The sequence below is a fragment of the Euphorbia lathyris genome, chromosome 5 (genome assembly GCF_963576675.1).
Source record: "Euphorbia lathyris chromosome 5, ddEupLath1.1, whole genome shotgun sequence".
In the NCBI taxonomy this organism is placed as follows: Eukaryota; Viridiplantae; Streptophyta; class Magnoliopsida; order Malpighiales; family Euphorbiaceae; genus Euphorbia; species Euphorbia lathyris.
The window spans coordinates 77,195,066-77,267,154 of NC_088914.1; the positions used below are offsets into that span (position 1 = coordinate 77,195,066).

At 38.5% G+C, this 72,089-nt stretch overlaps 1 protein-coding gene and 1 non-coding gene across 2 annotated transcripts; both read left to right on the forward strand.

Moving 5' to 3' along the window:
* Window positions 1–16,330: 16,330 nt before the first annotated feature.
* LOC136229104 (zeaxanthin epoxidase, chloroplastic) lies at window positions 16,331–24,164 on the forward strand. The gene is made up of 16 exons (XM_066017674.1): window positions 16,331–17,048; window positions 18,030–18,192; window positions 18,358–18,432; window positions 18,524–18,624; window positions 18,721–18,836; window positions 19,332–19,543; window positions 21,524–21,615; window positions 22,194–22,308; window positions 22,421–22,524; window positions 22,612–22,657; window positions 22,739–22,803; window positions 22,933–23,022; window positions 23,125–23,179; window positions 23,266–23,354; window positions 23,469–23,556; window positions 23,864–24,164. The coding sequence occupies exons 1-16, from the start codon at window positions 16,540–16,542 to the stop codon at window positions 23,939–23,941; spliced, it is 1,998 nt and encodes a 665-aa protein (XP_065873746.1). The 5' UTR covers window positions 16,331–16,539; the 3' UTR covers window positions 23,942–24,164.
* Window positions 24,165–47,114: 22,950 nt separating this feature from the next.
* LOC136231432 (small nucleolar RNA R71) lies at window positions 47,115–47,221 on the forward strand. Its single transcript, XR_010689818.1, has one exon. It is a non-coding gene; the product is annotated as a small nucleolar RNA R71 (small nucleolar RNA).
* Window positions 47,222–72,089: the final 24,868 nt, after the last annotated feature.

The window sequence follows — 72,089 nt, forward strand, 5'->3', positions numbered from 1 at the left end:
TTGTATAATATGAAGAACTGGAAAATTTGAGAACATGAGCTTATATAGGATAGTATATTCAATGGTTGCAACTGAATTGAGAAAAAAGAATATTGTGATTACGTGAAATATACACACCGGGTATTTGTTACGACAGGGTGTTAAGGTACCGGGTATTTGTTACGACAGGGTACCTAGACGGGATACCGGGTATTTGTTACGACAGGGTATCCCGGAATATGACTTTATTGGCCAAGCAACCATTGAGTATTACTAGACTATGATAAGCAGGGCCCTTAAATTGAATTGCAAATTCGTTGTACATGTGGCGTGATAACCTATAAATTAAATGTATGAAACTATTGTATGCGTATGTGGTTGAACTATGTATTTAATTAACTATCTTATTGAGTCGGAAGCTCACCCCTTGCCACCACCACTTTTCAGGAAGAAGATTAGGGACGCTGGTTCCGATCGGTCAGTATGTGAAGTCGTCGTCATTAGGATTTTAATTTTTACTACCTTGATTAATTACTGAGACCTTATATGTCGATCTATATATTATTAATTCAATCGACATCGAAACTATGTTTTTGTGCGGTGATAAGTTTACGGTACATTTTAAGCTCAAAAGATCCAGTATTTTAAAGTTAAAAGTTTTGATCAACTAATTTCCTTGAATTAGTCCTATTACATTTTTTTTCTATTACAATTATTATCTCTGACCTTTTGATTAATCATTGTGTATGTACAGCGGAAAAAAAAACAAAAACCTTTTTTTTTCTTTTGTATAACCAGTACGCCAAGTTTCGGATACACAGCTAAAAAAATCTTTTTTTTCTCTACATCAGTAGACCAAATTTTGTGGCTCTTCATTTCCTTTTTTTAATTATATATATTATGTTATGTCTACTTTAATGGTAAATATTTGATTATTATATCCATAAATATATGAGGTGCATAACTATGGTATTTATATATACATACATAACTTTATATAATTATGATAGCTTATAGTTATGTTTTTTTTGTTTTATATTATTTTAAAAATTGGGTGTTACATTTAGTGGTATCAGAGCGGGTCGACGTTCTTACAGACGATTACGTGAAATTGTTTATTTACGTTATTAGGGACAATTATGTGAAATTATTTGTTGAATTGTGCATTAATATTATATATGATACATCGTAGGACCATGTCATCCAGAGGTAGAACACATACTGACCGAGCGTCTAGTGAGGAATCTGTTGGGTCCCAACATGCATCATTTGCACCTCCAAATGCTAGTGATGGTTCTAGGTCTTCAAATGTATCGGGAGCTAGTATGCCACAAAACTTACATCAGTTTGCTGAAATGATGACTGCAATGGCAGCTCAAGCTCAAGCTCAGGCTCAAGCTCAAGCTCAAGCTCAGGTTCAGACGGGTCCTTTAATTGATCTTAACTATGAGAGATTAAGGAAGATGGGGGCAGAAAACTTTGAGGGTACCACTGACCCTACCAAAGCTGAGGAATGGCTGAAGGATACTGAAAGAGTGTTGACCAGATTGAAGTGCACTCTTGAGCAGCGATTGGACTACATTGTCTCTTTACTGAAGAAGCATGCTATTACTTGGTGGGAGTCTATCGAGAGAGCTGTTATTGCTCCTAGGGTGCTGACATATGAAGATTTCAAGAGGGAGTTTGCTGATAAGTATATGCCTCGAGTGTACCGAGATGAGAAAAAGGTGGAATTTTATAATCTGAAGCAGGGTAATATGACAGTAGCTGAATATGAGCTTCAATTTGCTGAACTTTCCAAGTATGCTCCAGATGCAGTGGCAAATGAGGAGGATAAGTGTTACCATTTTGAGCAGGGTCTTAGATTGGAGATTCAGAAGTTTCTAGCAGTGAAGATTACCGATTTTAAAATCTTACTAGAAACAGCCACCAGAGTGGAGCGCACTCATCAGGAGGAGAGGCGTGTAGAGGGTGCTAAGAGGAGATATTCAGAGTCTCGGGGAGAACAAAATACTTCTTTTAAAAGAGGGCGGTCTTATGAGCACTCGACCGGTAGATCAGGGTTTCAACACGGGGCATCTAGCTTTAGAAGTGGAGGCAGGTCTGGATTTGGGAGATCTCTTGGGTATGGTAGAGGTACTAGTGAGCATAGTTCTTATAGTGCTCCATCTGTGGGTACTGGTCGAGCATTCAGTGCTGGATCTGGAGGTTCTTTTGAGAGGAGGTCTGCACCACCACCAACTTGTGTCACTTGTGACAGGAATCATTTTGGACCATGTTTGAGGGTTGGGAGGATTGTTTGTTATGGTTGTGGTGAGCTTGGCCACATCCAGCGTGACTGTACGGCAGCTAGACTAGTGGTAGCACTCCTTCTGTTATGGTGGGACAAAGCAGTATGGGCGATAGTGGTGCTAGTGCTGGCAGAGGTCGTGGTAGAGGCCGAGGAGGCCAAGGTGGGGGTCCTAGTGTGAGCGGAGTTCAAGCAACTCAGGCACAATATCAAACACAAGTGTATGCAATGATCGGAGATGAGGCACTTGTTTCTCCTGAAGTCATCACCGGTACTATTTCTATTTCTGATATTCCAGCTTTTGTTTTGATAGATCCAGGATCCACACATTCATACATGACATTTGTTTTAGCTTTGAAAATACCTGGTAATATAGAATCACTTGGTTATGAATTGCGTGTTTGTATGCCTATGGGTAGTAGTGTAGTGGTGAATAATGTTAGGAGAGCTTGTCCAATTAAAATAGGAGCAATGGAGTTTCATGCAGATTTAATCATAATGGATTTTAAGGAATTTGATATCATCCTAGGGATGGATTGGTTATCTCAACATAAAGCAGTTGTAGACTGTTGTGCAAAGGAAGTAGTGATTAAGTCTACTAAAGGGGAGAATGTAGTATTTGTAGGGAAACGAACAGTTGTTCCATCGTGCTTAGTATCAGCTATCCAAGCTTTTCGTTGGATTAGAGAAGGTTGTGATGCATTTCTAGCTCATATTGTGGACACTGAGGTAGAAGGTCCAAAATTGGATGATATACCAGTGGTGAGGGAGTTTCCTGAAGTGTTTCTTGATGAGTTACCTGGTTTAGCTCCACATAGAGAAGTAGACTTTACCATTGATACCCTACCAGGGGTGGCTCCTATATCTATTGCACCATACAGAATGGCGCCTATTGAGCTGGAGGAGTTGAAGAAACAATTAGAAGAATTGTTAGATAAAGGCTTTGTTAAACCAAGCACTTCACCTTGGGGTGCACCCGTCTTATTTGTGAAGAAGAAGGATGGGAGTATGCGACTTTGTATCGATTATCGACAACTAAATAGGGTGACTGTGAAGAATAAGTACCCTTTACCGAGGATTGATGATTTATTGGATCAGTTGAAGGGAGCAAAGGTATTTTCAAAGATTGATTTGAGATCTGGATATTGGCAATTGAGGGTAGCAGATAAAGACGTGTCTAAAACGGCTTTTCATACGCGTTATGGACACTATGAGTTTCTAGTGATGCCATTTGGATTGACAAATGCACCAGCTGCATTCATGGCTCTAATGAATCGCACATTTCAGCAGTACCTGGACCAGTTTGTGATCATCTTTATCGATGATATTTTGGTGTACTCAAAAACTAAAGAGGAGCATGAGTTACATCTAGGAATAGTGTTGCAAATATTACAGGAGAATGAATTATATGCAAAATTGAGTAAGTGTGAATTTTGGATGGAACATGTAGTCTTTTTGGGTCATGTGGTGTCTAAGGATGGGGTTATGCCTGATCCGACTAAAGTGAAGGCTATTATGGAGTGGAATCCACCAAAAAGCGTGACTGAAGTAAGGAGTTTTCTAGGTTTGGCAGGTTACTATAGAAGGTTTGTGGAAGGATTTTCAATTATTGCTGGGCCATTGACGAAGTTGCTAAGGAAAGGTGTAGTCTATCAATGGACTGAACAATGTCAGAAGAGTTTTGATGAATTGAAGAAAAGATTGACATCATCACCAGTGTTAGTACTACCATCTGGTAGAGGTGGATTTGTGGTGTATACTGATGCTTCAAAGCATGGTTTGGGATGTGTGATGATGCAGAATGGGAAGGTGATTGCTTATGCCTCTCGTCAGTTGAGAACACATGAGGTGAATTATCCTACACATGATTTGGAGTTAGCAGCAATTGTTCATGCCTTGAAGATTTGGAGACATTACTTGTATGGAGAAACATTTCAGATTCTCACTGATCATAAGAGTCTGAAATATATACTTACACAAAAAGAGTTGAATTTGAGACAGAGGCGATGGATCGAGTTATTGAAGGACTACGATTGCACCATTGATTATCACCCGGGCAAAGTAAATGTGGTAGCAGATGCATTGAGTAGGAAGACTTCAGAAGTGTTAGCGAGTATGAGGGGTCATAATATAACATCATTAGTGGATTTAAGGGCTATGAATGTGAGATTAGGTGTGGATGAGGTGATTGGGTTGATGGCTACACTACAGGTAAGGCCAATGTTGGAAGATATGGTTATGGAATTGCAAGCTCAAGATCTTTATCTTCAGAAAATGAAGGAGAAGATTCAACAGGGGAAGAAGCCCAACTTTTCCATCCGAGGTGATAGGATGATTATGATGGGAAGTCGAGTATGTGTACCTGAATTGGGGGAGTTGAAGATTGAGGTTATGAAGGAGGCACATAATGCACCATATGCAATGCATCCAGGTAGTACAAAAATGTATCAAAACTTGAGACCACATTACTGGTGGCGGGCTATGAAGAAAGACATTGCTGGATTTGTGGCTAAATGTCTTACATGTTAGCAAGTTAAAGCAGAACATCAAGCACCAGTTGGGAAATTACGACCTTTAGCTATTCCATCATAGAAATGGGAAAGGATCACCATGGACTTTGTTATTGGACTGCCTAGGACTCTGCGTAAACATGATGCCATTTGGGTGATTGTAGACCGACTAACGAAATCCGCTCATTTCTTGCCAATGCGTCAAACTGATCCTTTGGACAAGTTAGCAAGGTTATATCGGGATGAGATTGTAAGATTGCATGGTGTTCCAGTCTCTATTGTATCAGATAGGGATCCCCGTTTCACTTCTCGATTTTGGGGTAGTTTGCAAAAGGCTTTAGGAACAAAGCTGAATTTTAGCACAGCTTTTCACCCTCAAACAGATGGACAATCAGAACGTACTATTCAGACTTTAGAAGATATGATGAGGGCTTGTGTATTGAATTTTCAGGGAGATTGGGATAAGCATTTACCTTTGATTGAGTTTGCTTATAATAATAGTTTCCATTCTAGCATCGGGATGGCACCATATGAGGCTTTGTATGGTAGGAAGTGCAGGAATCCTGTTTGTTGGGATGTGGAAGGCATGAGGCAGTTGGAAGGACCTGAATTGGTACAAGAGACCGTTGAGAAGATCGAAACAGTAAAGAAATGTATACAAGCGGCACAAGACAGGCAGAAAAGTTATGTTGACAAGCATCGTCGTGAGATGGAGTACGAAGTAGGAGATCGTGTTTTCTTAAGAGTTTCACCTTGGAGAGGAATCGTTCGATTTGGGAAAAGAGGTAAGCTAAGTCCTAGATACATCGGACCATATGAGATCACAGAAAGGATTGGACCATTGGCTTACAGATTAGCGTTGCCGGTAGAGCTATCACAGATTCATGATGTTTTACACGTGTCAATGCTAAGAAAGTATCGATCGGATCCCAGTCACGTGATTTCTGAACCAGAAATTCAAGTAGTCAAAGATTTGTCATACAAGGAGGAACCCGTGGAAATATTAGAGACGCAAATAAGGAAGTTGAGGAGGCGAGAGATTCCAATGGTGAGAGTTCGTTGGAGTCACCATCAATCCCTACGTGAAGCCACATGGGAGATTGAGGAACACATGAGACGACAATATCCACATCTTTTTTATATTACCGGTACGTAAATTTCGAGGACGAAATTCTTTTTAGGGGGAGAGAACTGTAACGCCCGTAAAAAAAATGATGACATTTATCAAATTGATGCATCCACATAGTTGTATTAAAATAAGAGTTATTATATATATATATATTATTTATGAAAAATATAAATTTGAGAGAAACTACTCATACCCTACGCTAACTTTTAATCTCCTAGCCGCCGTCTTTTCTTTTCTCTCTATATTTCTGAAATTCCAATTTTTTTTCTTTCGACCAAAGAGAATACTTCAAGGTATGAATTTATTTTTAATGTTTGATATTGGAATATTTCATCATCTTCTTTCAAGGAAATCATTAGTTTTCTTTTTGTCTTTAGCTTTGAGGTTGACCATTGTTCTTGGGTTTCTAATAGGATTATTAAATTCATAAACCTCCATTTTTGTTCCTTTTCCATTGTAAACATTTAATTTTTAGATTAGACAATTCTACCTATGATTCTAGACTTGTACCTATACATTATATGTAGATTATTTTATAATATTTCATTTTATAAACCTATGTCTACGGTTGAGTGATGGTGGGGATGTGAGTTTATAGTTTAAGAATATATATTATATATATGCATCTATACCATTATTAAGTCTGGGTAACTTTTGCTTTATAAAATTCTAAGTACTAATTATTTTCAATGTAAGACTAATTCATAGCATATTATGTAAGTGACATTCATGTATATATATATATATAACATCTATGTAGACATATCTGTAAATAACGAGTGAGTATGTAATTATTTTAGGACACGAAGATCAAGCGGAAGATAGATCCGGAGAAAACGCTTAGTTAGATTTTGTTGGTGTTAGAGGTAAATGGTTAATTAAATATATAGTATGTGTTCCTGTTTGTTTGGCTGCTATATTTGACTTGGTGTGATAATTGTTTATTGACTGGATTTATATGCTTGACATGTATACTTGATATTTATGATGACTATGATGACGTGAATGAATTGAACTTGACATCGATGGCTGTGAAGACATGAATAGATTTTAGACTGAGACTATTGGGGATATAATGGAAGTTGATTATGGCACATTTGATAAACTTTGTATAATATGAAGAACTGGAAAATTTGAGAACAAGAGCTTATATAGGATAGTATATTCAATGGTTGCAACTGAATTGAGAAAAAAGAATATTGTGATTACGTGAAATATACACACCGGGTATTTGTTACGACAGGGTGTTAAGGTACCGGGTATTTGTTACGACAGGGTACCTAGACGGGATACCGGGTATTTGTTACGACAGGGTATCCCGGAATATGACTTTATTGGCCAAGCAACCATTGAGTATTACTAGACTATGATAAGCAGGGCCCTTAAATTGAATTGCAAATTCGTTGTACATGTGGCGTGATAACCTATAAATTAAATGTATGAAACTATTGTATGCGTATGTGGTTGAACTATGTATTTAATTAACTATCTTATTGAGTCGGCAGCTCACCCCTTGCCACCACCACTTTTCAGGAAGAAGATTAGGGACGCTGGTTCCGATCGGTCAGTATGTGAAGTCGTCGTCATTAGGATTTTAATTTTTACTACCTTGATTAATTACTGAGACCTTATATGTCGATCTATATATTATTAATTCAATCGACATTGAAACTATGTTTTTGTGCGGTGATAAGTTTACGGTACATTTTAAGCTCAAAAGATCCAGTATTTTAAAGTTAAAAGTTTTGATCAACTAATTTCCTTGAATTAGTCCTATTACATTTTTTTTTCTATTACAATTATTATCTCTGACCTTTTGATTAATCATTGTGTATGTACAGCGGAAAAAAAAAACAAAAACCTTTTTTTTTCTTTTATATAACCAGTACGCCAAGTTTCGGATACACAGCTAAAAAAATCTTTTTTTTCTCTACATCAGTAGACCAAATTTTGTGGCTCTTCATTTCCTTTTTTTAATTATATATATTATGTTATGTCTACTTTAATGGTAAATATTTGATTATTATATCCATAAATATATGAGTAGCATAACTATGGTATTTATATATACATACATAACTTTATATAATTATGATAACTTATAGTTATGTTTTTTTTGTTTTATATTATTTTAAAAATTGGGTGTTACATGTCAGCATGGACCTTCTTGCCAAATTAGCTAGAAAGAAATTAGTTGAGGGATTACCCAAATTAAAGTTTGAAAAAGATCAACTGTGTAAAGCTTGTCAGCAAGGCAAACAAACTAAAAAGTCATTTCATAGCAAAAATATTGTCTCAACCAAAAGACCATTGGAATTAATACACTTGGATCTTTTCGGACCTATCCAGCCACTCAGCTTGGGAGGTAAGAAATTTTCCTTGGTTATTGTAGATGATTTCTCTCGGTACACTTGGATCATCTTGCTGAGCAGCAAGGATGAAACTTTTGAGATGTTTACCACACTGATTAAAAAGCTTGAAAATGACAAAGACCTAAGAGTAGCTCACATTAGAAGCGACAATGGTGGAGAATTCAAAAACCAACAGTTTGATGAATTCTGTGAAACCAGTGGTATTGACCACAACTTCTCTGCTCCTAGAACACCTCAACAAAATGGGGTCGTTGAAAGGAAAAGTAGAACTATTGTCGAAACAGCTAGGACTATGCTGAGTGAAAAAAGGCTTCCAAAGTACTTCTGGGGTGAAGCTGTTCACACGGCATGTTACATACTGAATAGGGCTCTAGTTAGACCTATACTTAAGAAAACCCCATATGAGCTTTGAAAAGGACGAAAGCCCAACATTGGATACTTTCGTGCCTTTGGGTGTAAATGCTTTATACTCAATACAAAAGACAACCTTGCTAAATTTGATGCTAAAGCTGACGAGGCAATCTTTTTAGGGTACTCAACAAACAGTAAAGCATATAGAGTATTTAACAAAAGAACTCAGGTTGTAGAAGAGTCTGTGCATGTTGAGTTCGATGAAACTGACCCTACAGGTAAGTCAGCTCAGCCTGAAGAAGATGAACCAAGCTCAGCTTCCGCTGATCAACCAGAAGCCTCTGTGTCATCTATACAGGAGCTGACCCAAGGTAAGCAAGAAATTGAAATATCATTTGCTGACCAATCTATTCCTGTAGAGATTGTAGAAACACCTCTTCCAAACGACTCAACATTGCCCAAGGAAATAAAGATCCCAAGAGGACATACAGAACATGCCATTCTTGATGCTGCCAACAATAAGTTGATGACCAGAGATCAGCTTAGAAAATACCTTAGCAATGTTGCCTTCGTCTCAATGCTTGAGCCAAAGAATTTTGCTGATGCTGAGCAAGATGAATATTGGATAAATGCCATGCAAGAAGAACTTGACCAATTCACCAGAAATGAGGTATGGGATCTAGTACCTAGACCTAGGAATCAAAAGCCCATAGGAACCAAGTGGGTCTTTAGAAATAAATTAGATGAGCATGGAAATATGATTAGAAACAAAGCTCGACTTGTAGCCCAAGGCTATAGTCAGCAAGAAGGTATAGACTATGGAGAAACCTTTGCACCTGTTGCTAGGCTAGAAGCTATACGTATATTGTGTGCCTATGCTAGTTTCATGAATTTTAAACTATACCAAATGGATGTGAAAAGTGCATTTCTTAATGGCCTTATAAACGAAGAGGTATATGTTAATCAACCTCCTGGGTTTGAAGATTCAAAGTTTCCAAACCACGTTTATAAACTCAAAAAGGCCTTGTATGGCCTGAAACAAGCTCCAAGAGCTTGGAATGAGAGGTTGACCAATTTCCTGCTGACCAGGAACTATGTCAGAGGAAAAGCTGACACAACCTTGTTTATTAAGAAAAAGGGTAAACATACCCTACTTGCACAGATATACGTAGATGATATAATATTTGGTGCCACTGACGAGTCTTTGTGCAAAGAATTTAGTCAACAGATGCACACTGAGTTTGAAATGTCAATGATGGGTGAACTCAACTTCTTCCTTGGACTTCAAATCAAGCAAGGTAAGAATGGCATCTTTATAAGTCAGTCTAAGTACACCAAGGAAATGTTAAAGAAATTCAGCATGGTAAATTGCAAACCAATATCAATCCCCATGGGTACTGATACTGTCCTGTGCAAGGATGAAAAGAGTAAGTCAGTTGATAGTAAACTCTATCGAGGTATGATAGGCTCTTTACTCTATCTCACTGCTAGTCGACCTGATATTCAGTACTCAGTATGCTATTGTGCTAGATATCAAGCTGACCCCAGGGAATCTCATCTAACTGCTGTAAAAAGAATTTTTCGATACTTGGAAAGCTCAGTTGATGCAGGTCTATGGTATCCAACTTCAAATGACTTCACACTCATTGGATATACTGATGCTGACTATGGACGAGATAAGCTAGAACGGAAGAGTACTTCGGGAGGATGTCATTTCCTTGGAAGTTGTCTAGTATCTTGGTTCAGCAAGAAGCAATCATCCGTAGCCCTGTCTACAACCGAAGCTGAGTACGTGGCTGCTGGAAGCTGTGTTGCACAAGTCCTATGGATAAAGCAACAACTTGAGGATTATGGAGTCAAAACAAAGACAATAGAGATCAAATGTGACAACAAAAGTGCCATTGATCTATCTAAAAATCCAGTCCAACACAGCAGGATGAAGCATGTTAGCATAAGGCATCACTTCATCAGAGACCATGTACTAAAAGATGAGATCAAGCTGACCTATGTGCCAATAAATGATCATCTTGCAGATATCTTCACTAAGCCCTTAGCACGAGAACAATTCAATATACTGAGGGAAGCCATTGGTATGACAAATCCACTCTAAATAATTCTGTATGATTGAATGATTGCTATACTGAGTGGAAATTTGAATGAATGTGCAAATGCCATGCTAAGTAAATTAACAATAAATATCTACTCTCTATTAAGTTTAAAAATAGAAAAATAACCTCATGCTGAATAGACATAAACATTGCGTGGTTATACTAAGTAGATACAAATGTTGAGTAAATATCATATGCTGAGTAGATAGACATATTGAGTCTTCATCTTATGATGAGTAGATGCACATACTAAGTGCTCAAACGTATGCTGAGTTATTTAGAGATAGACAAAACATGGGCACTCAACATCACGAATGCTTCGAATTCTAGAAAAATCAAAAAGAAACCCACTCGCGTAAAATGAACCTACACGTGTAACCTCTGGCACCTTGGAAAGACGCACATTAATGGCAAATCCCATGCGCCGAAGATGTCATAAATGACAGAATCTTTGTCGGATTGAACGTCCCTAGGTAAAACGGCTAGTTAATGAATAAGGGCCGCCGTAAATCTATATAAAAAGTGGAAGAATCCCCACTCTTCACTCTTTACGCTTGTAATCTCCTGCAATCGAACTTATCTCTCTCCTTAAAACCTCAAAACCTTCAACAATGGCTTCCGGCAAAGACAAAACCCCTAAAACTCAAACCTCAAACAAACCCACTCAGGCTGACCACGCGGGTCCTTCGACGCAAATAGAAAGGAAAATGATCAAAGTACACAAAAAGGTCAACAATCTGGAGGTTCTGAAATGCAGATGGTTCTCTCCAGGATTCGTCACCTCTGAGAAGCCCTTTTGTGACTGGATCGAGAAGAACAAGTGGACTGGTCTCTTCTCTCTCTCGGGAACAACCTACCCTAGGTTAGTACGAGAATTCTACTCAAATCTATATGTTGATGAAGATGACTCTGATTATTTGGAGACCACGGTTAAAGGTCAGAAAATCATTGTCACCCCTGCATATCTAGCCACTTTACTAGATTTACCAGACGAAGGAATTGAGTTTAGAACAACAAAGGAGAAAGTGCCAAAAGACACGGCTGAGAAGCTCAAGGGGTTCTGTAAACCCAAGGATCATAAGGGTGAAATACCCAGCACCTGTATGGGTAAAGAACAAAAGATGGTCCACTACATGCTGACCAACTTTATCTTCCCCAAACTCAGCTCAGCTTCATCTGCCTCCAACTTCGAGCAGTGCTTCATCTGGCACATGTTGACCTACACTCCGCTCAATCTTCCCGTCTTCCTAGTTGGAGCTCTTCAACGAAGTGGTAAGAAACTCCGCTTGGGCTCTCTCATTACAAAAATTATTGAGGACAAGCATATAGAGACAGTAAATAAAACAATAGCTTGGAGAGTGAAATCACTGCAGTTCTGCTGGATGGACTGTTATACAATCAACCCTTGAAAGGATATGAAGGAGCTGGAGATGCTGAGGAAGATGAAGAAGCTGAGCAACCAGATGCTGAGCTTGAACATGAACCTGAAAAAGAAGTGGAGACTCATACTGAGTCTCCTAAGATAGCTCAGCCTGAGCAGAAGAAGAAGAAGAGGAAGGATCTTGAAACCTGCTCTAAAGACATCCATGCTGTCCCCAAAAAGGTGAGACTTGTGTCTCAGGAAAAAGCTAAAGCTGACAAGGCTAAAGAGCAAGCTGAGTTAGCAGAGAAGAGAAAAAGGCAAGAAGAGCCTCAGGATGAAGAGGAAACCCCTGAATCCCCTTTGATGAAAAGGAAGAAGGTTAACACCTTACAAATAGTTGAAACTGCACCACTCGATGAGGCTATCTCTACAGGTCATGGAACTAACCTAGATGAAGCAGCTGAGAAAGGAACTGAGCAACAAGCTGTAGATGAAACTCATGCTGAGGAAGAAGTTAATACTGAGCAGAAAGAACATACCAATGTTGAGAAATCTCAGGATGATGTTGAGCAGGGAAAAAGAGAAAGTAATGATGTTGAGGGTCATATTGAGCAACTTGTAGAAGAGGAGACAGTTGCTACTGAGTCCAACGACGAAATTCAAGCTGACCCTTCATCCCCAAAAGCTCCAGAAATCCATCAAAGTCCTGCTGAGGAATATCATTTCAATTAATGGTTTGGATATTGATCGTTTTCTATTTCAACATAGAACAATAGATGTTGAGTTAATAAAGATGCAATTTATTTATTTTCTAGAATTACAAATAATGGTATTTATGTTCTAGAAACTAATAGTAATTTTATTAATAATATATATATCAATAGACCAATGATATAGTTAATGTTAACTGAACGTATTTATGGCACTGTCGTTTATGTCATATAAATAAGAAATATCAATATGAATCTTATTTATTTGGAAACTGACCAAAATACGGCACTAGTATATAGTGATGTATATATGTGGATCAATGACAATATCTGATAGGGGAGATTATAACTACTTCATTTCTTTTATTGATGATCAGTCAACTTACGGTTATATCTTCTTAATGAAATTCAAATCTGAAGCTTTTGAGAAATTGAAGGAGTTTACGAATGAAGTGGAGACACAAACTAGTACGAGTATCAAAATCTGTAATCAAATTGTGCTGGAGAATATTACACTAGTGAATTTTAAGATTATCTAAAAGATAATGAAATTCTCTCACAATAGACTCCGCCTTACACACCATAACATAATAGTGTGTTAAAGAGGAGGAATCACACCTTATTGAATATGGTGTGATCCATGATGTAGCTTGAAAATGTAACTTGTGCGCTTGACTTTCAATAAGAGGATTACGAATGTCAAAATGAAGAAAAAAAACTAAGTCTGTAATTAGTCTCGAAATGGATGAGAATTAACTAAATAAAAATATATAAACGTAAATATAAAATTGACAAAAATTGTATTGAAAAGGTACATGAAATTTTGATTGAACTTGAAAAGTAAAAGACTAAAAAAAAAAGATATAAATAAGATTATATCCATATATCCATATTAAAGAGATCTAAAAATAAACTAAATTAGATAAATAAAAGTTGAAAGTCATTGGAATCTGATATTGGATTTCTATATCCGATTTAATTAACTGGTTTGATTGTTATATTGATTGAGTTTTACAAGTCATGTGTTTATAGTATGTAAGTAATTTTATTAGAGAAGTTGTTAGAAAAGGTCACTTACAGTTTTTTCGCTTCTCTACTCGTATTATAACTCTATTCACTCTCTTTTAACTTCCACCGAACTCTTCATCAAAAAAAAAAAACTTCCACCAACTCATTTTCTTTATTTTACGTTAGTAAAACAAAAATAATTTCCAATATAAAATTTATAGGAAAAAATTATAAAAATAGTTATATAGACGAAAAATATCCTTAGATTATCCGAAACCTAAACTTAACCGGAATAATCTAATTCGAATAAAAAAAAGGAAAATTATAAAATTGGATCAAATAGGAGACCCATTTACATATTTAACTCATTTACTCAACCTGCTATATATCTAAACTATGTTTGTATGACTTTCCCAAAATACCCTTAATATATATATATATATATATAACACTTAGAAATTTTTTAGCCTTTCGTCTTTCTCCTTCCCGTCTGACTTCTCAGATTTCGCAATATACGAATTCTGCGAAGATAATGTTTGGTTTAGTAAATGATGTTAATTCACAGATTTCGCAATATGCGAAGTCTGGAGGTGTTTTTAACAAAATTTGCGAATTTGTATATAACAAAAAAGGCACAACAATAAGGGATTCTAACATTATCAAAATTTACAACAAGATTGCCACAATAAACTCCTGAATGTGACCAATCTGGATGGGAATTTCTCCCTATATTGGAAGTTCAGACCTTTTGGGATGGATGTTTCACAGGTTCCACAACAAGATTGCCACAATAAACTCCTAACAAATCACTTCAAAGTCAATGTGACCAATCTTGATGGGAATTTCTCCCTGTATCAAAAGGAAAGTCATCTCCTCTGCATCCCAGTACACCGTCTTCCTGAAAGGGATGTTATTTAACCATCTTTAGGAAAATTTAATCGTGTTAGGCAGAAAAAATGAAGATCTGGCTTCGCAAAACGAGGATTCGCGAAGTCTGCGAGGAGAAATGTGGCGATTTGACTTCGAGAAAACGCATTAAGCAAAATCTGCGAGGGAAAAATCATGAACTTTTCTCTTCGCAGACTTCGCGTAATCCATTTTCGCAAAGTCAAATCGTCACATTTCAAGTTCTTTCTCCTTGCAGACCTTCGCGAAATCAAATTACGCTAAGTGAATTTCTGGAAAAAAACGCAGAGAAAACAGTAGATACTTACATTTTTTCCGCCTTTCACCATTAAAATCGTCAATAACCATATGATAAACTAGAAAAAATGATGAAAATAACGTAGAACAATGATTGCTTCGATTCGCACAAGAAGAAAGAAACCATAGACGAGTAGAAACAAAAAGATGAAGAGAGGAAGAAGAGAAAAACATGATGATGTAGAGAAATGGTGCAGATTTCACGAAATATAAAGGAAGAGAGGAAGGTCAAAGGTCTGGGAAACATCTGGAAAAGAGCAACCGTTCGCGTAACCAGAAAAGGGAAGAGAGAAAATGAAAGATTAACGGTATTTTAAAGGCCTAACCCCTTCCCATTTAGAGTGTTCCCATTTAGCCACCTAAACTTAGAGTGTTTTCATTTAGCCACTTAAACTCAACAAATGAGACACCTTTAGCCCTTATTAAACCTACATGGCACTTACGTGTCACTTGTTGCCTTCCCAGCCCCTTAAACTTGTAACTTTTTTTCATTTAGCCACTATAACGGTAAAATTTCACCATTTAAAGTATCACGAAAACCCTCAAATTCGGGAAGATTGTTTTATGGATGTCCAAATCATGGGGTTAGTTGTTTAATAACTTAATTGGTTATGATAAATTAATAACTGCATTTGACGAATTGCTAATTTTTTAAATTTTGATTTGGAAAAAGAGGCCAAAAGAGTTACAATATTTGAGTTTAAGTGGCTAAATGGGTTAAAGTGGCTAAATGAAAAAAAGTTATAAGTTTAAGGGGCTGGAAGGGATTAGGCCTTGAGTTTAAGTGGCTAAATAGGAAAGACCTAAAGTTAAAAGTTAAAGTGGCTAAATGAAAAAAAATTACAAACTTAAGGAGCTGGAAAGGGGTTAGACCTTAAAAAAAGTCACACATTTATATATAGTTTCCACTTGATCCAATTTTGTTATTTTTCCTAAAAAAAAATACTATAGTGGAAACAATTAAGATAAATATCAGTATAGTGCTAAACAATTAAGATAAATATCAGTATAGTGCTAATAATTAATATTAGGAAAAATTACAAAAATAATTATATAGACAAAAATATCCTTAGATTATCCGACACCTAAACTTAACCCGAATAATCTAATCCGAATAAAAAAAATACTATAGTGGAAACAATTAAGATAAATATCAGTATAGTGCTAATAATTAATATTAGGAAAATGCAGTAATTACCTAAAATAATGAGGAGGAAAGACCACCTCAAATAAAAAACTGAAAAAAATAAAATAAAAATGGAAAGCACAACGAGAAACGGCCACACAAAGAAGAACGCATGTAAAGATATTTCCTAGAGTGATGACACATGGCTTCTGAATCTGTATGATTTCTGTTCATTCCAACTATGGACTGGTTCATATTCTCTTTAGCCCCACCACTCCTCTCCTCTGTTTTTGTATTATGTTTCGTCGATCCTCTTTCTCTTCTAATTCTTCATAATTTTCAACTATACCCAATACCTGAACCAACTCAAGTTCCAAACTTTCACCAAAAATGGCATCTTCATCTCTATTTTGCAACTCGATTAACCCTTCAACTTCAGTTTTCTCAAGAACCCACTTCCCAATTCCTATCTTTAACGCTTCATCTCTCGAACTCCCATCTTTTTCACACTCCAATTTCACTTCCAAAAGCAAGAGGACTGACCAGAACAAGAAATTTACCCAAGTTAAAGCTGCAGTTGCTGAGTCAACTACTGTGTCTGAATCTAATGGGAAACCTGTAGAGAAGAAGAAACTCCGGATTCTTGTTGCTGGGGGTGGAATTGGGGGTTTGGTTTTTGCTTTGGCAGCTATAAGGAAGGGTTTTGAGGTATTGGTTTTTGAAAAGGATTTGAGTGCTGTAAGAGGAGAAGGACAATATAGAGGTCCTATTCAGATTCAGAGTAATGCTTTGGCTGCTCTTGAGGCTATTGATTTAGGTGTTGCTGAAGAGGTTCTGAATGCTGGATGTGTCACTGGTGACAGGATTAATGGACTTGTTGATGGGGTTTCTGGTAATTGGTATGATCTTCTCTAATTCTTACTAAAATGACTGATTGTGTATGTTAATTTGAAATAATATATAATTGAGTGGTATTTTTATAGCAGGGAGGCTGTGGAGTAGTTATCAAGTTGATTATAGAGTTCCATATTGCCATTAATATGCTTATTTCATTGATTATAATACATGGTCCCTAAAGGTAAAATATACTAATTCAGACAATAGGACATAAGATGAATTGCAAGCTATGCATAGTTGCACATTTTTTGTCCTTGGATTGAATCGAAATTCGTGCTGGGAAGGACCGTCTAAGGAGTTTAAATATTTTTCCATACACAAGAGGCGAATCGGCACCTGCACCTGAGACCTTAAACAAGAAGTAGCTCATAACTAGTCCACCTAACAGCTACTTGATACTAGCATTTAGTATGTAAATTGTGAAGTTTCCATGAGTTGCAGAAGCAACGTATTAATTGCCCTTTAGCCCGATGTCTGCTGTTCTTATTGTATACATATTAATTGCCCTTTATCTTCTCTCCATTTGACTATGCATAAATGGATAACACGTGCTGGAAATGTTCATAGAGGATATATTAGGTTGCATTGTGGTGTATGTCATATAGTAGTTTTGCATTGCGGTTTGTCATATAATAGTTTGTGATCCTGGAACACAACGATTAAACTATATAGAAATATGTGTATGCATAATTCCATCGTAGTGTATACATACTAATTGCCCTTTAGCCCGATGTCTGCTGTTCTTATTTCTTCAGATTTGTTTTGTGCTACTAGTCAGCAATGCGGAACACAGAAATTAAGTGTTTATGTTAATCTCAAGTGATTAAAACTTAAATACTAGCTAGGTTGATCATTACTTCTTTGTCCCAAGGTTTAGACTTTCCAGAAAAGCACCAATGTTTGAAGATCATTACCTTTAGCTTTCTTTCCTGTGAAAAGTGTTTGTCTCGAATCACGTTGAATAATAAGTAGCTGTTTATCAGGTACGTCAAGTTTGATACCTTCACTCCTGCAGCAGAACGGGGGCTTCCAGTCACAAGAGTTATTAGTCGTATGACTTTGCAACAAATCCTAGCACGTGCAGTGGGGGAAGATGTGATTCTGAATGATAGCAATGTTATTGATTTTGAGGATACAGGAGACAAGGTAATTCAGCTTCTTAAAGATTTAAAATGTTTCAGTAGAAGTTAGTTTTTGCAATTTGATTCTTACTGAAATTCTTCTCGCTCACTGGTTTAAGCTTGATAGTTATTTATCAACTTCATCTGTGACATCTATTCAACTCATTTTTTTTGCAACTTATACATTTAGATCACTGTGAGGCTTGAGAATGGTCAACAATTCGAAGGTGATTTCCTGGTTGGTGCTGATGGAATATATTCAAAGGTATTACCTGTTGTGACTTGTCATTTTTTAACCATAAAAAAATATATCAATATTTCGTTTTATGTTTGTTCCCATTACATCTTGCGCATAGGTGAGAAAAAACTTATTTGGGCCAACGGAGCCTACGTACTCGGACTACACTTGTTATACTGGCATTGCAGATTTTGTGCCTATTGATATTGAGTCTGTTGGGTATGCTCCATTTTGTTGTCCACCTTCAATTTGTTATATTTCATCAACTGCAACTAAATTTGCATTAATGCTAACTCTGAAACTTTTCTTCTTAAGGTATCGGGTATTTCTGGGTCATAAACAATATTTTGTATCTTCGGATGTGGGTGCTGGAAAGATGCAGTGGTATGCATTTCACAATGAAGCCCCTGGTGGTGTGGATAGACCCAACGGTGAGTACTCCTTGAATGCTCGGATCATTATCTTCTCTCCATTTGACTATCCATAACTGAATAACACATGCGGAGCCCAGAAATGTTCATCAAGGATATATCAGGTTGCATTGTGGTTTATGTCATATAATAGTTTGCGTTGCAGTTTGTCTTATGATAGTTTGTGATCCTGGAACACAACGATTGAACTATATAGAAGTATGTGGATGCATAGTTCTATCATATTGTACAGCTGGTAGGCGTGAATATTGAGATATATGTTTGGGATTAGAAATCAACTGATGTCGAGATACATGTCATATAAGGGCATTGAGTTTCGAGAATGCCTTTGACACGCTTAGTTTCGGTTTCCATTGTGAAATGCAAATTTTGAAGTAGCATAAATTAGAAATAACTTCTATAATAGAGTTGATGTATCAAATGGTTGATGTGGATCAAGATAATGAGGACAGCATAGCCTAATGATTCTCTCTAAATTCAACTTATGTTTTTCAGGTAAAAAGGAAAGGCTGCTAAAAATATTTGATGGCTGGTGTGATAATGTAATAGATTTAATCAATGCCACAGATGAAGAGGCCATTCTTCGGCGTGATATCTACGATAGGGCCCCTACATTTTCTTGGGGAAAGGGTCGTGTAACCTTGCTTGGCGATTCAGTCCATGCTATGCAGCCAAATCTTGGTCAAGGGGGTTGCATGGCAATTGAGGTATACTTTTTGCTCTCTTTACTCTTCTTATCTCAGGTGCATCCTCGTCTACCAAACGTTTGGAATTTGGCATGATACTATGATAGCTCATTTACCATATTAACATTTCCTAGGAACCCATTATTTAGTTATCATATCCTACTTCATAGAAACCAAAACCAGAAATGACAATAGAATATATTGATAGAACAAGTTGCCATACATGAGTAGTTTCAAATATAGAAGGAACACAAGGTGAATAAAGGATAAAATGAATTGAGCTAACATTCTAATCCTCACAGAAGAAATCTCCCTTTCTGCTAAGTAGAGCCTCTGCAACAACCTCCAAAGATTACCCAAAATATTCTCTTCCCCTTTCCCCTCTCCATAACAGTAATTTATATACTATGACTTATACCAAAAATGCCCGTCATATACAGCTCATCCCTTCCAGAACATTCCTGCCGATGAGTTAGGCCATTCTCTATCATTATCCACCCCTTCAAAACAGTATTGTCCTCAAGACTGGAGTCAAGAGGACTATTTGTTGAATGCTTATCCGTCCCTCCAAAAAATCTGTTCCAATCTCCGTAGTCTTACATGCAATCCACCATGGAAACACTGTTATTTGTTGTTGTGTGTTACTTTGAACCTTTATCATTCTGGCATATATGCCAATACACATACTATATATGAAGTAACTAGCAATAAGCTGAAACCCTCACCTTCATTGCTTGTAGGCCACGTGAATTTCTTTCTTCGGTTAATTGATCAGACTACAACAAATTCCCATTCTCATAGTGCACTCCCATTTTCAATCTCCCAACTACGGTATATGATGCAATTTTACTCCACCACACATTGATTGTATAACCCTTTAAATGTGATAGAGAATGGCCTTACCAGCTTGTAAGTTCGTGGCTCCACTACTCTGCTTGTGTCAATAAAGCCAAAAAGGTATGAAGCTTGTCCAACTTGAGAAATCTGCGACTGCAGCGGCTTCCATCTGGAAGATGAATAAGAAGAGTAACTGCACTCATCGCCAACTGCTGGTTCTTGAGGAAGTGAAGCTTCTTTCGATATCTTTCAAATTCCTGGAGTTTGACCTTCTCGGCAAGTAATTGTTACTCTGTAAGGCAGCTGAGAAGAAAACCAGGTTGCTCACTTTCACGAGCTTTTAAGTTCAATTGGTTCCTTGAGATGGTATCAGAGCCTCTTAGACCAAGCTGTCGAAGGTTCGAATCCTGGCAACCCCTTTAATTGATGAAATTCAAAACACATGGTAAGATGGGCCTGTGTTGTACATGTTTCAAGCCCAGGGGACATATGCTTGTGAGGGTGTTAGATTAATATAAAAACTATTATTGGGTCTTGAGTATTAGCTTAAGCTTTTAGTTCAATTGGTTCCATGACATATTGCGAGGTCTTTTTCTTTTTACTTGGGTCCCAATAGCAAGAACATTGAAATCAATGTCATGTGACACAAATCCCCAATTTAGGAATTTCTAGACACCTCCTCCTTGTATGAGAATAGCTCACCTTTGATGCAGTTCTGGATTTTTGGACTCCCCACCTTGCCAAACATGAACTGACACCACATCTATAGTCATCAACCATTGAAGTTTTAGGGTCTCATCGGAGCTCTTCAATATCATCCAATCAACAACCTTTTCACAAATAGAATGAACTGAATCATCAATTTCTTTGCAGAATTACCACGGCTTGAATGCATGTCGTCCAGTATAGAAAAAATATGAAAAAAATATAATAAAAACTTCGCCTCACAACAGTGGTTATGTCACTTGCACTCCTTTCTGTTTTTATTTGATTAATACTGTTTCTTTTGAAAAGTTATTTTACTAAACAGCCTCTTATTTTCCAAATATTCTATAAAAATTGTGAGATTCTGTCCCTGAAAACATATGATGCTCAAATAGGCTTATGGCTGAGAATCAGCAAAACTCACCTATAGATATTAAACTCTGAATTACAATGTTACAGGATGGTTATCAGCTTGCACTTGAGCTTGATAGGGCATGGAATAAAAGCATCAAATCAGGAAGCCCCGTTGATGTTGTTTCATCTCTAAGGAGGTAAAAGCACAAGTTACTTGCCAAATGAAAACTGTTAAAAGAACAAAGATTTTTGAGCTTCATGGTGCTGACATAAGAAAAGAAGTAATGCTTGAAAATGAAATCTTATGTGATACCAAAAGGACTAGTTGCTATTAATGCGTTTGGAAGGAATACATAAGCAGCACTAATGGGTCGGTCTTCTCATACAATGCCAGATATCAGGAAATATATATTCACCCTTTTGGGAATTGATAATATATTTGGAGTTTTCATGCTGAAAAGAAGTTCATGAATATATTTGCTTTCCAAGAGTTCAAATCATCTGCAATAATGAGCTATTGATATGTCATTCGTAAGAAATTTAAATGCATGCAAGTATGCACAGACAAATTGCTTTGCTTTGACAATTCTGTGAGTCTCTTCCTTTACAGCATTTGGAATTTTATTTTCTTTTTCTGGTTTTTGAATTAGGAAATAATAAGAATATACTGCGAAGTATTTTGCTTGCAACTTACTATTTCGATATTTATTATTGTTGCTGACCTAGTGTAGCTCAGAATGTTTAGTTGCTTAATGCTTCCAACTTCTCTTTCCAGCTATGAGAGTGCTAGAAAACTTCGAGTTTCCGTCATCCATGGGATGGCAAGAATGGCTGCAATCATGGCTTCAACTTATAAGGCTTATTTGGGTGTAGGCCTTGGTCCATTGTCGGTATGCATCTTTGTGGACTGGATATAGCAAAACTGAATTATGGGAGCACAAATTCAGCTGTTAGAAAATTTTAATGCATGATTTTGATAGTTTATTTTTGTCCTGTTTTCAGTTCTTGACAAAGTTTCGGATACCACATCCAGGGCGAGTTGGTGGGAGATTCATTATGGACCTAACAATGCCTTTAGTGCTCAGTTGGGTGTTGGGTGGTAATAGGTTAGATCTAGAGAACCCTTGTGCTTAATATTTTCATCCAGAATATTTGATTTGTTCAATAAATGAGATGCTTCTTCGTTTTTTCAGCTCGAAATTAGAAGGGAGGTCTCTATCTTGCAGACTGTCTGACAAAGTAAGTTGCTTTCGGGTGACATTGTCTAAGTTGGATCCTGATATGATCCAGAATCTAATATGTGGCTGATTATTTCCTTAGGCTAGCGACCAGTTACAGACATGGTTCGAAGATGATGATGCATTAGTGCGTGCTCTCGACGGAGAGTATGTATTATCTTCCTTCTAATCGTGTAGAATATGCTTGAATCGAAGTGCTATTCTGAATTCCCTCTACAAGTAATGCTTCTTTTTTTTCTTGAGTTCTGAATACAACTTATCATGTTTATTTCATAGGTGGTTTCTTTTACCCTGTGGAAATGAGGTTGGTTCTACTTCCGGACCGATCCGTTTAAATAGGGATGAGAACACAACCTGTGTAGTTGGGTATGTTTATTTTTTCTACAATTTTAATTACTTCTGTCATTGTTTCATATATTCACTTCTTACTGTTTTAAAATTTATCTTTTCTTTTAAAAAACACTGCAGGAGTGTATCACATGGAGATATCCCTGGAATGTCTATAGTGGTGCCCTCTCCCCAGGTTCTTAGCTGACATAATTTCATTATTTAGAATTCAAGTTCGAGAGGATGAGGAAGTAAGTTGTTTTTTCTGATTTTCAATATCAGGTCTCGGAAATGCATGCTCGTATTAGCTATAAAGACGGTGCATTTTGCGTAACTGATTTAAGGAGCAAGCATGGCACCTTTATCGCAGAGTAAGTTCGGGAAGTACTGCTTAACCATTTTTTCTTCAAGCAGTCACCATTTTTCTGTATCTGATAGTGAGTGATGGTTCTCCTCTAAACATATACTGTCTTTTACTCTTTCAGTAATGATGGGAGACGGTACAGAATACCTCCGAACTACCCTACTCAAGTTCATCCATCAGATACTATTTCATTCGGTTCTGACGAGAAGGTGATTCAAATTATTTCCTACATAGGAGTTTACTTGAATTTTACTAAGAAACACAGGATTCTGATAGTAACTTACAGAATTTGAATATCCTACTGAACTAAAGTAAATCTTTTACTACCAATGACAATGATAATATAATCGTCTCCGGTGCTTATGTCTTGTGAAGGGTAAATGGTTAAAATTAAAATAAAAAACCACACCTTGGTCAAATTTGTAGCTGTAAAAAATTGTTTTCTGCCGCGTCTTCTATCTCTGAAGATGGTGGTTTTCGAGCTAAAAAGATATGATTTCGAGTTTTGGTTTGCAGGCAAAGTTTCGAGTTAAGGTGATGAGATCTCCAAATATTAAAGAGAAGGATGGAAGTCAAATTCTTCAATCAGTATGATAATCTGAAGGCTAGCATTTTGGAGTTAGAGAGGAAGTTGTACAGCATTTACTTGGAGCAGTGGAGCAATAGAAGTCTGCCAGTATTTCTTCTTTTACAGTCCAAAGTTTGACAGAATACAGAGCAGTTATACCTGGAACTTGTAATCTTGCAACTAAACACAGTTATAGAATCATCAATACAAGATTTATGAAGGAATTAAGGACATGAGTTCTTTCTTTTCCTTTTAAACTTTGTCCCGTTAAATAGTAGAGCTGTGGTATGATGTATGTGACAAATGATATGGGCCTTCATGAGGTTCAGCAGGTTCAGCCCTAGACCGATGTTAATAGTCCGATAGTGATGTTAATACTCCGACAATCAAATTAGATTTTTGAAGAGAAGTGAATAAAATAATGAAGGGTTTCAGGCAGCATTGTAATCGAGCTGAGCTTTTCTTTATCCGTGCTGGGCTTATCAGAAAATTGACCAGTTCGAGCTCAATATTTTTGTCAGTAAACTGCTCACAAGTTGTTTGCGAGTTTGAGGTTAATGTGTGGTACCTTATTTGGTAATCATTGTTAGCTTGGTTCATTTACATTTCTATTCTAGAGCCGAGCTTTTCTTTGTTTGTGCTTGGCTCATCAGAAAATTGACAAGTTCGAGTTCAATATTTTGTTTGTGAACTGCTCACTAGTTGTTTGCGAGTTTGATGTTAATGTGTGGTACCTCCTTATGTGATAATCATTGTTAGCTCAGCTCATTTACATTTCTAGAGCCGAGCTTTTCTTTGTTCGTGCTTGGCTCATCAGAAAATTAACAAGTTCGAGCTCAATATTATCCGTGAATTGATCACGAGTTGTTTGCGAGTTTGAGGTTAATGTGCAGTACCTCCTTATCTGATAATCATTGTTAGCTAGAGGTTAACGTGTAGTACCTTATGTGATAATCATTGTTAGCTCGGTCCATTTACATCCCCAGTTTAAGGTTAATGTGTGGTACCTTATCTGATAATCATTGTTTACTGGGTCTTTGATCCACTTACCAATATGCGGAAACATCTTGTAGATATGTATTTTGGTGACGCCTTCTCTGATTATCTACCTTGTTCATAGACCCATTTAGCTTTTGGACTAGATGATAAATCTAGTTGTATATGGGTTTGGGCCTTAGACCTTCATGGGGTTACATATATTTTATACCAGGCATCAAAATGTTTCCTGCAGCCTGCAGCCTAATCCGAAGTACTTTTTAAGTTTCAACATGTAGATATGGTTCGGTCTTGTGTGAGGACGGACCAGAGAGGAGCAAACTTGTTTCTTTTGAAAAAAAAACAGAGCTTTCTTCGGAAGGAAAAACAACTCGGTCTCTTTAGCAGACCGATGAGGATTTCACATTGTGATAACTTTTTGTTGGCAGCATAAGAATAAACATGCTCATGCCAGTATCTTTCATTTAATAAGAGGCATATATAGGTGCGTGACTTTGAGGAAACGTGTGAAGATACGATTTCGGGTTTTATGGAAGGTTAAATCTTTGATAATAGGAGAATTTGCTGATTTAAGTGTGTGACCTAAAGAGTAAAACTCCCAGGGTAAAGGAGATGTCAATATCTTAGCCGAACACGTGGAGGATGTGACGTGCAAGGATACGTACGCCATTTAGATTCGCATAAAGGGATACAACTAAGGTGGATCTAAAGCCTTACAAGGACCGTCACATAGCATCAATTACTCCATATTAAAGAGCTATGGCTAGACAGAAAGGTGTAACTAAATAAATATCTCAAGAAAGCTATAAAAGTATGGACGGCTGTTAAAAGGCATTAAAGGGATGAGATAGTTAATTAAATCTGTTTTTATCCCTTAGCCTTAATGATGGGAGTTATTGAAAAACTATATAAATACTCTAACCATGGGAACTAAAAGTATACATTTATATATAGATTCTATAACTTTAACCCTTGTTTGGGAGGACGTTAATGGGAGTAATGGAATGTTAAGTATTAAGTTAACCTTGTTTGGAAGTTATTTTTTTTTGAGAGTAAATGGAGGTTAATGGGGTTAAATGTTTACTTCCTCTAATCTTTAAACTCTAATCTCCAAATTGGAGGTTAATGGGAGTAACGTAAAGTTTTTTAAAATTTTTTATCTCTGCAGGAGTAAATTTAACATTTCTTCCCCTCCATTTAAACTCTCAAACGAAGTTAAACATTTAACCTTGTTTACATCCTATAAACTCCCAAACAAAGTTAATTTTTAACTTTCATTTCCATCACTTCCTTTCCTTTTCCCTTACCTCCTTTAACTCTCACCTCCATTAACCTCCAAACTCCCAAAAATTATCTTAATTTTTACTAACTTTGATATCGGAAAGTCTCCCATCGAACCCAATGCATGATCAAGTTGGATCACCCGACGAGTCCTACACATCCCAATTTAAGTGTCTTATATAGGAAAATCCGATAATCATTGTTTACGGTGTCCCAGGATCCATTTGCTAAGTGGTGGTGGGAATAGACTAGATGATAGAATTAAATTCTATATCTCTGGACCTTAGATTTTCATTGGACTATATCTGACATGAAATCAGGATGATGAGTGAAAAGAAAAAAACTCGAAAGCTACAGCCTGCAAATATTGATTTCCTTGGAATTCCTCAAGTATAGAGAAGATAAGAGAAACGAGCATAAGAAACCTTTTTACAGAGCCATAAAATAAAATGATAGTAGTAAATGCAGTAGCAGCAATTATTGACCTTATGTGAGAAATATTAAGGAGAGGAGAGGAGGGGACCAAGATTCTGGGGCACACATGGACATATCAAATAATTATAATTTGGTAGTAGAGAGAGACTAGAAGGCAGGCAGGCACACTGTTGTCCAAATGTCAACGTTTGGTGTGTTGTGTTGTGGTCACTATCTATCTTTGAAACTTTTGACAATTTCCCAAACTTGATATTTTTGAATCACATTACCACATACTAAGTCTTTATTTATGTCCCTTTTTCCATGACAATACTAATGTTCCTTTGCCATTTTCAGTCACCCTTCTAAGGACATCATAGCCCACCTCCATAGCCCCCCCACCACTTCTTTTTTTTAAATCTTCATCCATGTCTCACATTTTGCTTTTATTTCAATTCTAAAGTGTCCAACCAACAATTTGAACCGAAAGCTCCACTCGCGAATAGATAGGAATATTTTCAACTGCTTGCTTTAAAAAACTCTAATACTACGTCAAGAAACCAATTTAAAAAACTCGAATAGACATGATCTTGATGAACTGAAGAGTTAGATGACTTAGTGAGAAAATTTGACTATCCTTGCAAGAAAAGAATTGAAATAGATGGGCTGTTTAGGATCAAAAGTTAACTACAGTCTACAAACATATACCTTTTTACTTTTTCAACTTTATCCTTGTTCAGTTTTTGTCTTAATTGGAAAAGTTATTTCTAGGATTTCTTTTTTCTATTCCTTTTGTTTTTAACTAACCTTATCAATATTAAATATATGTTTAATACATTATTTATTCATCTGAACTTATCCACAAAAACTTGTTTGACCCTCTCAAATTTTTAAGTGTTTTATTAGCCCCTCAACTTGCTTAAACTATAGTCAATTAATTACTTGGTTGCAAAAAAACTAAATTATATGCAAAATGTGTATTGCATATGCTTTAGAAAAGTCAAATGACCAAGGTCAAAATTGAAATTCTAATATTACAGTGATACATATTGTAACAATGTTGGTAGTTTTGATCTTAAACTGGCTAAACTACAAGGAAATAACCACCAAAAGTTTAAGAAAATATATTTGATTGACAAAAATTACGTCCTTAACAAAATGTGAGACTTTTATATCTCTCCAACCCTAAAATAGAAAAGACATAATACATCTCAATATACCACTAACATAGCTTAAGGCATTAGGGGTAGATTGGTTGTAAGTAAGCTAGTGGCAAGCTAGTAAATATATTAAATGGAAAAACAGTAATAGATAGCGGCAAAACAGTAAATAGCATAAAATAGAATTAGTAGACTTGGTAGAATTTCCTGGCGAAGTAAGGTCACATTGTGTGGGGTTGAAACCTAAATGAGCCACACGACGTGTTGAATAAGCCATACATCGTGTGAATTAATGAAAACAGAACATGAGCCAATCTTGCCATCCACACATCGTGTGGGCCATTTCACACGTTGTATGGAATTCTCTTCTTTCTCTTCGCAGATTCCTTTCGAACCATACTTCGCGTGGCTGTTCCACACGCCATGTGGATTATGTTCTATTAGGATCTCGTTCTTTTTCATGGATGTGATGCCTCTCATACATCGTGTCAATAATGACACATCGTGCTAGCCCTATTACTCCTTCATTCAGTTTGTTCTCTTTTTAGGCTCGGGACCTCCGACACAGGCTTAGTGATCGCAGTATTTTCGAGCATGTCGACACATTCGTAACCTCCTGAACTCATCTTGAATGCTTCAATGCTTTCTTATGCCCACGGAACAAGATGAACGGATTCATGTCCTCATCGTACGAATGATAGGTTTTACAATTGAGCAAGTAAGAACTTTATTTTTAATATGTTTTAATCTATTATGTGAATTATGTAATAACATTCCAAGGTGTATGCAACACATTTTCCACATGCAGCTTACTTTTTTTGCAACTGAGTGATTAATTGGGTATATTTTAAACAAACTGAGGGAGCTATCAAAACACTTTGAAAGTTCAAAGAGCCAATCAAGAAACTTTTTTTAAAAAACTTGATTGGCTCTCTGAACTTTCAAAGTGTTTTGATAGCTCCGATCAGAGGCGGAGGCTGTTGAAACACCTTTTCACATAATTTTGATTTGACAAAATTGTTTAAGTATAATTAAAAACATATTCTAAACACACTAAGTTTAAATGCTTTGATTTATTCTACTAATGTGTTTGTTCAATGTTGAGTTAAATTGTTTATAAGACACAAAGTTTAAAAGGCCCAAAGCCCAATTCGGAAGTCAAAGCCCAAGTCAAACAGATTAAGGCAACTCGGCCCGCGTATATCAAAACGTTGTCGTTATGGACAAAACGCAGCTCAGCGGAAGAAGGATCTAGAAGACCTTCAGGGAACAACTTCGGGACGAAGCTGCTAAGTTGATTCGACAAACAGTACAAGACAGCAGCTGGCTAAGAACAACTTCCAGACAAAGTGTTTCCACTTTGAGTAAAGTTCAGAAGACACAGTATGCTGTCTAGTTGACATTACCATAAATGGAGAGACACTCTGCCGAGCTGACCAAAAGCTGACCGAGGACAGAAGATACTCAAATCTGATTGGCCGAGAGCTCTGGGCAAGTCAGGATGACAATGACAGGAAGCCGTTTCCCTCCAACGGTTATTTCGAAATTCGAAATGACCGACACCTCAGACGTCTCTATAAATAGTGCCATCAGTTGCTTCATTCAATACAGAACTTGATCAAGCCATTACGCTGACCAAATTTCTACGCAAAGTTCTGCAAGCAAAAAGCAAAGCAATCTTACACTATATTTCATATCTTTTGTGTAAAAGTCTAGAGTGATTATTCAATCATCTAAGGTGTCTTAGCAATCATTGTTTAGGACAAACACTTATCATTTCTAGAGATTAGAAAGGAAAGGCTGAGTACTCGGTTATAGTACTCAGCGAGAGATTAGGATTGAGTAGAGGTATAGAGGAAGGTACTCTTGTTATACTCAGTTGCTAAGATTGCAAAAGGTTTGATGCTCTACCGTTAAAGAGCTCAGTAGAGAATTCGAAATCTCGGAACGTGTTCTGGGGACAGGACGTAGGCTTGGAGGCCGAACCTGGATAAATCTGCTGAGTAACATATTTCTAACCTTAAACTCCTTTATATATTTATTGCTTGCTTAAACAAAAACTGACCAAGTAAAGAGGTCAAGCTGAGTTGTGCGCATTGAATATCTGAGCTCAGGAATAGACTCCAAGTGCTATCTCTTGACTCAAGTAAAGAAACTATCCTAGTCACTAGTTGACTAAGCCAGTATCTTGCTATTCACTCAGTGCCGCTGTCCAAACCTTTTTCTCACGAAAAAGAAGTCTGCCCTAGCTTAAAATTTTTAAATAGTTCCTAACCCCCCCCCCCTTGGAACTATACTTGTAACGTTATAAGGGACCAACAAGTGGTATCAGAGCTTAAAAGCTCACTGTAAAAGGTTTAACCACCTTGAGCTGACTATGGGCGAAAACAGCACTCGGTTTCTCCCAGGAAACCAAACAACTCAGATCTTACCTGAGGGGCTGTCCATTACTCGGCCTCCCCTATTCTTCAGGTCTAACTATACCTTCTGGAAGAATAGGATGAAAAATTTCATTCAGGCTACAAACATGAGTGCCTGGGTATCCATAGTCCAAGGCCCATTTGTACCTGTCGAAGTTGTGGCTAGCCAAACAGTTGTTAAAGCTGAGGCCAAATGGACAGAGGATGATCTCAAGAAGCTACAAAATCATGCTTCGGCTATAAATATGCTTCACTGTGCGCTCGATGCTGCAGAATATAATAAAATCTCAGGTTGTGAGTCGGCGCAAGAGATCTGGAAGAAGCTGGAGGTCACTTACGAGGGAACCAATAAAGTAAAGGAGTCCAAGGTGAACCAGCAGATGAGACTGTACGAGCTGTTCGAAATGAACAATGATGAGGGTATATCTGACATGAATGCAAGGTTTACCAACATCATCAATGAGCTCGAGAGACTTGGAAAGATCTTCACTGAGGAAGAACAAGTCAAAAAGATACTCAGGAGTCTTCCTAAAGACTGGCAAGCAAAAAAGACCGATGTTGAGGAAGCTCAGGACTTAACCACCTACAAATATGACGAACTCATCGGCTCGTTGCTGACCCATGAGATATCAATGAAAAACTTCGAGGTGAAGGAAAAGTCTGAAGACAAGAAGCAGAAATCTCTTGTCATGAAAGCTGACTCCACTGATGGGAGCTCAACAGATGATGAAGAGATGGCTATGTTCACAAGGAAGATGAAAAGGCTGTTCAGGAAAAATGACAAATATTCTAAGAAGCCTTACAGAAAGTTTGATAAGTATAAAGCTGAGTCCAGCGACAGCAAATACAAGAAAGACAACTCAAAGCCCATTACAAGCTTTGAATGTCATCAAACTGGCCATATAAAGTCAAGCTGCCCCACGCTGAGGAAAGATAAGAAGAACGGCAAAAAGGCAATGGTAGCTACATGGAGCGACAGTGATGAGTCTTCATCAACAGAAGCTGAGGCCACCGAGTCAGCGAAGATATGCTTCATGGCTGACGAACTTGCTGAGTCGTGCGTCTCTGAGCATGCTGACCCCTCCATTGCATCTGACGATGAGGAGCAATCAAATGAGGTAATATCACTTTCCCAGCTCAGAAACGAAATGGGTAATGCCCTGAGTGATCTCTATACACTTGTCAAAAAGTGTAATAAGAAAATTAGAGCACTCAGCAGGCGCTGTGATGAGGTTGAAGAGGTCAAGCTAAGTGACCTCAGATACCTTCTTCAGGACAACTCAACTTTGCATGATAACATGAAAATCATACATGAGTCTGTCTCTGAAGTCCAATCAGATTCAAAGAAACTGAGAAAGGACGTCACAAATATCCAGAACCAACTAAAGGTTCAAAACAAAAGGAATATTCCTCTGAATGCTCAGTACCGAAGTACTGGTAAGCAGAGATGGAATCCCCAGCGGAATGTCCAGTGTGACTTCTGTGGGAAGAAAGGACACACCACTAAGGTGTGCTGGCACGCTCAGCACTGGAGTGCTGACCAGTCAGTGAAAAATCCTAAACGGAAGGTCAGCTGTGACTTCTGTGGAAAGAATGGCCATACTGTCCATATATGCCGCCATAAAATAAAATATGATGCTTTACCTGTTGAACCTAACAAGCAAGGACCCAAAAAGAATTGGATACCTAAAAGTAACTAGTTACAATGCAGGTAAGCCTGAGGTGTGCTGAGAAGTGAAAGATGTGGTATATTGACAGCGCATGCTCGAGGCACATGACTGGTGATGAAACTCAGTTCATCACATTTGAGCGTAAACGAGGAGGAAGCGTAAGTTTTGGAGACAACAAAAAGGGTAAGATAGTAGGGTCAGGAACCATCGGAGGTAATCCTACTATTGAGTCAGTCTCCCTAGTCAGCGGACTCAAATATAACTTACTCAGCGTAGCTCAGCTATGTGATAATGGGAGAAAAGTTATATTTGATGCTACTGGATGTAAAACATACGAGGGAAAAACAAATGAGTTAATTTTAACTGCCCCTCGAATTGATAATGTCTTTATGCTAGACTTAGAGAAAAAGTTTTCAAAAACTGTATGTTTAGTTTCAAAGGAAGAAAATTCCTGGCTATGGCACAGGAGACTTGGTCATGTAAGCATGGACCTCTTGGCCAAATTAGCAAGAAAGCAATTGGTTGAGGGACTGCCTGAACTTAGATTTGAAAAAGATCAATTATACCACGCTGGAAAACAAACCAAATAATCTTTTCATAGCAAAAACATTGTCTCAACTAAGCGTCCGTTAGAATTACTACACTTGGATCTCTTCGGTCCAGTCCAGCCGCTGAGTCTGGGTGGAAGAAGATTTTCCTTGGTCATTGTAGATGACTTCTCTCGGTACACTTGGGTCATCTTGCTGAGTAGCAAGGATGAGACCTTTGAGACATTTTCAAACTTGGTTAGAAAACTTGAAAATGACAAAGACCTAAAATTGGCTCACATCCGAAGTGATAATGGTGGAGAATTCAAAAACCAACAGTTTATTGAATTCTGTGAACCAGCGGCATTGACCATAATTTTTCTGCTCCTAGGACGCCTCAACAAAATGGGGTTGTTGAAAGGAAGAATAGAACATTGGTTGAAATAGCCAGAACAATGCTGAGTGAGCATAGGCTTCCAAACTATTTTTGGGGAGAAGCTGTTAACACAACGTGCTACATTCTTAATAGGGCTCTTGTTAGACCTATACTAAAGAAAACCCCCTATGAGCTTTCGAAAGGACGAAAGCCCAAGATTGGATACTTTCATGCCTTTGGCTGTAAATGTTTTATTTTAAACACTAAAGATAGCCTAGCTAAATTTGACTCAAAAGCTGATGAAGCTATCTTTTTAGGCTACTCAACAAACAGCAAAGCATACAGAGTTTTCAATAAACGAACTCAAGTTTTAGAAGAGTCAGTACATGTTGAGTTCGACGAAACTAACCCTGCAGGAAGATATCTGCCGCTGACCGAGGATAATCCACACTCAGCACCCGCTGATCAAGATACGGCCGCTGAGTCATTTCCTCAAGGGCTGACTAAAGGTAAAAGTGAACCAAATATTGTTTTCACTGACCAGTCTTCACCTGCAGAGATTGTTGAAACACAGGCAGCACAAGACATCAATCTACCCAAAGAGATAAGGATTCCAAGAGGGCACTCAGAGAGTGCAATCCTTGATGCCGCTGAGAATATCCTGATGACAAGAAACCAACTCAGGAGGTACCTCAGCAATGTAGCCTTCGTCTCAGTTCAGGAACCTAAGAACTTCGCTGATGCTGAGGAAGATGAATTCTGGATGAGCGCAATGCAAGAGGAACTTGACTAATTCAGAAGAAACGATGTATGGGAGCTAGTGCCACATCCAAAGAGTCAGAAGACCATTGGAACAAGATGGGTCTTCCGCAACAAGCTGGATGAGCAAGGAAACGTAGTCAGGAATAAAGCAAGGCTTGTAGCTCAGGGCTACAGTCAGCAAGAAGGTATTGACTACGGTGAGACCTTTGCCCCAGTGGCAATGCTAGAGGCTATTAGGATTTTATGTGCATATGCATCTTACATGAACTTTAAACTGTTTCAAATGGATGTTAAGAGTGCATTTCTTAATGGAGTTATAAACGAGGAAGTTTATGTTAATCAACCTCCAGGGTTTGAGGATCCTAAATTCCCAAACCACGTTTATAAGCTCAAAAAGGCTTTGTATGGCCTCAAGCAAGCATCACGTGCTTGGTATAAGAGGCTGACCAGTTTCCTGCTGACTAGAAACTACGTCAGGGGCAAAGCTGATACAACCTTATTCATTAAGAGAAAGGGTAAAGATACCCTGCTGGCTCAAATATATGTTGATGATATTATTTTCGGTGCTACTAATGAGTCAATGTGCAAGGAATTTAGCAAGCAAATGCAGACTGAGTTTGAAATGTCTATGATGGGAGAACTCAACTTCTTCCTTGGACTTCAAATCAAACAAGGAAAGAATGGCATCTTCATCAGTCAAGCTAAATATGCCAAGGAGATATTGAAGAAATATGATCTTGAAAATTGCAAGCCAATATCCACTCCTATGGGCACTGACACTGTCCTCTGCGCTGACGAGAATGGTAAGTCAGTAGACAGTAAATTGTATCGAGGTATGATAGGCTCTCTACTTTACTTAACAGCCAGTAGACCGGACATTCAGTTCTCAGTATGCTACTGTGCTAGATATCAATCTAACCCTAAGGAATCTCATTACATAGCTGTAAAAAGAATCCTTAGATATTTGCAAAGCTCAGTGAACGCAGGTTTATGGTATCCCAACACTCATGGCTTTACACTCGTTGGATACACTGACGCTGACTATGGTAGAGACAAGCTAGAATGGAAAAGCACCTCTAGAGGATGTCATTTCTTAGGAAGTTGTCTTGTATCCTGGTTCAGCAAGAAGCATGCGTCAGTAGCCTTGTCTACCACTAAAGCTGAGTACATTGCTGCTGGTCACTGTGTTGCTCAAGTCCTATGGATTAAGCAACAGCTTGAAGACTATGGTGTTCAAACAAAGACAATTGAGGTCAAATGCGACAACAAAAGTGCAATTGATCTATCAAAGAACCCAATTCAACATAGCAGAATGAAGCATGTCAGCATAAGGCATCACTTCATTAGAGACCATATACTCAAGGGTGAGATAAAGCTGACCTACGTCCCAACGGATGAGCAGCTTGCGGATATCTTCACAAAGCCACTGGCTCGTGAACAGTTCAGCATACTGAGAGAAGCCATTGGTATGTTTAATCCTCTTCAGTAAATTCCTGTTCTAAAAAGAAAATTTATGCTGAGTGAATTACTATGCTGAATGATTTATGCAAATGCATGCTAAGTGATTGTTAAGCTGAGTACTTAACGCAAAATACATATCAATACTGAGTAAATGTGCACACCAAGTAGTAATCTCAAACTGAGAAATCATCCTTTCATATACTACTGACCACTCAGAATATAAAACGCTTAGTATTCTAAACGCTGAGTGTTAGATCCGTTGCATTAAATGCAAAAGCACGCGAATAGCCACCTAGGATGACGTATGCGCCGAATGTGTCATAAAAGCCAGGATCTTTGTCGGTTGATAATCTCAAGGCAAAACTGACACATGGATTCGATAAGATCCACACTTCACCGCTATAAATAATGGGTAAATCCCCATTTTTATTTTCTTTACACTTACCGAATTCTTTGGCAAAGCATTCTCTCTCTAAAAACCCTCAAAGCTTCCAATCCTTTTCTGAAACAATGACTAGAGTTTCCGTCAACATCTCCGGTACCGGTCACCCTAAGACCAGATCCGATGAACCCTCCAGGCAAACTACTGTGCCTGAAATTACCAAGGTCACTACGCCGAGCAAAGGCAAAGCTGACCAAGCTGCCCCATCCAAAGGAAAGCCGACCAAGGCAAGAACCTATACCAAGGTATTTGAAGATATTAGCGAATGGAAATTAGACTTCTCACGATGGGTTTCTGAGACCTTCGTGACATCTGAGCAACCCTTCTGCGAATGGATATCGCAAAATGGATGGACCGAGCTGTTCTGTATTAGGGATCACACCTATCCTGACCTAGTAAGGGAGTTCTACAACAACCTCCGAGTCGCTGATGATAACCAGGACTATCTAGCAACAGTAGTAAGGGGGAAAACGATTTTCATCAATCCCACATATTTGGCAAATTTGTTGAAGTTGAAAAATGAGGGAGCAAAACTGAGGAGAACTGGAGATCAGGATAACACTAACTACGAAGTTAACTTTTGCAAGCCCCCTGGTCATTCTGGAGAAATCTCAAGTACCTCAATGGGTCAGCACCAAAAGATGGCTCACTATTTGCTGACCTACTTTATTTATCCCAAGATTAACTGCACCACCTCAGCAACGAATTTTGAGCAATTCTTCATATGGCATATGCTGACGTACAAGCCGATCAATATGCCAGTATTCTTGATTGGTGGGTTCCTAAGGAGCACTGGAACTCTCAAGCTAGGATCACTCATCACCAGAATCCTCTTAGATCATCAAATTGATCTATCTCAGGAAACAAAGGCTAGAGGATCTGAGATTACTGCGGCTTCGGTGAGGGCTTTGAAGTTCAATCAGCCACTAAAGAAAGGAAAAGCTGCTGCTGAACAACAAGCTGAGGAAACAGCTCCAAAGCAAAGCAAAAGGACAAAGGCTCCAGCTGCCCGCAAGAGGAAAGCTGTTGGGACTCCTTCAAAGAAGGCTGAGCCTCAGGCCAAGAAGCCTAAGTCAGCTGCTGAACCAGGTCAGGAGAGACCTAAGTCAGCTGAGAAAAGGAGCAGGCAAGATGAGCCTGAAACAGAGGAAAGAACAGATGCTGATGAGCAGCCTCAAAAGAAGCAGAAATCTTCTACACTGACTCCTATTGATGCTATCCCTACTGACGTCGTTGTGCTTGGTGATTCTCACTACACACAGTGTCTAGGAACTGTAGCTGAGCATCAAGAAGATGAGGTGCATCTGGACAATCAGTGCATTGCACAAGTTGAGGAAGAGTTAGATGGCGATAGTGAAGAAGATGATGAAGAAGAAGAAGAAGCCAGTGGTCAGGATGATGCTGAGGACACAGAGGAGACAGCTAGTGAGGTTGGAGCTGAGCCAACAAATACTGAGTTGGCTGCTGGCAATGTACAAGAACAAGCTGACCAGCTTAATGCTGATCAAGAGGAAACTTCTCCCTCTCACTCAGGAGAGTCTATTCAAGCTGACACTCCTCCTCGCAGAAGAAGACTAGTTAAGGCAAGTCAGAAGTCAGTAATTGACATTCCTGTTCAACCACCAACTGTCCCTGACTTTGTTATTCAGAAGCCGACCCAAGACCCTTCTAAACTCAAGCTGAAATTTTTCAGAAAACAACCAACCACTACTCCAACGGCCTCCCTTGAAAAGCAAGCCTCTGTTTCTTCACCAAAGGAACACGCCGACTTGAATGCTTTCGCCAACTCAACAAGTCAAGTTGAGTCAATTCCTGTAAATGCTGTCAATCCAAGCATTGTGCTGACTCACAACATTCCTGCACCAGTCAGCACAGACAGCATTAGAATTACATCTTCTCCAATCAACACCTCTGCCGATCAATCAGTTCTACCTGAAACTCAAGTGCATATTGGAAACACACTTCTAGTCACTGACCACGTTATTCCTCTGACTCCTCTTCCAACCGGTCATACTGAGGAAACAAGACAAGTTAATGAAGGCTCTCTTAGCTACTTGCATGCCACCGAGTCTGGAAAAAGAATCATCGACTCGGTGCAAACACTAATCAAAGACCTTCATCAAACCACTCAACCTGCTGCTGGGTCTTCTACTGCCGAGACAACTCAGCTCTCCCATGTAACTCAGCTTCTCAACGAAGTTAAGGGATTCAAGGACTTGCTGAGTGTCATCGTTACCTTTCAAGCACAGCAAGCTAAGCAGGATTCCATCGCAAAGCTGGCTGAGATCCAGCTGACAATAGTTCAACATCTCAACGCTCTTCAAGAACAAGTTCAGACTTTGTCAGCTGCGAACACGCGCTATGCAACTTCTGATGAAGTCAAAATGCTTTTTGCTCAGCTTCACACCGATCAAATTAAAACCAACGAGCAAATGGTCTCCTATTCTCAGTGCTCAGTAGAGCAAATTGGTGAGGCCGTTCGATTGCTGAACTTAAACAAGAAAGAGATGGATACTGACGCTATGAAGCAAAATGAAATGTTGTCTATCACCAGACAAACCTTCAACCATATACGTCACACAAATATTCAGCGTCAATATTACGACACATCCTTATTGAAGACTTTTCATCAAGTCGTTGCTGGCCTGACCGACACACTTACCTGGATAGGTAAATCTCAAGCTTTCATAGTAAGCATGATCAGCGCTGCTGAACTCAATATACCCGCCGAGGTATTAGATGATGGAGTTGCAATTTTTGATGGTGTCAATGAAAGCGCCGATAGGCTTAAGGCGCTGTCCACAGAACTGACCAGAGCCGTCCTTACCGACGCCTTTAGGATTCCTCCTCCCGATGCTGACAAAACGGGGGAGAAAGAAGTAGCTAGAACATAGCATGAGCATAGTCAGTCTAAGCAAAATAAAAAGAAATAGAAGTAGGCTAGCTCAGTATATGCTATGTGTAGTCTCTATGTTTTTTCTTTTGTCTTTCATTGTATACGCTGACTACTTTTAGTAATATCAATACTTGCATCTTTTTATCCAAAAACTGAGTTATGAGTTATTATCTATGATGCTGAGTATTAAGTTATTATGTATCTTCAATTACATCAACTATGTTTAATGCTTATAAAACTTGTTGATTGTACCCAATGCTGATAACATGTTTGACATTGACTTGTATGTTTATATAACATTGTCTTATAAAACTCATTGAACAACAATTTACTCAGCGCCCTCTGAATGCTATAACTTCCGCTTAAACACTGAGTAAAATAGAATATGTTCCATGAGCTGACCTATATCTGAAAACTGACCTTAGACTTACTCGATTAAACCTTCAAATGTTTAGAGTAAAACTAAGTCAGTGGCTCAACCCTGACGGGGGAGTTTGCTAAGTCATATTAAGTCAACCATCATGGGGGAGCTCAATACTGAGTTCTTCGCTGAATAGTTTTGCCAACATCAAAATGGGGGAGTTTGTTGAAACACCTTTCCACATAATTTTGATTTGACAAAATTGTTTAAGTATAATTAAAAACATATTCTAAACACACTAAGTTTAAATGCTTTGATTTATTCTACTAATGTGTTTGTTCAATGTTGAGTTAAATTGTTTATAAGACACAAAGTTTAAAAGGCCCAAAGCCCAATTCGGAAGTCAAAGCCCAAGTCAAACAGATTAAGGCAACTCGGCCCGCGTATGTCAAAACGTTGTCGTTATGGACAAAACGCAGCTCAGCAGAAGAAGAATCTAGAAGACCTTCAGGGAACAACTTCGGGACGAAGCTGCTGAGTTGATTCGACAAACAGTACAAGACAGCAGCTGGCTAAGAAAAACTTCCAGACAAAGTGTTTCCACTTTGGGTAAAGTTCAGAAGACACAGTATGCTGTCTAGTTGACATTACCATAAATGGAGAGACACTCTGCCGAGCTGACCAAAAGCTGACCGAGGACAGAAGATACTCAAATCTGATTGGCCGAGAGCTTTGGGCAAGTCAGGATGACAACGACAGGAAGCCGTTTCCCTCCAACGGTTATTTCGAAATTCGAAATGACCGACACCTCAGACGTCTCTATAAATAGTGCCATCAGTTGCTTCATTCAATACAGAACTTGATCAAGCCATTACGCTGACCAAATTTCTACGCAAAGTTCTGCAAGCAAAAAGCAAAGCAATCTTACACTAAATTTCATATCTTTTGTGTAAAAGTCTAGAGTGATTATTCAATCATCTAAGGTGTCTTAGCAATCATTGTTTAGGACAAACACTTATCATTTCTAGAGATTAGAAAGGAGAGGCTGAGTACTCAGTTATAGTACTCAGCGAGAGATTAGGATTGAGTAGAGGTATAGAGGAAGGTACTCTTGTTATATTCAGTTGCTAAGATTGTAAAAGGTTTGATGCTCTACCGTTAAAGAGCTCAGTAGAGAATTCGAAATCTCGGAACGTGTTCCGGGGACAGGACGTAGGCTTGGAGGCCGAACCTGGATAAATCTGCTGAGTAACATATTTCTAACCTTAAACTCCTTTATATATTTATTGCTTGCTTAAACAAAATCTGACCAAGTAAAGAGGTCAAGCTGAGTTGTGCGCATTGAATATCTGAGCTCAGGAATAGACTCCAAGTGCTATCTCCTGACTCAAGTAAAGAAACTGACCTAGTCACTAGTTGACTAAGCCAGTATCTTGCTATTCACTCAGTGCCGCTGTCCAAACCTTTTTCTCACGAAAAAGAAGTCTGCCCTAGCTTAAAATTTTTAAAGAGTTCCTAACCCCCCCATTGGAACTATTACTAGCATTGAAGTAATAGAAAATTAAATATGTTCACTATTATTACATTGGACACTTTTAATGTTTTAGCGAACACGCCGTCAAACACTTTTAAAAGTATCAAACGTGATAATAGGAAACACATTTAATTTACTATTATTTCAATGCTAGTTTCTAAAAAATTATAATATTTTTACAGTTTTAACACGTCGACAGTGTGTTCGCTAAAACATTAAAACTTAAAAGTGTGCAATGTGAAAAAAGTAAACATATTTAATTTTCTATTAATTCAATGTTAGTTTCTAAAAAATGAAAATGATAACATTTTTACAGTTTTAACGCGTTGGAGGTTAAAAAATTTTTGCCCAGCCCTGACGGGCTGGACTTTAAAAATTCATCGTTAACCCTACGACTAAAATTAGCCCCCTAAAATCTAAATTCCTAGCTCCGATAACACATAGTTTGCATGGTTTTGACCGTCGCGCTTTCATAGAGAGAGTACTAGGTGTGGCTAGTGTAAGTTATGCAAATTTATGTTGGGGCTTTTTGCAAAAACATGCTTACAACCAGACGCCTCGATGGAAAAGTTATGTTGGTATCCGGTTAATCAGAAATGCTCACCTACACCTTAATGGCCAAATGAATTTAGTCATTAACCGTTAGATATAGGCTTATTAAATCTAAGTTGTATGATACTTTCAATCTTCACATATGAATCTAATAAGTCTAGATCTAACGGTGAATGAGCAAATACTACATGGTCATTAAGGTCCATGTGATCAAAACCGTCCAATTAATAGACTCGTCATTCTTATTATATTTTCATTCACGTGTAAGATTTGAAGAAATTCTATTATACTTCCGGTGTAATACACTCGTCCAATCAAATAATGTCACTTGTACATATTTATTTGTTAATACCAATCATCTCTCACGAATTGGTATTCATTCCTCTTTTAATTGGTCAGATGTATTACACCCGGTGTATAGCGTAAGATTTTATAGATATTAGTCAAAGTGATTTATTAAAATATATGGTATAATTGAGTTATTTATTTACACAGAATAAAATTTAATAACTGTGATGTAAATTTAATTGATTGTGTGTGCTTTTAACATGTTAATTAGAAGTTAAATGTTGGTGCTAGGAGGCAAAAAGTATTCAAAAGAAAAAAAAAATCATGTGATGTGAATGAGTTAAATTAAATTATAGTTGAGTGGTATGAAAGGAAAGTGAGAAAAAATTAGGAAACAGTGAGGGAGATGGGACCCATTAAATTGTCTTTGGATCTGGAAACATTAGTGTTACTCAAATTTAATTTTCATAACATAAACATACACTTTAACATGTCACATAATATGACATTAACATATGGTCTCATTTGGGAAGATAAAATGTAATGTGATGAAATGGGAAGGAAAGGAATGGGGTTGGCACGTGATGAATGTGATAGGACGGTGATGATTTCACGTGACTTGTAACTGCCAAGCCAACTTTCAGGTGGTGGTGGTGGTGGTGGCGGTGACCGTTAGGGGAGGTGGCATTTATTGTTATGGTTGATGCTGTTTTTTATTTTATTTTACTAATTATGATATGACATGTATGATTCTGCTTTTTTTCTAATTATGTTTTAGAGAGGTGTAAGTAAGACTGATTAATTAAAAGAAAATTATAATCATTGAGATTAGAGGTTGAATGCTCTTTGTTTCTAGCTCATCCTATCATTATTTTGCAACCAACTCTTTTATTATATTTTTATTAATCATTTCTTATTCTAGTTGAGAATTCATTATTTGGTTTATCTAGAAAATATGCTTCATCTATTAATAGACTAAAATTCATATTGGGGTAACGAAAAAGAATCTATAAAGGGAAACAATGAGAAATGAAATAAATGACTAATTTCTTCATATGTAATATCAGTTAGTTTTTTTTGTGTGTGCAATTATTCCATTTTCATTATCAAATTTTTTTCAACCTAAATAATTATTTAGAACTTGTTTCAAATAATCAATCTGTTTTTTAATTAAATTTCTTTTCATTGTGATAAACAAAATTCAAAATATCACTTCTTGGCAAGTTCAATACCAATACAAGCACCACCAGGAAAGGCTTGAATTATGCAGGGATCCGAAACAAATTGATTAAAAAGAGAAAAAATTATAAAATTGGATCCAATGAAAGACTCATTTATATATTTAATTTAACCTATTTACTCAACCTACTACATATCTAGACTATATTTGTGTGACTTTTCCAAAATACTCTTACCTTTTCATCTTCCCCTTTCTCATAATGGTTACGCGAATAGTTAATCTTCCCCAAATAATTTCCAAACGTTTGATCTTCCTCTCTTCCTTTAAATTTCACGAAATCTGCATCATTTCTCCATATCACCATGTATTTCTCTTCTTCCTCTCTTCATCTCTTGATTCTTCATCTTCCTAATCCTAATCCTAGAAAATGAAACCATGGTTTTTCATCTTCCTGTTTCTGCTTGTTCCTTAGTTTGTTTCTTCTTGTGACCATCGAAGAAATGGTTATTCTACGTTATATTCATCATTTTTCCCAGTTTATCATATTGTTATTGTCGATTTTAAGGGTGAAAGGCGTGAAAAATATAAGTATCTACTGTTTTCTCTGCGTTTTTTTTCCAGAAAATCACTTCGCGTAGTCGATGATCTCGCGAAGATCTGCGATGAGAAAGAGCCTGAAACGTGGCGATCTACTTAGCGAATCGATTATTTCACGAAGTCTGCAAGTAGAAAAGTTCATGATTTTTCACTCGCAGACTTCGTGAAAGCATCAATATGCGACATAGATCGTCACATTTCAGACTTCGCGAAAGCATTGATTCGCTAAGTAAAATCATCCTCTTCCCTACTCATTTATATTCACATGCTTCGCTAATCCTCATTTCGTGAAGCCAAGTCATCCTTTTTTTGTCTTACACGATTAATTTTTTCTGAAGGTGGTTGAATACATAACATCCCTTTCTAGAAGGCGGCATACTGGGGTGTAAGGGAGATGACTTTCCTTCCTGTATAAGGAGAAATTTCCCTCAAGAGTAGCCACATTTACTTTAAAATGATTGGTTAAGAGAGATTGTGTCAATCTTGGTGTGCACCATGGGAAACGTCCATCCCAAAAATTCTGGACTTCCATTTATCATCCCAAAAAGTATGGACTTCCAGTACGGGGAGAAATTTCCGTCCAGATTTTTCACGTTCACTTTGAAGTGATTTGTTAGGAGTTTATTGTGGCAATCTTGTTGTAAATTTTGATAATGTTATGATTTTAATGTTGTTATTGTGGCAATCTTGTTGTACATTTTGATAATATTATGATTTTAATGGTAGAATCCCTTGTTGTTTGACCTTTTTTTGTTATATACCACTTCGCGAATACTCTTAAAAACACGTCCAGATTTCACATATGTGGATTAAAATCATCAACTAAACCAAACATTAGCTTCACATACGTCGCGAAAGCATCGATTCGCGAAGTTAGACGAGAGGGGGACGGCCGCACCGTAAAATTACAAACATATTGAGAGTATTTTGGGAAAGTTGTACAAACATAGTCTAGATATGTAGTAGGTTGAGTAAATGAGTTAAATATGTAAATGGATCTCCCATTTAACCCAATTTTATAATTTTCCCTTAAAAAAATGATCAGAGGCTGGAATTATGTAAGGATTCGAATATAAATGGTTAAGAGTAATGAAAATCCGAAAACGAATTTAATTTAGAAAAATTTAATACAATACATGATGTAAGAAGACATGCTTTTTTAGTATTTTATGGAAAACAAAGTTGGATTAGTAATAAATTCAAGAACCCTTCTGATAATTCTTCAAAGAATTGAAAAAAAAAATTGTAGTTCACCTTATAGAAAGGGATGGAACAAAAGAGCAAATGAGATTGAGACAATGGTGAGCATAGTGGAAATGTTAAAAAAGGAACATCCCTGCCTTTGCATTGTGTCTTAATTGTCGCCAGAGGTCATGACGCACACCCTAGACCTGCGTCCGGGTGCGGAACTAGTGATGCAAGAAAAGGAGAAATCATGCACCTAAGAGGCAACAGGTCCTCAAGGCGGGGCTTGATAAGTTGATTAGTTGCGGATAGATTGAGGTAATAAACTATGTCATATGGCTATCTAATATGGTGCCTGAGAAAAAGGTCAACGACAAATGGTGGATGTGTGTTGACTTTACTGTTCTTAATAAAGCTTATCTGAAGGACTCATATCCCATACCTTGCATCAATATGTCAGTAGACTCTAAGATTGGGTACGTTGTTTACTCCATGTTGGATGCGGCAACTAGATATCATCAGATCCAGTTGGCTAAAGAAGATAAGGAGAAAACAAGCTTCATCACCCCGAAAGGAACATACTTCTATAGGGTAATGCCTTTTGGTCTAAAAATGTAGGTGAAACTTATCAATGATTGGTAAATAAAATCTTCAATGACCTAGTTAGAGATAAAATCAAGATCTATATGCACGATGTGATCATCAAAAGAAAAATCATCGAGGAGAATGCTTCAGACCTAGAAACAGTTTTTCGGATGTTAAAAGAATATAAACTCAAACCCAATCCTAAAAAATGCACCTTCAATATGAGCTCCAGCAACTTCCTAGGTTTATGATCTCATAAAGGGGGATAGAAGAGAATCCTGACAAAATTAAGGCAATCATCAGCATGGCTTCCCCCAAGAAGATCAATGACGTTTAGAAGCTCAATGACAAGATGAATGCTTTAGGGCGTTTCATCTCTTGCTCAGCCAAATTATACATGGCTTTCTAAAAGAGTCTGAAGGGAGCTAATAATTGTAACTGGATGCTCGAGTGCCAAACATCTTTTGAAAATTTAAAAGAGCTTATATCTTCACCTCCCCTTTTGAGTCGACCAATTTCGGGGGAAACACTATACCTCTATATCAGCATCATCGAAGCACATGTGGGGATTGTCTTGATAAGTTAAGAAGGAACAGAGCAATTTTGAGTTTATCATGTCAACTGAGTGCTCATAAATGTGGAAACAAGGTATCTGAAATTGGAAAAGCTAACCTATAGGGTATTCATTACTACCCAAAAGTTGTGGCACTACTTTCAAAGTCATTCGTAATAGCGCAAACATATACGCCACTAAAGAATGTACTTTAGTGCCTATAAACATCGGGTAGGTTAGTTGAGTGGGCTATGCGCTTAACAAAGTTTGACATTAAATTTGAGCATTGAAAACCCTTCAAAGCTCAATTATTGGAAGATTTCTTGGTAGAGATCCTAGAGGCTGAATCATAAGCTCAAGCAGCATCGGATGTGTGGGAAATTTTCATTGATGGCAGCTCAAAAAAAGATGGGGCAAGAATAGACGTATACGTCAAAGGCCCAGATAAAATCACCCTTCATTGATCAATACGTATTCACTCCATAGCCTTCCAAACTTCTAACAATGCTGTAAAATACAAAGCCATGTTGCAAGGACTTGGAAACCTAAACATTATAAAGCTAAACATGGCAGTCTTTAAGAGTGATTCCAAACTCGTGGCCGGCCAACTATCAAGCAGCTACGAGGCTAAAGACCCCACGATGAAGAAATGTTTGGGGCTTGATGTCTTCTTCTAAACCTAATTTTTCAAAAATAGACAATGGCATCAAGTTTATACTAGCTCCTAAATCACAAAGACAACTTGGGAATTCCATATTTCCCAATGTACACGGAATGGTAAAGCATCCGGGATCTTTGAGTTTAGTAGGTAATTTGCTTGATACTATCGAACTACATTCTTCAGAAAGAGAAATGGATGAAATTCCTTCCCAACTAATCTTTTTTGAAATTAAATCTTTCAAGAATTTTCCATAGTTAGGGATTTGCGTAATCGCATCCATGAATGTTAAATTTATATGTAAATTTTTAAGTTTGTCCAAAAATGATAACAGTTGTTTATCATGGTCCTTATTTCGGACCCTGTGTGGAAAAGGTGGCTTTGGTACAAAGGGTTTCGGATTAGAGTCAATTGGTGTATCTTTTTGTTTTAATGTATCTTCTTTGGATTTTGGTAAATCATTTCCAGGTAAAGTTGAAATTCCGGGCATTTCCGGACCTAAATAGTTTTTCCCCGAACGAAGAGTGATAGCCTTAACATGCTCTTTCGGATTTTCTTCCGTTTGGCTGGGAAGACTTCCCTCTTTGCGGGATGGAATTGATTTAGCAAGTTGTCCAATTTGAACCTCCAAATTATGGATGCTAGATGATTGGTTTTTGATAAGCTGATCGAATTTATTTTCGATCCGTTTAAAACCATCGTCTTGATTACTTACCTTTCCATTCATAGCATCTATAAATTTGTCGATTTTTGAAGATAAAGTGCTAATCGTATCTCTTGTTTGATTTTGATAATTGTTTATACGATATTGATTAGCATTTGCATTATTATTATTATTACCATCTTTCCAGTTAAAGTTAGGATGATTTCTCCATCCAGGATTATAAGTATTAGAATAAGGATTAGTAGTTTGGTTTTGTCCTTGGAAAAAATTTACCTGTTCTATCTCATTCATACCTTCGTAGTCAATGTCTCTCTGGATCGGATCATTAGGATCGCATGGTGCCATAAATTTATCAATTTTGTGCGATAAGGCAGAAAATTGGGCTTGTAACATTGCTACAGGATCAAGATTCATTATACCTTTAACCGATGATGTACATGAGGATGATGGTTTCGCCGTTGGTATATGTCCATGCTCTGCGGGCCACATACTGCTGTTGATTGCCATTTCCTCCAAAAGTTCTCTTGCTTGGGCGGACGTCTTCTTCATAAATAACCCTCCAGACATAGCATCTAATGAACCTCTAGTCGTAGGATTTAATCCATTATAGAATGTCTGCATTAAAAGTGCATCTGGCAATTGGTGGTGTGGGCATAAATGTTGAAGTTCTTTAAAACGTTCCCAAGCTTCATAAAGAGTTTCATTATCATTTTGTGTAAAAGATGTCAACTCTTTGATGACTCTTGCGGTTTTTGCTAAAGGAAAATATTTTTGTAAAAATGCTTGGGCTAATTGGTCCCAAGTTTCAAATGTTGTAGCAGGCATAGAAGTTATCCAAATTTTTGCCTTATCCTTCAAAGTGAAAGGAAAGAGGCGAAGTTTGATTGCTTCGGCTGTTACATCAGTAATTTTAAAAGTGTCACAAATTTCTAAGAAATTTGTCAAATGTGCATTAGGGTTTTCATTAGGCAATCCGTAAAACGTTACGTTGTTTTGCAACATATTAAGCAAAGCAGGATTAATTTCAAATTGATTTGCGTTTATACGGGGTCTAACTACACTATTAGTTACACCGGCCATTCCTGGCCTAGCGTAATCCATAAGTGTCGGTGGATCGGCCATAATTTCTGGCTGGTCTACTTTTGTTTTTAAGGGTGTTTTGTCTTTTTTGTTGTTTTTCTTGTTTTTCTTAAGTGTTCTTTCAATTTTTGGATCAAAAGGATCTGGTGGCGTGCCCGAATTTCGTGAACTGCGCATCAACTTGAAATTGTAACACGAGCCAAACTACCTTCAAAACAAAATTGAAAGCAAATATGTTATAAAACTGAAAATAAATAAAATATAAAAGTTGTATAAAAATAATGTATAAACCTAGATTCGAAAATAAAATGCGAAAAATAAAAATTTTGTCAAAAATTTTGGCGTATCCCCGGCAACGGCGCCAAAAACTTGTTGAGCGATTTCCGCAAGTGCACGGTTTCGCTTGTAGTAATAAAAATATCGATCCCACAGAGATACGTTTTTTAACGAAAAACTTATTTTTGAATTATTAATTTCGAACTTGTTGGATTTATTATTAAATGTAAATGAAAAGTGAAAATTGGATTAATTGAATTTAGAAAATTTATTTGATTGAATTTGTAAACTTTGAGTATTTGAAAATGCTGGAATAAGATTATATATTTAGAATAAATCGATTGTTAGAAAGATCTTCTGATTTTAAGGATGAATTTTACAAAACAGGAACATTTAGAACTTATTAGAAAAAGGAATGAATTTGTTCATTTGCATTAAGCAAAGAAAACAACTTAAACTTTGTATTATTATGATGATGAAATAAATGACGGAACCTCTAATTAATTGGCTTTGAACGCGACAAAACCCTTTCGGGATAGTTGCCCTTACTCAAATTGACACTCTTTCGATATGATAATTTTCCTAAGTGTTCAACAAAGTTTCCTTGTAATGATTTTGAATTCAAGTGCATATTAATGAAAACACCAGCCTCACTTATATTGGATTGGTTACCATAAGTGCTGCATAACGATTTGTCGAATAGAACAGACTTTATTAGATGAAATGTAAATTGATACAAGTTTACAGAGAATAAGGAGCATCGAGTTCTTCGAGGGCGTGCAAGTGAAGGGCTTGATCGGTTCCGCTTCCTTGGGTTTCCTAGGAGGTTGTCAGGCTCGGGAGCGAACACTTTACTCAATCTTCTCGCTGTAACTTCGTAATAGGGATTCGGTCGGCCACTACCATGATGCAAACTAAAACTGGAACAATGTCTAAACGCTACTGAGTTGTAATTAAACTATAAACAATATGTGTACCTCATCTTGTTTTGTACAGAATCTAATTTCTAACTCTCGAAATGTTTTTACTTAGAACTTCGACATAAGTTCTACGCTCTGATTTCTATATCTATATTATAGCATTTCATTACACTTTTTCTCAACATCAACTCTTTATTTATAGATGTTGAAGGGTTGTGTTTGAAGTGATGTATCCGTTGGTTAAGAGTCGTGTCCGTTGTGAAAGGACGTCTTTATCCACTTGAACGAACGCGTTTCTTGGATTTTCAGCATGTGTTAAATGCTCTTGGTGAATTTCTGCACTTACCGAGGATAGTAATCCGCGGCCGTGAATGACGTAGCACTGAGCTTGAGCGACGAACGAAGGGGAGAATTGGTTGTACCGCGCGTGTCGCGGCCGCGGGTCTGGGATCCACTGTCGCGGCCCGGCAGGTTTTCTTACTTCTTGCTTTCGTTCGTGTCCTCAACTTGGCGCTTTCGATTTACGTCGTCTTTGACTCCTTTTGTAGGGCTTTTCTTCTGTTTTAGATCCTTTTTCGTTCCTATTTGGATTTTACCAAATATTCAAGTACCTTGCAAGAAAGAAAGATATTCGAAAGTAAAAGTAATCTAAACAGATATAAATAACACAAATTCGTAATAAAAATGATGTAAATGTTAATGATATTTTAGGTATATTTTGGGCTTAACAATCCCTCAAAACACTTGGACCAATATGCATCCTCTTCGGATTATGACCATTCAATCACAACTAAGAATATGAAATCTCAATTCAAGTATATCACTAACAACCTAAAATACGCCCACCACTGAGAAAATGACACATGTTCTCCGTAAAATCTAAGGAAAGGTTTAAGCATCGACTGAGGTTTTACCTCCAGGATCCTTATAAATAGAATACAACTTCATCATCAAGGTACATACATGCATCTAATGCAATCTCTCTCAACTCAATTGCTTTATACTCTATCATATACATCGATAATTGATGCATCAGAGTAGGGTAGCTTGTCAATAGCCTCGCGATGACTATCTTTCTATCTTACTTGAGGAATCGAAGAACCATCTTCCAACAATAGAATACTTTTCCACAAATTCTCTCGTAACATACTTTATCTTTCAAATTGTCGATGGTTTCCGCAACAGAATCAGAATTATTACTTGTGAAATATTAAAAAAAATGTGAAATATGGGATGGGTTGTAACATGTAAAACATAGGATGCCAATGGTCAAAGATTGATATGAAAATAATTATAGAGAATATGGGAGCCAAAAATAGGCTGGAGAAGTAGTAATTGAATTGATAGGAATTTTAGTCCTTTAAGCAAAATAGGGACAATTACAAAACTAACACCTTTTAAGGGGTTAGTTTTCATTTCTAACACACTTTCAAAATCTCACCAAAACTAACACATTTCATTAACTAATTTCCAACCTTACCCTCATCTCTAACCTTTTTATAACGTTGTCTTCCCCCCATTTTTCCCTTTTCGTCCCGCTCTCTCTCGCTCTCTCTCTCTCTCTCTCACTCTCTAAAGAACGGGATCAATTTACAGGCAACGATCAACAATCAGTCCAACCCACAGTGTGTGCTTCAAGATTTTATACACAATCATGTAAGTTTTTCATTTATTTACAATATTTAAAGCTTCGTGCTATTCATTGTTGAGGTATCGGTTTGTTTGTCTGAAACCCAATGTATATCATTGGTGTCGTCTATTCATGCTATTACTGTTCGTGCGGAACCCTAAAATGAGTGACATTGTTGTAAGAAGATGCAGTTAATTTGGAACTTCAATCTGCGATTTTATCGACAGTGTCGATATTTGTCGATACTGTCGATATTTGTCGATACTGTCGATATTGTCGATACAAGATGCATATCGACATACAGAGATGTGTGATTTTCCATTCTAAATCATAAAATTCAAACACAAAGCACATAAAACATAACCATAATTTTATATTATATATTAAAAAGGAAAGAAATACATAAAACATAAAAAAACGAAAAAAACAGAGTAACAAACACAAAATACATAAACAAAAAAAAAGAAACAAACACAGAACAACTAATATAAGTACGTAAACATTAAAAACAAAAAAAAACACAATTATTGGTACTCAGGACCCATTAACACCTCAGCGTAGTCCTTCTTGGACTTCTCCAAGTCCCGCTTGAGGCGCCTTACTGTCCTCCTCAGCCGCCTGTTTTGGGCCATGACTGACTCCAGAAGGTCAGACGTCTCTTCTGCAGCCCAAGACATGGTGTGTGCCATGCCCCTCATGAACCTGACGATTTCGTCCGTGTCTCCATCACAGAACGAGAGGATGAAAGAAGCCATGAGTTCTTCGAACTCAGGCAGAGGATGAGGTGGTGGTGGTGGTGGTGGTGGCGACTTTGGTGATCCCGGTGGTGTCGCTGCCATTGTTTTTGGATAAACTTGAGAACTGAAGAGTTTACTAGAATGAATAATAAAGTATGAACAGGTAATGAGTCTATTTATAGATGAAGGAACTGTAATATGCATGGGGAATCTCAACAGACTATAGAGTGATATTCGAATAAGAGTGACATTCGAAGAAGAGTGAAAGTCAAATTAATCATTACCTGCATTTAATGCTCACTAATAGAGTATTCTAGAAAAACGTCTATTCATATTCCGTCGATATACGTCGATATATAAGCCGTATCGACATTCATACCGACAATACTTCGCAGATACGTGCCGATAGGTGTCGAAATCTATGTTGTATCGGCATATATCGACGTATTTAATGCTTAGCGTGATAGTCAAAGTGATCATTACATGCATTTAAGGCACCGCTTAACAGATCATTCTAAAAAAACGGCTATTCATATTCCATCGATATACGTCGATATATGAGCCGTATCGACGTCTATGCGCCGATATGTGTCTATATGCAAGTTGCATCGACATATATCGGCATATCTCATAGTTTGAAGTGTGAATACCAATAATATATAATTTTCGTTAACTTTCTTCGTTTAGTTACAATAATATAATATATAATTTACTTATGTGTTTATGGTAATGCAGAAATATGTCCACCCCGAATATTTGTCTGTGTATGGTTTCGTGGGATGGAGAATGGAAAAAAGAGGGGCCCATGGACACTATGATATACGTTGGTGGTCAATCTAAGGTGCTCCATTTTACAACCCCAACTGATTACCAAACTTTGAGAGATAGAATTCACGCTTCCCTGAATGTTGATGCAACCTGTTTTGACATACAAATGGCAATGCACACAACATAAGGTCCAAATAAACTTTTTGGACGATTAGCACAAATTGTGGATGACAGTGATATAGCTGGTTTCGTTGAGTTTTGTAGATGGAATAAACCCGATGTGATGCCATTATATGTGACTATGACTTCTCGAACAAGTGTTGCGGAAGTAAGGCGACCAATGGTTGCTGAAGTGAGGCGACCAATGGTTGCTGAAGTGAGGCGTCAAAATGTTGCGGAAGTAAAACGTCCAATTGTTGCAGAAGTAAGACGACCAACTGTTGGTGAATTCAGTCCACAAAATGGTGCTGAAGCAGAGGCAACCAGAATAAGTTATTGTGTACCTAACATAGAAATTGAGACTCGTGGTCCGGCAAAACATGTCATGAATCCATATACCCAATCTCCTCTTAGGCTAGACGATATTACATTGGATCACAATTGTGGGTATGATAATGTAGTGCACGGGGATGATCAAAGATATGGTAATGGATGTTATAACGATGACCATGGATACGATAACGACTACAATGGATTTGACAATGATGATCACGTATATGATAACGATCATCGCCAAAGATCCGTTTTAGAACCATCGATTGATAATGTTCAACCAAGTTTGCATGAGATTGATGATGATGCAAGAATGAGAAGGAGAACGGATCCATTTCGTTTTGTTCCACAAGTACCAGAGGATGTAGACATTCCGATCAAAAGTACAGGATCTTCCGGGGGTGATGGGTTGAAGGCGCATGATATGTTCAAAAGCAAACGAGAACTGCAAGATGCACTTGGGAGATATTCAATTGATAATATGTTTGAATGGAAGGTGCACAGATCAACTAAGTCCTTGTTTGAGGTCCGATGCAAGCATGTTGACACATGCAAGTGGCGGGCTAGAGGTGGAGTCATACTCGGTTCAGATATGTTCATACTTCGAAGAATTGACAGTATGGACAGTCACACTTGTGATAGGGGTGGACAACTATTGCCACATCACAGGCAAGCGGGGAAACGAGTAGCAGGTATCATACTTAGTGAGAAGTTAGATATGGAGAATCGGGTGTACCGTCCAAGTCACATCATTTGGGAGATTGAAAAATTATTTTCAATCAACTTATCTTACATGCAAGCTTGGAGAGCAAGATGTTGGGCGGTAGATAGCACGAGTGGTACACCTGAAGAATCGTACATGTTGTTACCTGATTATTGTGAGACACTGAAATTTGTTAATCCAGGTACGGTGACACATATTGAAACTGACGATGAAGATAATTTCAAATTCTTCTTCATGGCCATTGGTGCTTCAATCTGGGGTTTTAAGGCACATATTCGCCCCGTTATATGTGTAGATGGAACACACTTAAAGGTCAAGTATGGCGGGGTACTTTATGTTGCGGTTGGAAAGGATATTAATAATCAAATTTACCCTCTTGCATTCGGAATTGGGCCGAATGAATGTAATGAATCATGGGCTTATTTCTTCACCAGGTTGAAAGAATGTATTGGTGAAGTTGAAGACCTCGTCATAATATCAGATAGGAACAAGAGCATTGATTATGCAGTCAATATGGTGTATCCAAATGCGGTACATGGAAGTTGTGCTCAGCATTTGAAACAGAATGTGAAGGCTAAGTTTGGGGGCGGGAAAAAGTTAGACATAGCGTATTGGCAAGTTGCAAAAGCCTGGCGGACCTCTGATTTCCAGGAAAGATTCGCCAGACTTCGTAGTATAAGTCCGGGGGCAGCGGACTACTTAGAGGAAGCTCGTCGAGAGAAATGGACACGTGCGTACTTTTGCGCACGCTGGTATAACATTATGACGACAAACATATCAGAATCATTCAACGCGAGAATGGGAGATGGTAGACGTCTACCGATCACATTGTTGGTTGAGTATATAAGGACAATCCTTCAAGCATGGTTTCATGAGAGACGCACAAAAGCAGGTATGATATTAGGACCTCGTCCATGGTATAATAGTAATAGTTCTTATGTACTCACATATTGAAAATGTTTTTTGCAGGGGAACGGGAGACATATTTGTCCACATTTTATAACGAGAAGATGCATAAACATGTCAATAAGTCCGTTCAGTGTTCATATAAGCCCATTGATGCACACAATTTTGAAATCGGCGATCGAGGTAAGGGTGGAATAGTGAATCTGCGCGCGGGAACATGCACGTGTAGGAAATGGCAATTGTCACAATTTCCATGCAGACATGTATGTAAGATTGCATCCATGCACCGATTAGAGAATGCATATGCGTGGGTGCATCGATACTACAAAAATGAGACTGTACGATTGTCGTACCATGAACCCATACATCCACTAGGCCACCAGTCTGAATGGAAAGTTTGTGAGCCTCCTAGGCGGGTGCTTCCTCCTAAAAAGGCTGCGCCTAGAGTGGGACGTCCGAGAAATCAAAGCCGAATACCGTCAAGGGGCGAGGAGGTAACTCCGACAAGGTGCACCAGATGCGAGCAAACTGGTCATAATCGAGCGACTTGTACTAGTATGTTACGAGTTCCATCTCGGCTTCCACCAACAATATCGAGTGAAGCAAGCTGTTCTAAAAACTCTGCTGCCAAATAGTGTACTCTATATTATGTATTGTTACTTTGTATTGATAATTTGTGTATTGATAATGTGTATTGATAAATTGTGTACTTTTTTCCATCGTAATTAACCGATTAAGAGTTTGTGCCTTTTGAATCAGGAGTTCACACAACAACATGGCGTATATACCTGTCGATATGAACCCATATCGACCTTGTACACGCTGATATGTTTCCATATCGGCTATGTCCACGCCTTCCATGACCCCATATGTCCCTACGTAATCGCCGATAAGTTTCCATATCAGCGTCCATATACGCCGATATGTTCCCATATGTCCCACGTTAACGCAGATATGTTTCCATATCGACCTTGTACACGCCGATATGTTCCCATATGTCCCACGTCCATAACGCAGATATGGTTCTAATAAGATGTCACCAATAATATACATTTATAAGTTACCAACAAACGTTTACATGTTAAAATAGATTACAAGCCAAGCAAATTAGGCATTGGAATAAGATCATTCTGGTCCAACAATCTTTGGTTGAAGAGTTCCAAGCACACCCGCAGCCTATAGAAACGTCCATCAAACCCAGAGAATCCATAATCCGTACATAATGGCCCTTTTTCAACATAATGCTGAGCAAACAAGAATAGGAAGACACCACAATCATTGGATTTGTGCAACTGTTGTGGGCACCCGCGAGCCCTCTCCCACTTTATCAATCGATTGCCGTTATCAGGCCGCCCACTTTTCTTCCAAAACTCGGCCTCTTCCATTGCTCTTGTCATAATACGAAACCGGGGTTCAAGCCATTTGTTTATTGATTCGTTGGATGCATTTGACTCCAGACTATCATAGAACTCCATCCTCATTTCTTACACGTAGAACACACCGAGTAACCAGTGTTCTCCTTTATAGTTGATGGGTATTAGCACATGTTTAACATCATACCAGGGCCGACTGTGAAACTCTTTCATCCCAGTGATTCGTTGCACAAACATCTTGGATTGTCCCCATTTGTCGGGTTGGTCATAATTCTTGGTCATATTTGCAAACTCCATAAAGCCAAAGAAATTTGAGTCGATGTCCAATCCTGACTTTGATGGACGTATTTACCGTTTAATAACCACAAAAATGCATTTACAAGCTGCAACACACATGCACAAATAAGTTCAAACACAACACATACAAAGTGAAGAATATAAACCAACAACTTGGAAAGTGACCAATATCTTACTTGGCTGTCTATATACTTTCCAGTTATCTCTGCCTCTTCAAACCACGATACAGTTTGACCCCAATCGGTTCCACCTAACGTCCTCAGCTGATCGCGGGGGGTACTCTTCTTCTAGTCGTCATATGATTAGAAGGTGTCCTTTTATACGATCGCGACCATCGTGTTGTTCCATGGGGTACTTTGCATCATCATCATCATCATCAAAGTGATATTCCATTCGAGGATCAGTGAATGGTGACTTAACGTCTTTCCCACGTTTCTTTTCTCGCTGGGGTCTACCTTTCACGTCTTCCTCCTTGATGTTTACATCCCTTCCTCTCCCTCTCCCTCTTCTTCTTCCTCTTGTCCCTCTTCCTCCCATTCCATCCCTTCCTCCTGCATCCCTTACCCCCCCTCCTCTCCCTCTCCCTCCTCCTCTTCCACCTCCTCTTCCTCCTCCTCCTCTTCCTCCTCTATTACCCCGCCCTTCCTCCTCATGTTTAACCTCGATAGTCAAATCTTCTATTTCTCCTTTGTCTTCACGTATAGGTAAAGACGAGTGGACAACTTGGTTAACCAGAAGAGTAAGCTGTCCATGATCGATCTCAGCATCATGGCCGTCATGGCTCTCATCCTGTTAAAACACCAAATAGAGACACAGATTATGTCATTATGAATTCAGTTAAAAGCACCACCTTAAACGTTAAAAACAAACTTACATCAATCATTATAACAATTTCCCTCTCCTGCTGCTTCTTCTCCCTTTCCTCCTGTTCTTTCTTAGCCCTCTCCTCCTGATCTTTCTTCTCTCTTTCCTCCTGTCCTTTCTTAGCCCTCTCCTCCTGCTCTTTGTTCTCTCTTTCCTTCTGTTCTTTCTTAGCCCTCTCCTCCTGATCTTTCTTCTCTCTTTCCTCCTTTTCTTTCTTAGCCCTCTCCTCATGCTCGTTCTTCTCTCTTTCCTCTTGTTCTTTCTTAGCCCTCTCCTCCTGCTCTTTCTTCTCCTTCTCCTCCTGCTCTTTCTTCTCCCTCTCCTCCTGCTGCTTCTCCCTTTCCTCCTGTTCTTTTTTAGCCCTCTCCTCCTGATCTTTCTTCTCCTTCTCCTCCTGCTCTTTCTTCTCCATCTCCTCCTGCTGCTTCTTCTCCCTTTCCTTCTGTTCTTTCTTAGCCCTCTCCTCCTGCTCTTTCTTCTCCTTCTCCTCCTGATCTTTATTCTCCTTCTCCTCCTGGTCTATCTTCTCCTTATTTTCTCTATTCTCCCTCTCCTCCTAAACAGTTTGGTCATCCAGACCTTGTCCTCCAATCCCCATATCATACATATCAACGTCGCGTTGTGACTTCAGTTCCTGCACATCACGTTCTACAACGGACAATCTATTTACAAGGGCATTCAGTTTCCTATCTTGCTGACCAAACTGTTCAGTTATCATCTTCTCCTGCTCAGCAAACTTGGCATTCATCTTCTTCTCGTGCTCATCAAACATCCTCCTCAGTACTCGTTCAATACCAGAGTGTTTCTTCTTCTGGACAGGTACTCTAGGTGAGACAATGAAGGCATTTTCATCATTATCAGTATCAGATTCACTGCCATCCTCTACATCAACATATCTGCCTTTATATGTACCCAATCCCTCATGTTCCTCCTTTTCCATACCTTCATCCTCTTGCTCCTCTTTCCCCTCTTCTTCCACCTCCTTCCCCTTTGCAACCTCTTGCCCTTTTTCCTCCTCTTGCACCTTTTCCAAATCGGCAAAGACATGGTCATAATTACAATGCAGACCATCCACATGGTTTACTAGATGATCATACCATGAGCTTTCTTTCTCGGTGTCTTCAGTTGTAAGTTTTGTGGCATTTAGTTTTACACCCGACTAAAAATACAAATGTACAAATAAACAAGTCAGTCAGATGTATAGCACAATAGTGACACATATAGGCACAATGCTTGGTCAACTTACTTCAAAAATGGTTAGGACTTTGGGCAATTTAGCGATAGCGGTCTTTTTCCATCGTAGCCATCGTGGGATGCGAGTGCCTTTCTTCTCATACCATGTCCGGGTGGCATCCCATACTTCCAACAACCAAGCCTGCAACAAAGGTCCAATTCATTATTTATGCCTATGACCAACATTTCTAGTATACAGAATATACACACATCATACCTGAAATACGTATGCAAAACCATATAGGTTGTATGAGACACGGTTAATCCTTAAATTCTCCCTATAAGCGATCAATTGATCAATTCGTTCTTTTCCACCATCTATCCCATTAACAAGAGACCTGTAGGTCACATCCCAGCCACAAACACCCCACGGAAACTCGTTAAACAATCTTGGAAATTCAGCAAGTTCCAACACCCAACGAAGAACTTTTTTTTCGCGAGTGTTATCCAACACACAGCCAATGGCAAAATACAACATGGCAAATGAAACTGCATCCTGATCAGACTGATCCTTCCAAACAGTTTGCAGCATAATTGTTTCCACGTCTTTATAGGATGGTGTAGGGATGCCTGGAAAAAACTTATTCCTAAATCTATATGGCTTATTTATCCCACTGAACCTTTCCAGAAATGCTTCCATGTCCCCAAACCGTAACCCACTTAGGAGTCCAAACTCCCAATCCCCAAATCTTAACTCAACACCTCTAACTCTGAAGCAAAGCTCCCTGGGTTTGAGGTCTTCACGTATAATCTCCCTTGTTAAAACGGTGTGGCATAGGACTCCTACAAATACTGTATTGGTCATTTCCAAGTACTGGCCGAAGCAACTCTTCCTAAATAGATTTAGTTGGTCTGATGTTAACAACCCCTTTATCTGTTCTGCTGCTTGTAGATTACACCTAACCGTGATGACGCTTTCCGTTCCAAATGCTTTTTTGTATTTATATGCAGGTTTCTTCTTGGCTTTCTTCTTCGACGGAGAGGCATGCTCATCTCTCTTCCTCTTGTCTACACGATCATGATGAAAAATGTTGTAGACATATCATCAGGGAACATAAAATCAAGCTAATTATAACGTTGACCTAGAATGAGCTAGCGTATGCTAGAATAAGAGAGTTATCGGCAATATAACGTCGATATGAATGTTCTATCGGCAATATAACGTCGATATGAATGTTCTATCGGCAATATAACGTCGATATGAATGTTCTATCGGCAAACTGATCGACGATATGAATGTTATAGCAGCAGTATATCGTCGTTATGGATGTTCTATCGGCCATTAGGCTGTCTATGAATATGTACTATCTACAATTAGGTTGCCGATGAACATACACATCGACGAATTTCAACCAAACCGAATGACTTCCTAACACCAGACGAACCCAGAAAAAACCCTAACACCAGAAGCAGTAAACGAAACGAAACGAAACGAAATGTTCCTTCTCAAACACAACAAATGTACATGCAATAGAAGAGAGAAACGCAAATGTAAAGTCAAGTTATTTACCCTCTTTTTCGTTCTTCCTTCTGAGTTCGATTCGTTGTCTGAGCTTTGTGTTCTCGCTATGTCAACTCCAAGTAACAGAGATTCGCCGGATGAAATGTACAGAATCGGCCAATGAATCGCCGGAAAGTTAGAGAGATGAATAGAGGGGTGTTAGGTTAGAGTGATGGAAGTTCGAATATTGAAGAGCGAGAGCGGAGTGTTAGAGATGAGGGTAAGGTTGGAAATTAGTTAATGAAATGTGTTAGTTTTGGTGAGATTTTGAAAGTGTGTTAGAAATGAAAACTAACCCCTTAAAAGGTGTTAGTTTTATAATTGTCCCAGCAAAATATGAAGTTCAATTAAACTTTAGAAGTAATGAAGGAGATGGAAGAGCAAAATATGAAGTTCAATTAAACTTTGTAATTGATTTTTTCTAGGACAGAATTCCAGACCCCTATGCAGTTTTTTTTTTACTTGATAGACCCTCTCAATTTATATGATATTTCGTTAGCTCGTAACTTATTTAAAATGATTTATTAGCCATCTAAATTTATTTAAAATGATTAATTAGTCCTCTAAACTTATTTATAGTATTTCATTTTCTCCATAAACTTGTTTAAAGTGATATAAATTTCAATTTGTCTAAATATGTAAAAAAAAAAAAAAAAAATCAAAACTTAAAAATTAAATGCCTAATTCGTGATACTAAGGGCCCGTTTGTTTTACCTACTGTTTGCTGTTACTGTTTGCTGTTACGGTTTGCTGTTTGTTGTTGCTGTTTGCTGGTTGCTGGTTGCTGTTGGAAAAAGCTGCTTTTCCAAAAAGCAGATTTTCAGGTGTAAAAGGCAACCAGGAAGTCACTAACCAAACACTTAATGATGCTTTTCAACTGTAAAATGCAAACAGGAGAAGCCTAACCAAACACCTAAAACTCTGCATTTTAAAATGAAAAAGGCAAACAGGAGGTGAAAAGTAGGTAAACAAACACCCCCTAAATCTTTAAAACAAATTTATTTTCTGTTTTGTTTATGTTTATGACGTTTTTATAGATTTGAGGACTTAATCATAACAATTTAAGCAAGTTTAAAAAGCTAATAAAATACTATATAAGTTTAGGAGCTAATCAAGCTTTATATAAAAAAATTGAGAGACAACTTATGTATTAAATTTCTTGTTTTAATTTGTACAGCATGTTTTAATTAGAAAATAAGTCATTTTAAAAGATGCAGAAATTCACATTTTAATTTGGAGCTTAGGATGCTTCCCCAAATGCCCCTAATTTTCCAATCTTCTCTCCTTACTTTCTTGACTTGACTATCCCAAACCAATCACAATCTCGTCCTATGTACGGCAAACTTTCATTGGACCCTACAATCACATCAAGTTTTTTGCTTAATTCCTAAACTATCATTGGTCTCTATAAAAAAAAAAAAAAAATTAAAAAAAAAAATTAAAGATAAATGGTAAATTTGCTTCAATTTTTTTTTTAAGTTACAAATCCGTGATGTACATATAAAATGATAAAATTTGAAGAGATTTGTTTGAACGTTATTTGATTAGTTTAGGATATATGATATGATTGAATCTTGTAAATCCATTTATAAACTTGCAATATGACAAAAACAAGGCTAGGAGAGATGGAATCTGGTTAGCTCACTCTAATGGTTAAGTCAGATTTATGAGAATACTTGAGTATGATCATAACAATAAATCAAAGTTGTAATGTAAGTTTAAGGAATACATGGAGTAGTGTATTTTGAAGAGTGTCTTACTATATTTATATTTATACTATGATCAAGTTATGAGAGGTGGTTATAAGCTTGTGAGCGGATCTTGATATGTGTCACTTGTTGATAGTTGAATATGTACCCATATATTGGGACTCAGTATCCTTCAAGTCCACTTGGTTCGTGATTCACGGGATTTGACGTGATTTTTGCAAGGAGTTGATTCTTGATGGGGTCTATGGACACTTCCTAAGTCAAGGCCCTAAGGCTAGGCCGTATTGAGTAGGTCTTCTGTGATGGCTATATGTGTCCTCTTCCGGGCTTCATACATGCCACATGGGTGTGTTTATTTTGTCACCTTATATCAAATGCCTCTTAGGTCAAATTTATCGTTCTTTAGGACCGGAAGTATGGCTTCTAGAGGCGTTGTACTTGTTAATTCGTGGATCTAAAAGGTGTATGAGCTTTGATATGAGGGGGCTTGGTCTTGTTATTTTGGGGATTATCGAGAATTGAGGGACTAATAAGGAGGTTGTGCAGATTCCTATCGATTAATTTTCCCATCGTTTGGCCTGCTCTAAAATACAGCTGTGTAAGAGTGCGTTTATCTCTATTTTTACATCTTTCGAGTGCTCGCCACGTGTTGTGTTTCATGTTCTTTGAGAGATATGCCAAGAGCAATTAATGCTCTTTTGATCATTATGTTAGTAATGATGATGATCGTCGCTTCATTTTCTTCTTTAGCAGTATAAAAGGGAGAAGGGGTTTAATGAGTTTCCTTTTACGTTTTGCTCATCGCTTTCTTGCTGCTTCTTTCTCTTCTTTTTCTAATGATTTTCTTCATTGAACATAAGTACTTTGTCGAAGCTAAGTAACTCTAGCTAAGCATTGGGAGTTATTTGGTAGGGGCAAATGTTGAATTCATTAGGTACTGCCATTATGCCTCTAGGAAAGGGAAACCTCATTTCCCACTCCAAATATTGGGTAAAATGCCTAATTTGGTTGTGGAGGGGGGAAGATGAGCCCTTTAAAAGTTAAAGAAAACAAAAGGACTTGAGAGAAGAAAAATCAAAAAGCCAGAAACATACAATTTTCTACAATGGAGGATTTCGTAAAATATGGAGAAGGTGAGCTTTAGAGTTGAAGATTCAATTTATAAAATAAAGAAGAAATATGAAGAGCCAGTCGTTTAATTTATCTTAGGATGAACAAAACGTGCTCACTATCATAATTACTTTGAGAAGAAGGTGTCTAATTAATGATCTTAGATGACGTCATTTGTGTCAGATATGTCCCTTAATGTTCTAATCGATGAAAACCTAAAATAATTTCATTATGATACTATGGGGGACATCTGATACGGTATCAAGTTATTTGGGCTTTTGGCATTTAGGCCTTGGCCATGATCCGAAGTCGTCGTATGGGCCCAATTCCATTAAAGCCCATATTTGCGTTTCTCTTAGCCAAAGCCATGGATTTGGCCACTTTATGATCGAAGGTTTCTCTTTGGGAGCTGCTTAAGGAAACACGTGGACCAATGAACATGCTGGATTCCAAAAGCATGCTCTCCAAACTCATACATCTCACAACACGGGAAGATAGGGGTTCAAAGACCAATCATGTGTTGCCACGTGTCCAGGTACACTTCATTAATTTTTACTTATAAATATCTTAGAAGCCCGCCACCACATGTATCTTACTTCAACTATTTCATTATTTCCTTTCATTTTTCTAAGTTAGCTTGATATTCTCTGTAATATCTTCTGACTTTAGCATCGGATAAGGTTTGTCGGAACACCGGCCCCTGATGTGGTGTTTCGTCTAGCGGTGTATGTTTACGGATGTAGTGTGATATGAGTGTGCTATGGGACTATGGATGTGCTCTTTCTAATTGCTCTAAGTTCACTAGACGTCACTACTTAGGGGCAAGTGTACCCCGTCGTATCAAGTAATAATCCGGTTAAGACCGGGTATCGAATCCACGGGATTTATAGCTACAAGTATTAAACGACTCGGTTTTATACATTATTTAAGCGGTGAATACTTTAAAGGGTTTTGGTGACAACCACCAACTATTCCTAAACTATTGGTAAGACAGATTTTATATACCAAATACTCTATGAAGTGCAACGGCGACGATAAGTTATAAATATGACAAACAAAGACTCCTAGTATATACGATTGATAATCGACTCTTGCAAAGACGACTACGTGTAGTTCGACCGACCCGTGAAGTACTTAGACTACGTGATTCCTAGTCAAGGCGTGTCTAATGCTGGGGATCATAAATTAGGGCCCGTAAGTTCCGTGGTGTGTCAATTCCTACGGTTTCTGGAGCGTCACTTCCGGTAAGGCAACACCTATGTGAATCCCTAAAGACAGCCCGGATGGCGTCGGAAATCGTGTTCCCCTACACAATAGTCAATTATGAGCATCAAAACAAGTAATAAACATCAACACGTATATAGAAACGGAAATTGCAAACCATATATTATAAATGTGGGAAGCATAAATGATGAATACAACCAAGCCTAGTACATAGGAAGAGTGCAAGCTAATTGGCAAGCGAAGAGGGAAGAATCGGCCCTCGGAACTAGCCAACCGGACTCAAGGCCGTCGCTTAGGACTTGGAGGTGGAACTTTCGAGCTTGGTGAACGGAGAAGGAACGGAACTTTGACGGAATGCCGGGATCAACGAACAAGCCCGAAAGGGGATAAAATAAAGCTATACAAAATCTGAATGTCTAAACTCTATAGCCAAGTCTAGATTACTAAACTCTGTGGCTCGGTCTAGATTACTAAAATGAGTGCTAGTCACTCTTATTTATACATCAAGCTAGGGGTGGAGTGGTAATTTCACAAAGTACAATCATAGAGGTACATTATTTGGTGCAGAATTCTCAGGACACGCCCTGCGTGTCTTGCTATACGCCCTGCGTGTTTGAGCTCCTGGCATTTTATTGCTCGAATTACCCCATGTACGCCCCGCGTATCCCAAAACACGCCCTGTGTATTGATAGTTGACTTAGGGGACAATGCAGTCTGACTTTCAGGATGAGGTTAATCATGTTCTGACAGATGTCATACGCCCGGCGTGGTGGTTGACACGCCCTGCGTGTGCTGAGTAGATCCCATGTGGTGGTTCAGGATTGATCAATCATTTTTGACTCACTTGTCTGCACGCCTCGCGTGGATGGGAATACGCCCTGCGTGTATTGTATTTTTGTACCTGCGAAATACACTTCTCACGAGCCGAGTTAGCTTGACATTTTATTCTCTAAATTCAACTAAAAATAAACGAAATTACCCGAAAGCTCGGTTTTCATTTTTATTTCATTGTTTTATTAAAACGCATTATTTTTGTAATTAAACTTATTTATTTTATCCAAAATTATCCCGAAAATCACGCTAAAAGATAGGGGTAAAATACCCCTATCAAACCTCCTCGGACTTTAAAGTTTTACTTGTCCTCAAGTAAAAGAAATCGAAAGACAAGGGATTGAGAAAATTAAGAAACAAACCGAAGGTTGGTTTTGCCAAGTGCGTGATTTCAAAGTTATGGTTTTGTACAAAGGTTTCGGTAAGTACCTACGCCGACAATTGAGTACAAAAACTTGTTCGAAACCTCCATGATCAAGATTTAATAGGTAATATCAACGGGGGTTGATTATCTTTTGAGAACCTGATAGTACCTCACCAAGGGATTTTGCTCTTACGCTCAAACTTTGGTGGGTCGGTGTTTTAGCACTCTTCTTTGCACTTACTCGAGATCACTTTGAGTTTGCATTTTCATCCGGGGTTTTCCTCCTATATTATGGTCTTGGCAATATTAAAAAGGAACCCGGAGGGGGTTGTAATGTGGGTGGATTTTTAGTGGTTAGTTTTTGGGAACTCGAGTTTAAATACTGTTTTAATGATCGCACCGTATTTTTATTTCGACCTTGGCGAGTTCATAAAATATACTCGAAATTGCTCGGGTGGAGCTTGAGAATGCCTTTTTGCTCTTTATTGTGTTTTTCTTTTTCTTTTTGTTTTGAGAGCGGCACAAAAACGATTCCGAGACTTTTTGGTGCTTACTTGTCAAGGCCCTTGGCTTATTTCGGGTAATTCGGGTGCAATCTTGATTATGGCGGTAATTTGAACAAGAGGAAAAAGGGTTACATGTTAGGAGGGTGTTTAACAAAAAAAAGTTGGTTAATAGGCTCAAGGGGGTTTCCTAATGTTTAGTGAAAACGAGAAAAAGAAATTAAGAGAAATTAGCCTAAGTGGGTTCGGTTTATCATCTATTGCCTTTTTACCATAAATTAAGTGTACTTAACCCGGTATTGGATGCAAATTCTATGAGTCGAGTGAAGTCAAAGCTCTCGAAAATTGTGAAAGAATTAGAGTTCTCCTATGAACTCTTTTAGGCTCAAACATACCTTACAAAGATTTTAAATTGTGTACTATCGAGTTTTCGCTAAATTCTCAACTATCCCGTTTTTATTGCCTTTTCAAAGTTCATTATGGAGATGAAAATTGGGTTAAGACTCAATGCCTTAGTTTAGTACTAACCTAAGCTTTGTATAAATTCCCTAATTTCAAAATCAAGACTAAAATTTCTTAATCGAATCATTCCTTTATGTTCCAACCCTTTTATTTTTGACGACAAATAACGGAACTTTAATTAATTTTCGAAGGAGGGATAGCATGTCGGGAAAATTTAAGAGAGTCAATAAATTAGTTTAATTATTTTGTCGTTTATTTTATTTTTATTTTTGTTTTTGGTAGTGCAAAACAAACGTTAAGTGCGGGGTTGCACGTCCGTCCGCGTTATTTAAAATGGCGCCTATTCCAAGGGCGTCGCAAAAGGAAATGAGAACAAAAACAAAACAAAAATAAAGTGAAAAAAGAAAGAAAAAGAAGACCCTTAGTGGTCAGGGGTTACGCGGGGCGTGCCCACAGGGGCGCCCCGCGTAACCAGTATGTTTTGTAATGGTTTTGGGCAGACACTCAAATACGCGGGGCGCAATTGGGGGACGCCCCGCGTGTTTGAGTCGCTGAACTGTTTTTAATCATTAAAATGAAGGGACGCGGGGCGTGCCATGGGGTACGCCCTGCGTCGTGTTATTACGAATAGCAAAATTAAATGAAAAACAATACGAATCACAAACCGAAATCACTAAAATAATAAAATAAACGGAAAGTACATTAACAACGAAAAGAACAACAACAACATCACAAGAAAAATAAAAAGGAAAGGGAACTATTGTTGAGGTGGAGGCGGATTGCCATTGAGGTTGAAGTAGGAAGCGAAGGAGGCGGTGAGAGCATCGAAACGAGTGTCGAGATGAGCCCAATCCTCCCGCTGTTGCGCCTCGAGGGTATCGAAGCGGGTGTCAAAATGGGCTCGATCATGATGTTGGTTGTCCTCGAGGATATCCAACCGAGCATAAAGGGCATTGAAGTCGTGAAGCGGTGGGGGACTAAAATTGAGACCCAAATCGGAGTCCGAATCCCCTCCCTCATCGGAGTTGGCAGCCCCCGAGGTTTCACCCGGGCCGGAAGTAGGGGTAGTCAAGGATTTAAAAGCATTTTTGTCTATGGGTCGAGGCACAAGACGTGGGAGGTGCTCAATGGCGTCGGAGCCGAGAGTGGAGGAGCGAAGATGGTGACGAGATGGCCAAACCCGAGCTTAGCCCTTTTCCGGATGGGTGTGGCACGGAGGTGAAGAGCCACATGGTAGGCAAGGTCGTAGGTGAGCCCGTTGACACAACAGTAGAGGGCCAACAGCTCATGTTTGTTGACCTTGGTGGACTCCGACTTCCCCGTAAAGTAGAAGGAGATGAAGCGGTGAAGCAATTGGAGAATGGGGTCACGAATACTAGCCGAGTGGAGGTTGGAGACGTGATAGTCGTTGGACCCGGTAATGGAGGACCAAAATTCGGGGGTGGAGACGTCGTCGGGCCAATGGGCGATGCTAGGCTCCACTTGGTGAGTGAAGTGGGTGCGGAGCCATTGAGTGTCAATGGTGAAGGGGCGGTTGTGGAGGCGAAAGTTGAAGAGGGCGGCTCCGGGCACATTGTTGGAGGTGAGGGAGGTGAAGAACTCGATCACCAAGGAGGGATACACATGGTATTCCGTGCTATACATGTCGTACCACCCGAGGGCACGGAGACGAGCTTCAAAAGGCGTGCCAAGATTATGTTGATCGAGCACGCTCCGTTGGATGTAGGGAAGCTCCATGATGGTGGCGGCACAAAGGGCTTCGTACCGGAGGGCTTCCTCCTCGGTGAGAAGGTGGAAAGGTGCCCGGGAGTGGAGGGTGAGTGGTGGAGTGTCTTCCCGGTCGGGTGGTGGTGGTTGTTGGTTTTGGGTGGACCGGGAGGAACGTGAGGTGCGAGCTCGGCGAGCTTGCATTTTTTGGTCGAGGGGGGTGTTAATGGAGAGATAGTGGGGAAGGTTGGAGTGATTTGTGAGGAAGAAAGGGGAAAAGGAGGGTACGTTTAAATAGAAAAAGAAGGGGGAATCCAAGAGTTTTCGGATTCCCAGGCGGGACACGCGGGGCGTGAAGGGGCCACGTCCTGCGTATCCCGCCTCCTGACTTTATTTTGGTAGGACTCGCGGGGCGTACCGTATGGTACGCCCTGCGTGTCAAGTCTCCTAGTTAGATTTTTTCTGGGTGAAGGCGGAGACGCGGGGCGTACACAGGGGTACGTCTCGCGTGCATGCACGTTTTTTTTTTTTTTTTTAATTTTGAAGAGGGTCTTTTCAAATTTTTATGGGTTTTAACAGTGTGTTTAATGTTTTTATTATTCTTAATGAGTAATTAAGAAAGTGATTAAGATGAATTTATTATGGATTTGAAAAGGTTGTGATGTGATTGGAGAGAAAGGGAGGTGGAGTGGAGAAGTGGGAAAGATGTTTGGGGAAGAGGTGATTGATAGGGGAGGAAAGAGGAAAGGTTGCCATGGGGAATCTACATTTCGCAGCTCCCCAGGATACGCGGGGCGTGCCTGAAGGAACGCCCTGCGTGTCCCTGACACGTGGCTTTTTATTCTTTGTAGAAAAGGGAAACACGCAGGGCGTGGAGTAGGGACGCCCCGCGTCCTCTGCAATTTTTGCTATAAAAAAGAGCAGAGCCCGGAACACGCGGGGCGTACGGGTGTATACGCCCCGCGTATATTTGGATTTCTAAAGGGATTTGTTTTTCTTTTAATTTTTGAGAAAAGATAAAAATAAAAATAAAAAATAGTACCAATATAACAAGACACAGGAAAAATGTCACACGTAGAAATAAAGAAAGTGTGCAAGTGGTTTGAGAAATTCAAACCGATGCTACGTTTAGAGTCGGAGTAGCTCGACTTTTTCCCATCCTAAGTGAATGCCTCTAATCGCGTAAGATATCCAAATTCTTGAATAAACAACCCGTACCTACAAAACGGATTGTTAGCTTCGAAAGAATTTAACAAAAACCAAAAACTATATTTACAGAAGTTATCGAAGAGTTTAGTTTGCTCCCTTTTTGACGCCTCTGGTAGTTCAAAAAGAGCGAAATGTTCCGACGTAGAAGGAACCTCCGACTCTTCTAACTTTGGATTTATTTCCATGGGTCCGCGCACAACCGACTCATCGATGTCCGTTTTCTCACAACTGAAACGACTTTTATTCCTTGGGGGATCCTTTTGAGAAAACTCAATTAACTCGAGCTTCCTATTTTGGCGAACCGAATTGGAATCTCGAATTGATTCGTCCGCGGCGGAATCAAGAGGAGACTTCAATCTGGCCCATAGATTTCCTATTTCCCTGAAATATGTCTCAGTGTTAGATAAACTTTCATGAATATCTTTAAGCAAAGAATTTATCACATCGAATTGCGAGGTTGAGTGTGGGCGTTCGTCATCCATGCGGTCGTCCCACCGATGACGACTATGAAGCATCATACCATGAAACAAATCATTAGTAACAACACGAAACAAAATAACTTATTCGCACAAAAAGAAAGTAATATTTACGAGTGCTTAAACTAACAATAAAACGTTTTTGTCTAATATTGCAAGAAATTATAAATCCCCGGCAACGGCGCCAAAAACTTGATGTGGTGTTTCGTCTAGCGGTGTATGTTTACGGATGTAGTGTGATATGAGTGTGCTATGGGACTATGGATGTGCTCTTTCTAATTGCTCTAAGTTCACTAGACGTCACTACTTAGGGGCAAGTGTACCCCGTCGTATCAAGTAATAATCCGGTTAAGACCGGGTATCGAATCCACGGGATTTATAACTACAAGTATTAAACGACTCGGTTTTATACGTTATTTAAGCGGTGAATACTTTAAAGGGTTTTGGTGACAACCACCAACTATTCCTAAACTATTGGTAAGACAGATTTTATATACCAAATACTCTATGAAGTGCAACGGCGACGATAAGTTATAAATATGACAAACAAAGACTCCTAGTATATACGATTGATAATTGACTCTTGCAAAGACGACTACGTGTAGTTCGACCGACCCGTGAAGTACTTAGACTACGTGATTCCTAGTCAAGGCGTGTCTAATGCTGGGGATCAGAAATTAGGGCCCGTAAGTTCCGTGGTGTGTCAATTCCTACGGTTTCCGGAGCGTCACTTCCGGTAAGGCAACACCTATGTGAATCCCTAAAGATAGCCCGGATGGCATCGGAAATCGCGTTCCCCTACACAATAGTCAATTATGAGCATCAAAACAAGTAATAAACATCAACACGTATATAGAAATAGAAATTGCAAACCATATATTATAAATGTGGGAAGCATAAATGATGAATACAACCAAGCCTAGTACATAGGAAGAGTGCAAGCTAATTGGCAAGCGAAGAGGGAAGAATCGGCCCTCGGAACTAGCCAACCGGACTCAAGGCCGTCGCTTAGGACTTGGAGGTGGAACTTTCGAGCTTGGTGAACGGAGAAGGAACGGAACTTTGACGGAATGCCGGGATCAACGAACAAGCCCGAAAAGGGATAAAATAAAGCTATACAAAATCTGAATGTCTAAACTCTATAGCCAAGTCTAGATTACTAAACTCTGTGGCTCGGTCTAGATTACTAAAATGAGTGCTAGTCACTCTTATTTATACATCAAGCTAGGGGTGGAGTGGTAATTTCATAAAGTACAATCATAGAGGTACATTATTTGGTGCAGAATTCTCAGGACACGCCCTGCGTATGGGAGGAGACGCCCTGCGTGTCTTGCTATACGCCCTGTGTGTTTAAGCTCCTGGCATTTTATTGCTCGAATTACCCCATGTACGCCCCGCGTATCCCAAAACACGCCTTGTGTATTGATAGTTGACTTAGGGGACAATGCAGTCTGACTTTCAGGATTGGGTTAATCATGTTCTGACAGATGTCATACGCCCTGCGTGGTGGTTGACACGCCCTGCGTGTGCTGAGTAGATCCCATGTGGTGGTTCAGAATTGGTCAATCATTTCTGACTCACTTGTCTGCACGCCCCGCGTGGATGGGAATACGCCCTGCGTGTATTGTATTTTTGTACCTACGAAATACACTTCTCACGAGCCGAGTTAGCTTGACATTTTATTCTCTAAATTCAACTAAAAATAAAGGAAATTACCCGAAAGCTCGGTTTTCATTTTTATTTCATTGTTTTATTAAAACGCATTATTTTTGTAATTAAACTTATTTATTTTATCCAAAATTATCCCGTAAATCACGCTAAAAGATAGGGGTAAAATACCCCTATCAGCCCCCTTTTCTGACTTTTTTTATGAGCTCAGGTCATCAGAGTGTAGTTGGGACCGGAGTTTACAAGAAGTTCCATATCACTACGTAAGGGGGATTTCTCCATTTTTTGAGGGTATGTAATTTGTACCATGGTCCTCTCTAGCCAGTACAAGACTTTCTTTCTGGGAGCATTCACGAAGAGTGTTGTTCTCTCTGAGTGTTCTCGTGGGTTTTTTTAGTCCTAGTCTCTATCGTTCCTAGGTTGTTTGTATGCGCTGGTAGAAGTGACCTTATCTTTTAACAAAGGATTTAGTATGAGAGCCTTTCATCTTTAAAAGTCCCTTACTCGAGTCATTAGATCTTTGAAGGTTCGAGGCCTGTTGGTTGTCAATTCTCAGGACAACTCCTTATTGAGGCAAATAGCAGCCATGATGCCTATTGTCCATCCCACGTTCAATGGTTTGAGCTGGATGGCTTCTTGCTGAAATCGCTCCATATAGACTGTTAGAGTTTCATTTTCATGTTGAGATAGTTAAGGTCCTCCATGGTTTTAGTTTCAGAGAGGGACGTTATTAAATGGTCCATGAAGAGTCTTGACATTTGCTTGAAACTGGTAAATTGATCTTGTGTCGAGCTACTTATACCAGTAAGAGGCGGTTTCTTTTAAGGTAGTGGGGAAGAGCGGACATATTACATTGCTTGTGGCTATTATAAAATCCATAACGCACCTGAAGTTCTTTATGTGAGTAGTATGGTCTCCAGTCCCATTATACTCTTTCAACAATGGACATTTGATCCTTTTTGGTATAGTCTCGGTCATGATCTTTTTACATAACATTCTTTGTATCTCTGTTATGTCGGGATACTTTGGCTCGATTCATACTTTAGCGATGGTGCTCTTTAGATCATTCAGTTCTTTCTGAATTGCTTCGTACTTAACCTTGGAATCTTTGCCTTTTCCAGGGTGCCTCTTTCCTTGGGCACCCATCGATCCTGAGTCTTAGGTTAAATCACCTTATCCTGGCTCACGGATAGGGACTCATTTGGTCTATATCGGGTCCTTTTGTGATTTGAGTCTAGGGTCCTCTTGTTCGAGGAAGGTCATTTCACATCAAATGATGCAACCAAGGTTTGCAAACTTCAGAGATCCATTTATGGACTTAAGCAAGAATCAAGGAGCTGGAACAAATGCTTTGATGAAACCATAAAACAATTTGGTTTTGAACAAAACTGCGAAGAAGCTTGTGTTTATAAGAAAATTAGTGGGAGCTCAGTAGCATTTCTCATACTATATGTGGACGGCATATTACTGATGGGAAATGACATAGTTCTGCTACAGTCCGTGAAAGTATGGTTATCAGGTAACTTCTCCATGAAAGACCTAGGTGAA

What these genes read in the sequence shown, in the direction of transcription:
- LOC136229104 (XM_066017674.1), top strand. Translation starts at nt 16,540, where the DNA reads ATGGCATCTTCATCTCTATTTTGCAACTCGATTAACCCTTCAACTTCA. An exon ending in TGGGTGTTGGGTGGTAATAG is followed by an intron (nt 22,525 to 22,611) that starts GTTAGATCTAGA and finishes TCGTTTTTTCAG; the next exon opens with CTCGAAATTAGAAGGGAGGT. An exon ending in TAGTGGTGCCCTCTCCCCAG is followed by an intron (nt 23,180 to 23,265) that starts GTTCTTAGCTGA and finishes TTTCAATATCAG; the next exon opens with GTCTCGGAAATGCATGCTCG.